This window comes from Cibotium barometz, chromosome 7 (assembly GCF_041138505.1).
Source record: "Cibotium barometz isolate CiBa-2024 chromosome 7, ASM4113850v1, whole genome shotgun sequence".
Classification (NCBI taxonomy): domain Eukaryota; kingdom Viridiplantae; phylum Streptophyta; class Polypodiopsida; order Cyatheales; family Cibotiaceae; genus Cibotium; species Cibotium barometz.
The window spans coordinates 33,927,179-33,999,267 of record NC_141052.1 but is presented as its reverse complement, the minus strand read 5'-3'; the positions used below and the strand labels follow the sequence as shown (position 1 = coordinate 33,999,267).

At 41.3% G+C, this 72,089-nt stretch overlaps 1 protein-coding gene across 3 annotated transcripts; it reads right to left on the bottom strand.

Annotated features, from left to right (window-relative positions):
• Window positions 1-40,001: 40,001 nt before the first annotated feature.
• On the bottom strand, window positions 40,002-66,463 carry LOC147636902 (proline-rich receptor-like protein kinase PERK8). 3 transcript variants are annotated; one of them, XM_086800481.1, is made up of 10 exons: window positions 66,319-66,463; window positions 58,036-58,169; window positions 57,811-57,911; window positions 56,518-56,735; window positions 55,523-55,990; window positions 42,521-42,681; window positions 41,067-41,143; window positions 40,666-40,804; window positions 40,364-40,513; window positions 40,002-40,281 (listed from the first exon to the last, which is right to left on the bottom strand). In XM_086800481.1, exons 3-10 carry the CDS (start codon window positions 57,906-57,908, stop codon window positions 40,216-40,218), a joined length of 1,377 nt encoding a protein of 458 aa, XP_086656607.1. In that variant the 5' UTR covers window positions 57,909-57,911; window positions 58,036-58,169; window positions 66,319-66,463; the 3' UTR covers window positions 40,002-40,215. The 3 variants fall into 3 exon arrangements, with proteins under 3 accessions (XP_086656607.1, XP_086656608.1, XP_086656609.1); XM_086800482.1 differs by lacking the exon at window positions 66,319-66,463 and adding an exon at window positions 65,649-65,939; XM_086800483.1 differs by lacking the exons at window positions 57,811-57,911; window positions 58,036-58,169; window positions 66,319-66,463 and adding an exon at window positions 56,892-57,216.
• Window positions 66,464-72,089: the final 5,626 nt, after the last annotated feature.

Below are 72,089 nucleotides of genomic sequence, written 5' to 3'. Positions count from 1 at the left end.
CTATTATATTCTTGTCACCAGTGAGGGGAAGAGTTTTGCCCACAATGCGGCCAAGTTTTCATAGCATTTTCTACGGCGGAGCAATGAACAAAGGATACTCTCTACCCACGAGAGAGATGGGAAGGCAAGATCCTACAATCTACTAGGGCACTTAACGTACAAGGCGAGGACATGCATAATGAGGCCAGGGCAGGGATAATGTCAAGTGAGAATCCTTTCTCACCATAGGTTGGGGGCAGGGATATTGTCAAATGAGAATCCTTTCTCATCATAGGTTGAAGAGGAAAAGACTACTTTGAACAAGCATTTTCTTCATAATTTCATGGAATTACTAGTATTTTTTGAAAAATGGGAGGAGGCACCATAGGTTGAAGAGGAAAAGACAATTTTGAACAAGCATTTTTTTGAATAATTTTATCCAATTAAAATTGCTTTTCAAAAAATTGGAGGAAGCAATTTTCCTTCTCCTCCCAAGATGAGGCGAGTTTCTCAAAAGTTGAGGTAGAGTGTTCCTCACATAATCCTTTCTCGGTGTAGGTTGAAGAAGAAAAGAAAAACATTGAACAAGCTTTATCTTCATAATTTCATCCAATTACTACTATTTTTTTGAAAAATTGGAGGAAACACATAGGTTGAAGAGGAAAAGACAATATTGAACAGGCATTTTCTTGAATAATTTCATCCAATTACTACTATTTTTTGAAAAATTAGAAGAAGCAATCATTTTTTTCCTGCACCTCTCCTCTTAAGATGAGATACGATAAAGCGAACCCATCTTTTCTCGAGTCGTGCATAATGTGTAAAGCCCCCTAAGATGAATGAATTAAATAATGGTGACGGAACTACCAATGCAAAGACATCATTGCTTTACATTTGGAAAACCTAATGCAATAAAAGCAAGGATAGTTTTTTATTGTTTGTAATATTATTATAATATAAGAAGTAATAACTATTTATAATATTATAAGGGGTAAAATGCACATCATGATATGCATGGACGCTTGCGAAGTGCGCAGTGCACTTTATGAGGAATTTTAATTAATAAAAGAAGGCGGGCCTTTTTCATTATTTATTATTTATGAGGAGGCATCTGTGACTCACCAAACCACATGTTTGCAAGAGAATCTAAATGAATGCAAGGCTACGTAAAGATTAAGGCCACTACAAAATAATAATAATGATCATAATCTGTCACAATATATATTTAATATATCTTTTGATAAGGTTTCTGCAGTTTGCTTTTATACGATACGATCTTACACGATACGTTATTCTTTTAACGCACACATATAACTTTTTGCCTTTTCCACCTTTTCTCTTTTTGTTTTTTTTCCTCAGGCTTAAAGATTTGGGATCTCACATTGGGGGGGCTAAGATTTTGACACGTGTCATGTCAGTTTTTGGGCATTTTGGCCGTAAAGAAACCACCACTTATTTTGAGTGACCCCGTTTTTCAGCATTTTGGTCGTAAAAAAAGAGTGACCTGCAAAATTAAGGTAAATTATAGAAAAACGAACATTATTTCTACCAAACACGTCATTTTGAAGGGTGACTCAGCCCGTCAAAAATCATCCTTGGCCATGATAGCTTCAAGGCCTAAAATTTGAAGGTGGAGCCTATCATATTTCATTTGAGAGAGGTAGAATGTTGAAACCATTACTATTTGCTTTGGTGTAAGAATGCACTACCTCAACCTTACATCAATCCCTATATCCCTGTGGTTTGAAGAGGAGATAGGTGGTTGAATAAGCATTTTATTCATAACTTCATCCAATCATAACTATTTCTTCCTTATCATTCGAAGAGGAGATGCTTGAGTTTCAACAATCATTCATCGAACTATTTCTTTGAAGAGGAGACAGGAGAATTTCAACAAGCAATCATCCATCAATTTCTTGAAGATTCGAATTTCTTCTCCCCTCCATTTGAGACGGATTTTTCATGGGTTGAATTGCCTCTAAGTTAAAGTGAAATTCTCTTTTTCGGCCAATCTCACATTAGAGGTAAGGAAGGAGTTTGAGAGTGCCTAGGTGATGGGTTCAAGTCTCACCCTATGCAAGCGATGGCATCTAGTGTGTACTAAAGCGCCCATATGTCCTCTTGAACTTTTTAGTTAGTTGAGAGCAAGCCAAGATTTGGCCTCCAAAAGCTGCTAGAGCTCCTCCATTTGTAGGGGGTTCAGATCCACAAAAAGTGATAGAAGGAGACCTAGCCTACACCACACAATATGAGACCTAATTTACCCAAGCTCTACATACCATGTTGAGAAAACGTGGTGCTCATGCTAGATTTAAACATGTGGAGGAGAGAGACCCCAAAATACAAGAAGAGATCTTGCTTATTAAGTTGCTTAGACATACAACTTGGCTTTTTTTGCTCTATCAAATTCCTTCTAGCTTTGCCTTTAAATAGGTGAGCTAGTGGACCATAAGTCTATTCACACACACACCCTTCTCCTACCCTTTTACATGACCTTAGTCTTGTAAATCGGTGAGTCTTTAAATAGGTGAGCTAGTGGACCATAAGTCTATTCACACACACACCCTTCTCCTACCCTTTTACATGACCTTAGTCTTTTAATAATCCTCATGCATCTTCTATTTTCTTTGAGAGTTTTTTCCCATATGTCTTTGCCTCTCCACAAAACCTATATGTATATGCCTATTGCCCAAAACATTAGAGACATGTGCATCACTTGGCTAGCCATGTCAACTAGGCCCTTGCCCACTCTGCACATGGCTATTTATAGTGCATGACAGCTGTTCACACGGAGCCCAATGCTGCCCAAATGATTATTTTCCCACTGAGAAGAGGGAGAAAATCATGCTCTAATACCACTTGGCTGACCATCCACTTGGTTGGACATGTGAACTAGGCCCTTGCCCACTCTATGCATGGCTGTCCATAGTGTATGATGGCATGGTTGTGCATAGTGTATGATGGCTATTCACATGGCCATCCAATTGGTTGTCCATAGTGTATGCACATGGCCATCAACTTGGCTGGCCATGTGAATTAGGCCTGTGCCAGTGTTTGCACATGGCCATGGCCATCCACTTGGTTGGCCATCCACTGAGAAGAGGGAGAAAATCATGCTCTAATACCACCTAGTTGGCCATCCACTTGGTTGGACATGTGAACTAGTACCTTGCCCACTCTATGCATGGCTGTCCATAGTGTATGATGGCATGGTTGTGCATAGTGTATGATGGTGGCTATTCACATGGCCATCCAATTGGTTGTCCATAGTGTATGCACATGGCCATCAACTTAGCTGGCCATGTGAATTAGGCCTGTGCCAGTGTCTGCACATGGCCATGGCCATCCACTTGGCTGGCCATGTGAATTAGGCCCTTGCCCACTTTATGCATGGCTATCCATAGTGTATGATGACGACTATTCACAAGAAGGAGCCCAATGCCTAAATGATCATTTCCTCATTGAGAAGAGAAACAATCGTGCTCTGATACCACTATAATACACTAATTAGGTATGAATGTTATTGGGCACCATCTCGTGAACAAGCAGCTCGTCAACACTTAAATATGGACTAACAACAATGCAATAGATAATTAAAAGTACATAACACTGCAAAGATAGAGATTACACATTACACCACCACTATGGGCCCATGAATGGGCCAACTCAATATTGTTGTATATTATTGGAGTATTTAATATGAGCAAAAGTTCCAAGGCCAAATATTCCTTGTAATGTAAATAGTGAATACATTTTACCCAAACAAGAGTGTGTCAAAGTAGAATGTCAATGCAGGACTCACCACCATCAAAAGAGACAAAATGACCAAATCACCAACAACCTCATACACCTGGAGTGGAGTGAACACGAAACTATCATTCTGAGACCATGCACGAATAGGCACTCTCATACAAATTAAGAAGTTCTGAGGAGAGGGCTTCCACACTTGGCAAGTTCTTGTCAAGTACAAGATGATGCCCAAAGGTTTTTGGCCATTCATCTCCGGCACTAAGGTTATTGATCGAACTAAGGTTGAAGATATTGAAGATGATGAGAGGGCACAAGCCATCATCATGCTCCATCTTGATGAGGCTCTTATTCACCATGTGGGCCAGCTTCCGACTTCAAAGGAGAAATGGGATGAGCTTGACAAGCTCTATGGAGCTCGTGGTGGTAAGCATTCCAAGATCTCACTTAAAATTGAATTTTTCTAGCTTGGAGCTCAAAGAGGGAGACGGCATTGGAGCCTTTATCTCTCACTTGAAGGGCCTTATGGCTCAACTTGCATCAGCGAATGTGAGAATGGATGAAGATGATGCAATGGCTGTTTTGTTAAAAGCAGTCAAGAAGGTGTATCCCACCTTAGTCTCACCACCCTGAAAAACATACCTAATCCCACCATTGAGACGGAGTCATTCAATCTTGTCTTGATGAAGAAAAGAGGCTAAAGGGAGGAGCCGAATCTTCAAATGCATTGACTTCATTGAATATCGAACAAGCTTTGTTACATCGTGAGCAAAGTAAGGTGTACCCATTGCAAAAAGGTAGGTCATTTAATAAATAATTGTTGGATCAAATATCCCAACAAGATGAAATGTAACAAGTGTAAACAAACGGGGCATATCACTTCTAAATATCCTAACAAAGAGTCAGAGGGGCTAACTTTGCATCAGCCTCTAACTCCACCGAGAAATTGTTTTAAATCTCAATGTAACAACACCTATATTCCTAACCTTGTACGCCTAATGTTATGAAGGCAACCTATGTCCAATACCACCTATTCTAATTTTTTTTCATAGTTGGTATTGAGGGGGGGTATTGAAAGACTAAGGTCATGTAAAAGGGTAGGAGAAGGGTGTGTGTGTGAATGGACTTATGGTCCACTAGCTCACCTATTTAAAGGCAAAGCTAGAAGGCATTTGATAGAGCAAAAAAAGCTAAGTTGTATGTCTAAGCAACTTAATAAGCAAGATCTCTTCTTGTATTTTGGGGTCTCTCTTCTCCACATGTTTGAATCTAGCATGAGCACCACGTTTTCTCAACAAGGATGACCCAAATGTGTTGAAGGTTGAGATGCATCACATAAAGAGGTAGTTATATGCTAAGGAAGAAGAGTTGAAGATGCTTTATGAGAATCCATAGGTTCATAAACTTATGGAGGCCACAAAGATTAAGTCTATGATTGCACACACTATGGACTCTATGGCCAGGGAATCGGGTGTGAGCCCTCGAGAAATAGCTCTCACCTATCTCATAAAAGTAGGAGATATGGTTAAAGGCAAAGCATGTGAACTTTGTGTCAAAGAACTCCCATGTGTGGAGGCAACTTCAGAGACTTCAAAGTAAGCCTCTACCCCACCATATGGATTAGGGAAAGAAAGAGATATACATGCAAGGAGAGAGTGGCAAAAACATGATGGAAATGTATATGTGATGCATGCTTACCTGCATGATTCCCATGGGGAAAGTGATGGGCATGTTAGTCTTCAAGGATAATCATGTGCCACCCACTACTCATGCCACCGAATGCCCATGGAGAATGAGTTTCATGCAAGGACCCTTTTGTGAATGCAAGTGCTAGGAGACCACCTTTGCATAGGTCACCATTGCATAGGGCACATATCTCTGTGCCACATGTGTCTCACCATGGTCATGTGCATGCACCTACTACTACTACTCCATTGGATAAGGGGAAGAGGAAGATAGATGAGGAGGGTCACCATGCCAAGAGGATGAAGGAATTTAAGGCATGGTAAATCTATCAAGTTTGAATCTTATCATGGTGATTATGATGCAAGTAAGGAGATGGCATTCATAGCCTACTTTGATATTGCCTCGATCATGAGGAGTTTTTTGAGAAGTCAAAGATTAACCATGTGAGAATGTTTCTAAAGGGCTTAGCTTTGCCCATTGGTGGACCACGGAAAAGCTGTCTCGTAGTCATGTTCAGACATCTGAGGATTCAAAGAGAGGTTTCATACACAATTCTTGCCTCCTAATGCTATGGATAAGGACATGAGAAAAATAATAAGATAGAGTGGAAAGACAGTAAAACGTGCAAGCTTTTGCTAACAAATTTTTAGAGATCTATTTGGAGGTCTCAACATTTTTGTTCATGGGTGAGCTTAAGAAAAAATGGAAGTTTTGCCTTCCTTTTGTATTCTATGCCTCCTCTTTTAGATCTTCATTGTTGAAATAGGCCAAGGTATGGTACTACGGATCATAATGCATGTGCATGCATCTCTACTTTCTTGAAACTGATGTTACGTGACTTGTTTTTATGTGAGTGCCTGCTTGTCCAATTTCAGGAGCAGGGGATCCCCACCCATGAATCGTCTGAATGTTTTGAATGATGACATAGTTAGTGGCATGTGAACAGGTGGTAAGTATTTTATTCAGCCCTTTAATTATGGGCAAAGGTTTCATAACCTTTGAGTGTTCAGACGTCATTAAAGTCTGGAGGCCCACCATTGGGTTGTTGTTTGGGATGTGTGGTAGTGCAAACTTCGAGAACTCTCTTTGGTCAATTAAACCCCCACCCTATGGCCACTCTAATGAGTAGGCACTTAAGGAAGATGATCACCATTAATCTTGGTGGGCTATGTTACATGGCATAAGGAGGTTGGACTCCACATTAAACCTCCTCCCCACCAACTTTCCCATGAATCTCTCCTTCCTCCTCTCACGAATCAAATCGATGCTTCTATACTTGTCATGTACCCTATTAGACTCCATACTACTATTATACATGATACCTGGCTACTGCACTATCTACTATACTCGTACAATGCCTTTTGTTGTACTTACCAACTATCATACTGGTTATATACCACAACCTAATGTACTTGTTTCACATTAGCTATTATACCAATCGTACCAGTACTTGCTATTCCCTATTGTACACCCTACCTGTATTAGCTACTATTGTGTTGTACCGTGTTGTACCTGACTTCCTATGAAGCTGCTACTATAGCTATAGTACCCGACTTCCCTATAAGACCCTGACTGTCCTACAATACTCACTTGTATCCTATTCTACCCTATAACTGTACCTAAACCTCTGATGTGTTGTACCTATACTGTATCCTGCAACCATACCCATATTGTACTCGGCTACACCCTACTACTGTACTATACATGACCAATATCAATAGCACCCAACTACATTGTTGTGTACCTGTTGTACACAATCTACAGTAAGTACCCAACTACCCCATACAACTACTACACAGGATACCTGCTACCTCCCTTATTGTACTCGTATTGTATGGACTAGTATTGCACTCACACTGTACCTACTAGTATGTACTTGACAGCCTACTACTGTATCTTTTGTTGTCCTTGAGAGTGCGTGCTGTACCTTTTATCATACTTGACAGTACCTGTTACATTTATTGATGTACCTATTGTATCATACTTGTAGCCTACCTATTGTATCTTTTGTTTTCCTTGAGAGCACGTGCTGCACCTTTTATCGTACTCGACAGTACCTGCTACATCTATTGATGTACTTGACGGTACCTACTGCACACCTACAATTATACCTGACTCAAATGCATGTGTACGTGTAGCCTACCTATTGTATTAATTGAATCTCTTGTATCCACTCTATAGTACTTGCTTCTACCTGCATCCCCTAATACTTACGTGAGTACCTGCTCTTTTGCAAGTACCTCTTCACATGCTTGTCACCGCATGAGTACTTGTTTGTGTACTTGTGCTTCTAAGGTCTGCATCATAGCCTTTGTGAGAGAGTGAGCCATGCTCTAGTATAAGAGTGCATGTTCATGCATGGTCTTGAAATGACATTTTTGAGTTCACTCCACTCCATGTGTATGAGGTTGGTGGTTTGGTCATTTCAACTCTTTCAACAAGTCTTGCATATCGACATTTTACTTTGGTGGCACAGTCTTGTTTGGGTAACATGGAATATCTATGGCACAATCTTGTTTGGGTAACATGTATTCATTATTTGCATTGCATGGAATATCTAGATAGAAGGCCCTTCGAACTTTGTACACATACTAGATACTCCAATAATATATAACAGTATTGATAGGGCGGGATTTGGGGGGGCTGTTCACAGCCCCAGTGGTATATTGTGCAATCTCTATCTTTGTAGTGTTATCTTGAGCAGTGTTGTGTACTTTTAGCTGTCTTTTGCATTGTTTTTTATCCATATTTAGGTGCCGACGAGCTGCTTGTTCACACCTAATCGGTGGTATTACAGGGATCACATCTCTCAATAAAGAGGCTGTGTATTCAAATTCTATTAGAGGACATACCCTTTACAAAAAGAAGAGGTTTATGTGATCTAATGTGGCCATGGTTATGGCTATTGTGACGCCATGGAGTAAATTATACATCTATTTGGGGGGGTCATTTTCAATTTCAATGATAATGCATCGTACAATTTGGCTCATCAAGATTCATTGTCTGTGGATTAGATACAATAAGTACATTTCATTTGCAACATGATCACAACCTATAATCTTGCTCACCAAGCTTAATGATGACTCATTGGTCGCTCTTTTCATTTCATTTGTATAACAATCATGGGACACCAAAAACATGCAATCTCATTCATCAAGCTTCGCACTCTAGATCAGGAACATTGGCCACCATGGACATCAAAGATTGTAAGTCATCTTTGATGATGCATTGTTCTTGTAAATTGTGTAAGGTATTCAATTTTATTTGCACCATTAAGATCAATACAGTAGGCACACCTTCGAACACCCATCCAAGGTAGGGGCTAAGGATGCAATAAGCTCTTAGTATCCTCTCACCACTTCTCAAGAAGATTCCCCCATGGAGCGTCAAATTCCACCCCCTTAAGTGCCTCCCTAGAAAGAGATTGCACAATAGTAGACCCAAGAAGAGAAGGCTGTGTCCTTACATTCCACTCAAGAAGAAGAAGCTATCAGCATGAGTGATAATATTTTTTCAAGAACATGAACTGTTTGCCCAAGATGCTTAACCAAGAAGTTCCACAAGGAGCCTAGCAAAGATCTTAGGAGTAGGCCACACCCTCCCCTAAGAAATTTATATTTTTGCTCTAAGACCATATTGTAATATGCAAAAACCACCTTGACGAGCCTTCTCTGTGAGGGGCTATCCAAAGGGTACCTTTGTGATGCCCTGAAGTAGATGGTAGATTAGTGATCCCTCACTGACCAGGTAACCTTACAAAATTCCTTTACTGATAATCTCGTGTCTTCAAACCTCGATCCGTTAGCATTGAGGCCTCATGGATTGTTGCCATGGTTGTAGAACTTTTGTGACATGGAGGGGAGGTTTAGGGATCTTCTTCGAGAGGGATTGCCGCCATGGTTGTAGAACTTTTGTGACATGGAGGGGAGGTCTAGGGATCTTCTTCGAGGGTGACCTACTTTGTGGTACCTTCTGACATCTCTACTACTCTTATGTGGTCATTATTATTGTAGGTATCAATGAAATGGAGGATGCGATGGAGGTATGGGCCCCATTATTGTAACATACCCATTGTAAATATAGCACATTAATGATATATTGCAAGTATAGTTTAGGCAGTTCATTATGGTTGCATTTAGTTACTATGTTTTATCCCTAAGGAGTTGCTATTTTAAGGCTATTGCAAATTAAGCACTTTTTACTCAGGAAGTGAGAAAATTGATCAAATTTGAAATCTTAAGCTCGACAACAATACACTGGGTAGGGATTTTTCTGGGATTAAAATGAGTAAGCGAAGTGGCCTAAATCGACCTGTGAAGTTTTGAAATTTGGTGGCTTTAGGCAAAAATTAGCAGCATTCCAGACATCCAAATGACGGACGGAAAGCGCCCACGGGATCCCGAGCCAATCTTGAGTAATTTCACTACTAAAAGAATCTCGATGGCCTGACGGCCCAACAGGACGCCCCGAGTGCGTGTGTTGGGCCCAAGCCCGGGTAACATACGACGCCTATGAACGCCTTCCTCAAATACCCAAGAGATCATTTCTTGCAAACTATGCACATATCCACAGGTTCCTCCCACTAACCCCCCCGGGCAATGCCCGCCATCCTCCCCCTAGGGGCATGCCTCCTTAAAGGTACCTCTTGCCACCTTCACCCCCATCTAGAACCTTCCTAGATATGTGGTGCATGTACCCCCTCCCCTTGCCACCTCTCTCCCCCCCCACATACACCCTCCTGGATAGGTAGTGCACTCTCCCCGACACACCTACCACCCATGCAGCTAGCCCATATGGTGCCCCCACCTAGATGCACTTGCCTCCTTTGTTGGCTCTTCCTCCTCGCACCTATATAAATCCCCTCCCCTCCATCTCTCGGAGGTAGCACTCACATAGAGGCTGGGCTCTAGCTCTAGAACATGTCCTACAACTCTTCTTCCCCCCATGTGAATGGACTTAAAGTTGCCTCTTAGCCTCTCCTAGCCAAGGCTAGATGTACCCAAGCCTCACTCTCTCTTATGAGCACTCTGGCTAAGGACACCCTCTCCAAAATCCCCCCATGTGAAAAGACTTAAAGGTGAGCTTAAGCCTTGTTCATTGGGATTTTAGGAAAGCTTTTGGAAGCCCAAACGATGTCTGTTTCCAATTCTAAAATCCTCTCTCTCTCTCTCTCTCTCTCTTAGTGAGCTCTAGCATTTCACATCCACCCCTCTCTTTTTATTCTCCACAAATAATGGCATTACTATGGCATCAAAATGCCGCCGAATTGAAGAACCGCTTGACGTTCAAGACAAAAATAAGGAAGCACGCATCCATGCAAATGACTTCGCCCCTTCCATAATGAATCGTCATGCAAACGACAACCATGTTGGCCATATTTTTAACTCTCTAAGTATAAGCAACTTCTTTCTTTTGGATCTTAAAGTTAAGATTCTTAGGCTTAGCAAGATTACGTTCCTATTGGATAAACCTATAATAACGAGGTACGGCTAGTATTTTAGAAGCATTGCACCTCTCTTTTAAGTTAAGCAGCCAAAAAGATTAAGGCTCTAATATGGAGAATTGCCACTTTCGTGCTCGTATATGATCTTAAGTATCTCAAAGTAAGCGAAATTGTGAGCGAGTAATCTTACTCTAGAATACCTTATGGTTCTTTTTTTTCTTGTTGACAAGGATTGTAGCTAAGAAAATCATCATTGTTCGATGTTGTTTTCTTATTGCTCAATGAATTATTGAAAAGAAGAGAATGTTTTCCTGGTTTCAATGAATATATTTGCTGGTTTCATTGCTAATCTATAGGTACATCTTCTCCCCTACTTAGCTAACTTAACTCTTTCTTGCATAATCGACAGTCGAGCAAAGGCAGTAAGCCCAGGAGTCGGCCCACAATAATCTCCTCTATGCCATGGAAAATTTGATTTTCACCTCGTGAGGGTGGAGTGATTATGGATGCTTACCTACTTTTGTGGGTCCAAGCTAGTTGGTGAATTAGCCCACCTCATGAGTAGACGTCCCCTCTGAGTAGTGGAGGGTTTGGTACGAGCAGCAGCACCTAAGGGGGAAAAAGGCTGGCTTGGGCCCTAGTACACAATGAGAGAGTAAGGTCCATGGGGTATGCTCACCTAGTTGAGGGTGGAAGACAGAATTTTAGATCAATGGTGGTTTGGTTTTGGTTTTGATATGTCTATGGACATGGATATGGAAGCCTAGATCTGGTTGTTGACCCATTTTCAGGGTCTCTTTTGTGAATATTTGCTATAAGAACTTTTTTTGTGTAAGTATTATTGTTTTCAAAGGTTGTTTTTAAGGAACATTGTGAAACTTCTTTAATTAAGGAACCTATTTTTATGTGTTTCATAGTGTGATAGGACTTAATTAGATAACGAAAATGAATTAGGTGAGTGGGTGGATGGATGCCCTGATGATGCCATCGTATGGATGGATGGACCCAATGAGTCGGGTAGCTTTCTAACATATTTATTTATTATGGACTCGACGAGTCAGGTAACTTTCCAACATATTTTTTTATCATGATCTGTAGTAAGAATAAGGCCCACATAATTTCTGTTTTAGGGAACAAGACAACAGTCGTGCCTCATAAGAAAAAGAGGGAAAAGGTGTTAGATTTCATGAACCAAGTATGGACTTGTTCTATCCTCGATCATGCACATTGAGTGTGTCGTTCAATCGGAGGAATATATTCTTATAAGAATGAGTACATTTTCCCTGTGAGATAGAGTTAGGTCCATCTATTTGCTCCTATCCTTGTATTTGCAAGAGATCTAGGTGTCATAAATCGGAGATCAGGGGACTTAGCCACCTATCAAAAGGATCCCCTTGGCCTCTAGCTGGGGCGAGGGCCTTACAATTGTTTTTGCCCTTGAAAGCCCTTAAGGCCAAGACTTTCAAGGTAGGGGGCACTTTAGGCATTTGTAGTGCAAGCAAGGGATATATTACCTTGTATTAGTTATCATTGAGGGCTTCCTTAACCTTCCAAAACATTGTTACATCTAGCAGTAGGCAGCCTTGCCTGCCACCTCGGTCTAGGAGAAGAAGCAAAGAAGATCCATGGACATTTTCCTTTGGGTCTTTTGGGGCAAGCTTAGTGCGACGCTCTCGGCTTCTGACTTTTTTTGTTTCTAGATTATCATTTAAGTTTTAGTCCTGCTCACTTGTTTTCTATGGAATGTAATGCAAGAAAGAGGGCTTGACCCAAGCAAGAACAATTGACTCTATGGAATGTAGTGCAAGAAAGAGGGCTTGACCCAAGCAAGAACAATTGACTCTATGTGGAGGATTAGGAGTAAACACTTATTAAGACAAGTTGGCTTGGACTTAAAATATTTCTACTTTCATCTCACAGGAGAAAATGTGAATCTTAAAACACACTATTTGCTTGCTAATAAGAACTCTAAAAACCATATTTTAATGATGATAAAGTGAGAAAATCTATGGTTTGATATTAGGAACTCTAAAACCAAATTTTGATGATGATAAAGTGATAAACTCTACTAGTGTGAGCAAGTTGGTTTGGGATACATAGTTTGGAGCTCGGTCTACCCACATGAAAAAGTAGGCCAAAAATTAGAGTTGCATCTAGTGCAAGCCAAACACGTGGGTTAACTTAAGGTTTGAAATATGCAAAATAGAGTTTGCAGGAGATGAAAGTAGGGTTTGATAGTGTCAATAAGAAGAACCCTAATCTGTGAAGGTCGAAACCCTATGTTTGTGCTTAGAATTTGAGAAAGATGCTAAAAACCTACAAGAAAATCAACCCTAAATAAACCAAACTTTAGGAGTGATAGAAAGCATAAAACTTAGATTACTCTATAAGAAGACCTTAGGGCTTCCAAAAACTTGTTGTTTTAGGCATGGAGCTCATACTGTGAACACGATTGTAGATGATGTGAAGAAGGCATGGAAGGGCCCTGAGTTTTGATGATGCCATCATAGCTCTAGGTGCTTCGTGTGTGTTTTTATTTCATAGCATAACAACCTTTTGCTTAGACTCACATGAGCCCAAAAAAGACAGGGTTCTGACTTATATAGACAAGTAGGTGACCCATGCGTTGATGCAGCCAGGGTTCAAGGAAAGAACTAGTTCGCTTTAACCTCGAACCACCTTCTCAAATTCAAGGGAAAATTAAAATTAGCCTTTTCAAAACTTACACAAATAGAAAATTCAAGTCTAGAATCAAGTATGCCTATTTAATCCACATCTAGAAGGATAAACATCCGGTTTATCCCAAAAAAATCTAGAAGCCTAGCTATATGGTAAAATTCTATTCTATAAATTATATATTTTAGGCCATGTAGACAATTTGGAGTAAGCCTACATAATATAATTTCCATGTGTAAATTATTAGATATACACACCCCAAAATTACACTTATGTCTCACTTGAATTTACACAAAATCACAAAATGTATTAAAATAATCAAAGTTAGCAATATATATAAAAAATCAAATATATATGTCATAAATATTTTGAACCCCTACACCCTAATCAACAAATTCAATTATTCACTTGGAAGAATGGTCAATCCTCTTTCCTACAAAACGCTTTTTTAATATTGTATGTCGGTGTAGCCTTGTTCTACTATTGATGAATGAAAATGACCTGCACACATAAAGAATACAATGATCAATAAAATACCCAAAAAACCTAAATTATAATAATAGAAAAAGGTAAGCAAGATTACCTTATATAATAGAATATTGAGTAGATGATCTAGGATGAGCTCCAACATAGAATTCATATTATTGAATATTAAAGGTGATAGAAAATATAAGGAACACCAATTTGTTGAATATTAAAGGTGATAGAAAATATAAGGAACACCCAATTGTCAAGTAGTCACTCCGAAGCCTTGAGGATCTCCTTATAAACAATGTTGCTTATCTTAGGCGTATGACTTTCAAGATCACCTAAAGACTCTACATAAGTATTATCCTCAAGCAACACCTTCACGGCATGAGACCACGCTCGTGACAATGCAACGTATAATTGCCCATGTGTAAATACTAGAGTCACCAAATACAACCCTAAGACATTGAGGGTTTGGCCTTGTGATTCATTTATTGTCATTCCAAATTTTAAGCCGGACAAGAAATTGTCTTTGTCTCATGGTAAATGGTAGTTAGGTATCTCTATATATAAAGATAATCCATGGAAGAATTTTTTTTCCCCAACTTTAGTACCGGTGAATGATGTCAGCCTCCAAGACTTTAGAGTAAAATGCCTTACATATCATTCGTGTACTATTACAAAGCCCATGTCTTGGGTCTAAGTTACAAAGCAATATAATTGAGACTTCTAACTTATGAACCAAATAATGAGGTGGATATCCTCCCCCTAAGTTGATTGCATTTAAAATTATGTGAAATATAAGAATGACTTTTCCTCCTTTTTAAGAATTGAATTTGCATTGAAATACTACTTAGGCTCACCATGTAGTGCATCCAAAGCAATATCTACTTCATTATTTTTTAGAGCGATAATAACATGCTCATTAAAGTATGAAGCATAAGCTTTAGTGATAACCCAATCGACCAAGTCTTTTAGGGATGATCTTTCGAAGACCGCCTATTTTAGTGTCTAATTACCATGGATATGGTACACTCCATTCCCAACATTCATGACCCACCCTTCAAACTCATTACTTCCATTAGAATTTCTTGATAGAATGCACATATTTCTGGTTAACTTTAGAAATTTGATAGAGTTCCATAGGAAGGAGCGACATAATGTTACATCCACAATATCCTCATGTCTCCTCTTCACAAACAACAAGTAAAATTTGTCTAAAATCTCCCCCTAGTACTATAATCTTTCCACCCAAGTGGTTTATTTGAAAATAATACATCTTGTAAGCTCCTATTCAATGCTTTAAAATCAAAATGATGAATAATAGGAGCCTCATCCCAAATAATAAGCTTACAAACTCTCAAAACATGTGTAAGTTGTCCATGTACATGGATTGCAGGTTGAACAATTATCTAGCTCCAAAGGTATCTTGAATCTTAAATGTGATGTATGTCCATTTGCCAATAGTAGAGAAACAATACCTGACAACATAGTTGCTAGAGAAACATGCCCTTGTGAACATAATCGTGCAAGAAAGCAATTATATAGATATGTCTTGATCCACCTTGGCCCATCCAGAAAAAAAAAGTAACCTAATACAGTTTCAAAAGCAATGAGTTGGGAATCTGATGTTGACTCCATAGCACATAATAGGTTAGATTACTCAACCATATTAAAAGCTCTTTCTTCCAAAAGAAGTTTTTTCCCACCCAAGACCTGCAAATCAATTCTGTTAAGTTGGGGAATTCTATCAAAATCTAATTATGTTTGTCCTTTATCTGAAGAATTCTTCCAAATGCAAGAGTGCATGAGTTTTCACCTATTGTTCAACACCAAGAAACTCACCCATGAATCTCAATAAATTGTATAGAAAACTCTTCTATCATTTCCTCTCAAAATCTCTCCCACAATGTTCCTAGAGAGGAAGGCTCACAAAACAATAAATTGTATAGAAAACTCTTCTATCATTTCCTCTCAAAATCTCTCCCACAATGTTCCTAGAGAGGAAGGCTCACAAAACAATAATATAGTAACAAAAAGGCATCTCAATTGCAAGGCATCTTGTATGGATGATGCTTCGTCCATACATATAACCCATTCACACAATCATCTTCTAACATCCCTCTTGCAATGCAAGTTACCTTGAAGGAAGGAAAGACATAACCATCGAATGAATGCAAATATTCAAATGACTTAATTCTTTGTATCTAGTAAGAAGTAGGCAAACATAGTATTTCTCACCTTTAAAGAAGTTGCTACAAAGCACATGCACTACTAGTGTTCCAAATCTTTCTTTTGGTTCATTTATTCAAGGTGGATTTCCAAAACCATTATTGAGGAAAATTGATACACAATGTATCATTTGTTTCAAGATGTTTGTTTATCGGTAAACCATTCAATATGAGAAGTCTTTCCCATATTTTCCCTTTGAGAAATCATTGTAATATTATCAGCATCCTTGAAGATAATATTATAATTGCCAAGTAAGTTTATCTACAACAGTTGCACATCTAGCTTGTCATTATACAAATCATATTCAAAGAGTCTCTAGCATGCCTCTGATGAAAATACATACTGTGCATCTAAGTACCTTATTTCATCAATGACTACCCTACTAACATTACAACCATTGCATGTCTAGCTTCTCATTATGAAAATCATATTCAAAGAGTCTCCAACATGCCTATACATAGGATATTAAGCACTACTATCCACATTAGTATTTTTTGCGAACCTATATGGATATTTCCTTATGCATTTCCCTTCATTCATCCAAACTGCATTTTGATTGAATGGTATGCAAGGCCCATGGATATTGCAATGCAAGATACGTCATGTAAAGCAGGAAACATATGCTTATCAAGAAATTTTGCACACACCAATCTTAGTCTTGGGTAGTATTACATTTATGAAGACTATCTAATATCAATAACATGTGTGGTGAATATGTTAATCCTCTATTTTGAAACTCAATGACCGACACGTACCTAATCACCTTAACCAAAAGCCCTTTTCATCATATCCAAATGTTTTTGGTAAAATACTCTAGTTGTCAAATCAGGTTGATCACATGCACTTTGACTCAAAAGTAAAGCATCTAACACCTCTTACCAATTTGGATTACAAGTGAAAGGAATAAATAAATCAAGCTTACCCACAATTGCCATGGCATCCTGATAAAGTTGATACATTTGTATGGCATGCCAGTAACATGGGATAGCAACACTATTATGCTTCCAACTGCTTCCTCTGCAATACCGCATATGCTTCCTTATGCATAAACCATGTCTGCCAAGCCACCATGAACTTCAGAACATAAAGTTCTCTGATTATTGTGGAGCCATGCTAACCATGCTTCTTCAACACACTATAATATGCATCAGAGCTATAAACTATTGTAAATAACCTTCCACCATGTAGCAAGCAAGCAACTGTGTCTGGGTGAACTTGCAACAACCAATAAGAATAATATTGTCATTGAGTCACACACTGCCTATTTTTCAATGCACTCACTGATATATCCAAGGGTACATCAACATAAGGGAATTTGAAATTCCATCCATCCTCCTCCCGTGGAGGAAATAGAAGAACATATAAAAGAGGCATGTAGCACCAATGCAAATAAGAGATATGTTTGCATGTCCCTTCTCGAGTATGCAACAAAATCTCATGATGATCGATAGTATGATCATCACCTTGACTAATCATGATTCCAGTAATCTCGTTAGCTGTTGGCACCAAATATTGTCTTGATGTGGTCTTTGTCACACATATAGTAATTTTCAGTTCTAAATGTGGATTATCACACTCAACATTCTTCCCACATACTGAAAAACTTGTGTATATGGATTAGATGTATGCATTGTGACTTAAAATGCTTCTAGCATTGTGGATTCCAATCCATTCATAACATCCATATCATTTTGAAATTCATGCTCTATATCAAATGCATACAATTGTGCAAACTATCAGTTAGGATTGCATATATAATTGGAGACCACCCGATTCGATGATAAATACTCCCATGCACCCTGAAAGTATGCACACCACAGTTGTGAGAGAAAGAACCATCTATTATTTTTCTCAATGATGCAAAACCCATCACACTATTGTAAACTTGGATGTTTTCTTGGAATTTCTTACTTGTAGTATCGCCACCAAACAAACAAAACCTCAATGGATCAAGCATTCTACAAGCGAAGGAAGAGACACACGCCCATGTTTACAATAATATTTGCGAAGAACTTGTTTGTAACTCATTTTCTTTTCACTCTCCCAAAACCATGCTCCACAAAATCCACACTCATATGCCATCCCTCCTAAAATGAGTAGCTTGCATTGCATGAATATGACAAACAACACATTGCTACATGTATAGCTAGTAAAGGTAGGAGTTCATGGAGGGTAGACAAAATACCTCCCTTCCAATTAACAATACATAATGTGGAATTTTTCGAAGACTATCTCTTCTTATTGTATCAACATATGGTACTTCTCTTTCATCATGGATAGAAAGTCAAGACATCGTAGTTACATACTCATTCACAAATTTTAACACTCTCTCATCATCAACCACTGCTCTCTGATCATCTCTTGTATGTGTGCTCCATTTTCAATTATATGCATCACTAGTATTGTATGTAATATTATGTCCCCTTCCATCATAACAATGAGATTCACTATCCCTTGACTTATTTGCACTTTCTCTTTTTCCACTTCTTCCCCTTTTCCTTGGAACATTTAAGAAAATTGTATGGAGCGGATACCTCGAAGTACCAACCTCTACCATTCTCACCAAAGACCTAATTATAATTGAGTACTTAATTAAAATAACAATCTCTCAAAAATTGAGTATCCCAAAAAACATATGTTGCATGTACCCATATTCATGTGTTTGTGCTTGTATGTATGTATGTACATGTCACATGAAAAGTTTCTTCTGTCATGATGTTTTCTATAAACTTGACATACACACTAAGTTTGTACATGTAAAGTTTTCTATAAACTTGACATACACATTAAGTTTGTACATGCAAAGTTTTCTTCTCTCATGAAGTTTTCTATATAAACTTGACATACACACTAAGAGATTATAAATAAATAAATGTCTCTCTCTCTCCCTCCATATATATATATATATATATATATATATAAACTTAAATAAGCTATTCGTGTTTCAAAATCATAAAGTTCAAAACATAAAGCTTTATACATGCATAAACATAGACATAGGAAGAAAAATAATAACAAAGCATAGCCTATGTGAAGGAAGCAAGAGAGATGCAAACTATGCAAAGGAGAAAGATGCAAACTAGGTGACAAATGGACACCACAAAGAGCCCTTTCCACCCTATACACACAAAAAGAATTCAATTGAAATCACACTCTCAAAAAATTCAAGTATCCCAAAAAACATAATTCTAATGGAGTATTTAATTGAAATCACACTCTAAAAAAAAATCGAGTTTCCTAAAAAACATATGTTGTGTGGTACAAAGATTAACATAATGCATGAGGAAGTGCGTTTTTTTTTTGGTTCCTAATTCCTAATCCTTAATCCTAATCCTTAATGCATGAGGAAGTGTGTGTTTTTTTTTGGTTCCTAATCCTTAATCCTTAATCCTTAATCCTTATATCTACATATATAACATACATATATCCATAATAGAAATTTTAAAAAATATGTGTCTATCAAATAATACATTAAAAGTTAGATAGATAGGCATGTCTTCACAATAATAAAATATACTAAAAGGGGATTTGTGCCATCTATAGTATGAAAAAAGTCATTTGCTTTATGATAAAACACTAAATATTAAATAGAAAATCATAACAATAATTTCTCTATCATATACATATGTTATATACATGAACTATATAACATACATATATCCATAATATAATTTTTTAAATATGTCTCTATCAAATAATACATTTAAAGGCGGATAGATAGACGTGTCTTCACAATAATGAAATATGTCTCTATCAAATAATACATTTAAAGGTGGATAGAAAATCATGTCTTTACAATAATAAAATATACTAAAAGGGGATTTGTGCCATCTATAGTATAAAGTTGTTTTCTTTATGATAAAATACTAAATATTAAATAGGAAAAAAATAAATTTTCTATCATATATATACCTCTACATGCATGTGTCTGAGTGTGAGTGTGTGTGTGTGTGTGTGTGTGTGTGTGTGTGAGTGTGTGTTACTAATCATTGCTATGGTTTTTATTATTGAGATTCTTGTATTTCTAAACATAACATGCATACATAGTATACATATGTTGCACCTTAAAGCTCTTATGCATGCATAAAAATCCTTATGCTACTAACTATTCATGTTTAGAAATCATAAAGTCTAAAACATAAAGCTCTTATGCATGTATAAAATAGACTTAATAAGTAAAATAATAATAAAGAAAAGTTTAAATAGCCTACCTCAAGGAAGCAAGAGAGATGAAAACTTGTGAGGAATGCGTACACAAACTATGTGATAAAGTTAGCCAATATGCGAACTCCGAAAAGATGAAGTTGATCCACAAAGTATACCACATGAGAGCCCTTTCCACCCTATTCATACAAAAGTCCTAATCCTTAATACCATAATCCTTAAACCTTATATCCATAATCCTTAAAATACATTTGAAGGGAACTAGTATGGGAAGTATAAGCTCCTTTTGTATATGATAAAATAGTAAATTGTAAATAAAAATCAACACAATGACAATTTTTCTATGATAAAGATACTTTGATTGTATCTAAATAATGAAGGTCCAATTACTAAGGTTCTTACATTACTCATTAAAAAATGCATAACATGATATGCATACAAACAAACAAACACACACACACATGTATGTATGCCCCATTTTTGTGCCTCTGCGAATATGTATGCTCTATCCATAATCGGGTGTTTTGTGTTTGTGTAAATCTCTCTCTCTCTCTCTCTCTCTCTCTCTCTCTCTCTCTCTCTCTCCATATCTTTTGTGGTAGGTGAAGAGAAGAAGCTGTCAAATGTGCTCTATGTACCCAGATAAAGAGAAATCTACTATCAGTTGTGCTGTGATGATGGATCGTGGGCTTGAAGTACGCTTCAAGAAAATTGAAGCAGAAATTCTAGATGCTATTGGCAAGGTAGTTGACAAAGGAGTAAGGCGCAACAATCTCTATGAGTTGAGTGTCTTTACAGTGTCGAGCACAAGCAAGCTTTGGCATGAGCGATTTGGTCACATTGGATTTGTCGTGCTAAAGGAGATGTAGAAAAAGGGTATGGTAGCTAATTTGCCTGCATTTTCAGAATTGTAGGAACCATGTGAAGCTTGTATGATGGGCAAGCAACAACGCAAGGCATTTCCACATGAAAGCAGCAAATCGGGCAAGACTCCTCTAGAGCTGGTACATGCTGATCTTTGTGGTAGAATGTCTACTACTGCATTAGGGGGATCTTCTTACTTTATGCTGTTAGTTGATGATTACAGTAGGAAGATGTGGGTTTATTTCCTTCGGGATAAGGCTGAAGATTTTGGCAAGTTCAACAGTGGCATAAGCTTGTGGAAAATGAGACACAGGAAAGAAGGTGAAGAAGTTTCATACATAGATCGAGGAGGAGAATTCCTTTCAACAAAATTTGACAACTACTGCAAGGAGAATGGCATCAAGCACCAACTCACCATTGCTCACACACCTCAGCAAAATGGTGTTGTAGAATGCCGCAATCGATCTGTCATGGAGATGGCTCGTGTTGAGGGCAAAGGGTTTACCCAATACATTTTGTTGGGTTGAAGCAGTCAATACAACAGTGTATGTCCTCAATCGGAGCTACACAAAGGCACTTAAGGATGTTACACCTCGAGAGGCCTACTCTAGTAAGAAACCTTCAGTTTCTCATTTCAGAACATTTGGTCGTGAATGTTATGTGCATATTCCAGATGCATCCCCACGACGACCAAGCTAGATGCCAAAAGCAAGAAGTGTATCTTTCTTGGATATAGTCAAGAGTCGAAGGCATATCGGCTCTATGATATAGAGGCAAAGAAGATTGTGGCCAGCCGAGATGTGGTATCTGCAGAATAGCCACACTCAGTGGAGGAAGGAGGTCCGTTCACTATATCAATAGCTACTAGAGAAATAGTCCACCATGAGCCCAACTTTCCTCTCAAGGAGGAGGAGTTTTCAGAGGATGAAGACTCTCACACATCGCAATAGCCTGCTCTGCTACACCACAAGGAAAGCCACTTCCAAAGTGGGCACAATAGCTCTTTGATGAGCGTAATCTAGTACCTGAGAAGCCAGAATCTTCAGCAGATGGACCATGCAGACCAAGGAGAATAGAGGAGCAGAGAAGAGCATCTGATCTCATTGTTAATATGGCCTTGATAGCTGAGATAATGGGAACAGTAAAGGAGCCAGCCACCATGGATGAAGCCTTAGCAAATCCAAAGTGGAAAGTCGCGATGTAGTCTGAGTATGACAGCATCATAAAGAACAACACCTGGGAGCTAGTTGACCAACCACCAAACAGAAAGGTAATTGGTACCAAAGGGTTTGGAAAGCTAAGTATAAGGCTACTGGCTCACTTGAAAAATACAAAGCTAGGTTGGTTGCATAGGGATTTGCACAGGTAGAGGGTTTTGACTTTGATGAAACCTTTGCTCCCAGAGCTCGTATGACAACTATCAGGGCGGTACTTGCCTTGGCTGCTCACAAAAAGTGGCCAGTCTTTCACATGGATGTCAAATCAGCATTTCTAAATGGGCACCTCAAGGAGAAGGTATATGTAGCTCAACCACTAGGTTTTGAAATGCCCAGATCAGAAAACAAAGTTTATAGACTGAAGAAGGCATTGTACGGGCTAAAACAGGCCCCAAGGGCATGGTATCACAGGATAGACCAATTTTTCAAAAAGATTGGGTTTATAAGAAGTGCTTCTAATGTTCTAAAAAGTTATGGCAAGATTGTTTTGGTTGTCTTGTATGTAGATGACTTAAACATTTCAGTTGTTGACAATGAAGAGATGATCCATAAGACAATGGATATGCTGAGCCATGAGTTTGAGATGACAGACTTGGGTCTTATGCATTTCTATTTGGGGATTGAAGTATGGCAAGAGTCAGGTAAAATCTTCATTTTACAGCAAAAGTATGCTTGGGAGATTCTTAAAGCATTTGGGATGACAAACTGAAAGCCTATGTCTACGCCAATGGAACTGAACATGAAGCTTTCTGTAGATAGAGGATTCTTCATCACTTGTTGGCATCAGCAGGAAGTACAGGAAGTTGGTGGGGAGTTTGATTTTGCTCATGAATACTAGAACAAATATCAGCGTCACAGTTGGTGTGTTAAGCAGGTTTTCCAACAAGCCACGAGGAGAGAGTCATTGGAAGGAAGAGATGAGGGTACTTAGGTACATCAGAGTTACTCTTGCGTATGGCATCACTTACAGCATGGGTGACACTCTAACAGGTTATTGTGACTCAGATTGGGCAGGAGATTGTGATTCTAGGAAATCAATTTTTGGATATTGTTTTTTGCTTGGTTTTGGTGCTTTCTCTTGGACCAGCAAAAGGCAACCTACAATGGCACTTTCTTCCACATAGAGGCTGAGTATAAGGCAGCTTGCTTTGCTGCATGTGAGGTAGTATGGCTGAGGAGAATCTTGGTTGACATGGGAGTTCAGATCAGGGAGGCTACAAACAGTCTTGAGGTACGACAATCAGAGTTGCATGGCTATCTCCAAGAACCCTCCTGTGTTTCATGCTCGCACGAAGCACATTGAGATTCAGTATCATTATGTGTGGGAGCTGATAGAGGATGAGATAGTGGAGCTGGAGTATTGCTCTACAGAGAAAAACTGCACCGACATCTTCATCAACTTGGCGTTGGGCCAAAAACCTAGCTACATTGAGGGGGGGTGTTGGTATACACTCAATGCCCGCCTCTCAGCATGTATCTCCCTTTGATGTATAATGCATATTTGTTAGGACCCCATTATGATTTGTGAGGAGTAGCCATGGTGCATATGTCTTTAGTGGGAACCCTAGCTTAGATGCCGCCGATGGGGTCATTATTGTGACCATTGGTGATGGTTAGGAGATGGTCAGGGGTATGAGCATTAGCTGGGGTTTGAGGCATCGGGCGTCGAGCTGAGGAATATTCCCTAGAATATTTCCTCAAATACTAGGTCCATCATTAGTGGGCGGTGGTCGATGGGCCACGTTCTTGATACGCGGGTGGTGATCGTGTCTATGCAGTGTAACCGCCCTCGTTGTATGCGCGTCTACCACACTGGCTACAATAATCTCTAAATTTTTATTATTTTTTAAATATTTAATTTTAGAAACTTTTTTGAAGTAGTTTTGATTGTAAATAATTAATGCAAAAGAGTAAATAGGAGACCACACTTTTTGGGCTTTGGTGTAATCACATCTTTATATAATATATAACGTTTTCCATGTTTATCTCCAAAAACTATTCTTTTTATCTTAATTTTTTTTGGATAATTCTGATGTAATTTTTTTGAGATTTGGTAAAAATTATTTTTTAACTTTAATTCCAAAAATAATTTTCTTAAAAACTATCTATTTACCTCATAAATAATTTCAAAACTTCTTTTAATTTAAATAATTCAAAATGTGATTTTTTAAAAGTAATATAAACCTTAGTACGAAAAGCTTAGACTTTATTTGAATAGGAGACCCTCACAAAAAATAATCAATTCAAAAGAGTGAATATGAGACCCTCACAAAAAATAATCAATTCAAAAGAGTGAATATGAGACCCTCACAAAATAGTAGAGTGACTAGGGTGGCAATTCGTGCAAAGTAGAGGAGAAATGTTTGTCCACAAATAGCAACTCGTGGAGAAACTAGATTTAGGTGGCACCACACATGTTTTATTCTAACTTTCAAAAAGCCTATGTGATACATCTTCTCACTTGTCCAAATAGTATGGCAAAATAACCATTATAAAACATTTATTTTCCCACTTTGCCCAATCCATAATCTGCTATTTTGTTTTGTTTTAAGAATGACAAGAGTCTTTGAGATTCCATTTTCTATTCAATTTCCTATACATATCATTCATTGAAGGGACTACTAAAGGGATAGAGGGAATTTTAGAGAGGGACTCTTTCCCCTTCCATTTAAACAACCTTAATAATGAGAAGATGATAAGAGGGAGCATATGCTCTCTATGCTTAAACCAATCCTACTTCCATCTAAACCACCTAAAGGGACTCATTCCCCAAGTTCGATCTGAATGACTTTAATGACCATCACGTTTGTATACCATAAACCAATCTTGCTCATAATGAGTCTAATTACTTCATTTAAGAGATTAAAAGACATCCTTTCTTGAAAACCAGCTACCCACTTTAGCATGCTAGACATCTTTTTTTTTTTTGCCACTTTCCTTTCCATATCGTACATAATAGGATCCAAGTGAGAGGGGGGGGGGAAATGGTAAGGAACCAAACAGATTCCTGAGCCACTACATTTGATTGTCTTTTATCAAACCCACACCATTAAATTGTTTTTAATTTTTTAGCAAGGATACACACACACACACACACACACACAATTTCAAAAGGAAATGTTTGGAGTCACACAAACCAGGTCACGTTATTCATAGGGTTAGCAAAAGGTTGAATAGGCCTAGGAATTATGCATCTTTAGGCTTGAAGGGGCCTGTGAGGATAATGAAATGGGCTTGCACAGTGTGGCCATCCAATTTGTCCACTTGTGCGCGGGAGATCCTTCCAAACACCATGCCATTGTGTGTTTCCTAAATAACAAAGATAATTTTGGCTTTTTAATTTAATGCCATCCCACAGCTACTAGTGTACGGTTGATTCTCCTTGTATCCCCCAGAAGGGAATTCTTCCATAAAAAGGTGTTTTGGGTTGTGCCGATTAGAGCTAGTGGGCTAAATCTGGCGATAATCTTTGAGCTAATTCCAATTATGAAACTAAGTTCTCTTTGGTTTCTTGGCGAGCAAACTTGAGGCCAGGGGGGTGACTCTGAGTCTTCCCTAGTCTCTCGGTGAGCAAAATTGAGGCCGCGAGGGGGTACGTAAAGAAAGATCTTGAATAGTTTTTCCACCCTGTCCCATGTTGCTTTATTGAATGTGCACATTGAGAGTGGATGAGGATAACTCATGAATGATTAAATTCGAGTATGTCATTTTAGCTTGTATCTTCTCAAAGAACCAATCAAACCTCTGTTTAGAAGTGAGCTATGCTCCAATAGGGCATCCTAAAAGTTAAGAGTACACGTCCATGTTTGATCCATTTAAAGCCGTATTTTATTGACCATGGCTTAGGATTATTTGGGGAGAGTAGCAACGCTTTTGCCTTCAATAAACTGCTCACAAATTTTGATAGCACACATAAGTATTAATAACCTCGAGAAATGCATTCACATTGTTCTCAATATATTCAAGAATACTACTCTTATCATCAACAAAAAACTTGTAGAAATGCATCCACATTTTTCTCAGTATATTCAAGAATACTACTATTATCATGAGCGAAAACTAAGTTAGCATTTGCTTAGAGGTGTTTAGGAGGCAAAGGCCCTTGACGAGGCCTTCTTCTTGGTAATATCTCATGGTAGCTATAGTAGGGAATTGGTCACCATGGCAAACATAAGTGGGTCAGGTGGGCAACCTTATCTGACTCATTTGTGTAGCATAAAGGAACCAGCCATTGTTCTATTTTCTAGAATAGGTGCGTGGGCATTAGCACATAAGGGTTAAGACTATTGATGAGAAATACAATGTGTGAGGGTGCAACATGAATAGAGCAAGGGGAGAAGCATGCATATTAGAAAAGGATAGACTAAGGGTACATTGACAAAGGTTGATTTGTATGGTCATTTGTAAAAGGTGAAGTCAAAGGTCAAAAAGGTAGCACATGGAAAGTGTAAGGAGGCACATGTAGTGTGAGCATTTATAGACACATGGTTGGCACTAGGGTGCACACAAAGCATGGATTGAGAGTTCCATGAAAGCTATAAAAGGATATAATTGGATCAACACTAATGCAATGAGATTATGTGGGTTTGTGCTTAATCACTTGTCATTATCTTGTTACTACCTTAATTACATTTTTGTGTTATCTTCAATCATATGCCTAATCATGATTTCCATATGCTTTGAGCTACCATGAGTTTAAATCATTCTCAAATTCTTAACATGGTATCAGAGTCATTCATCTCTCCATAGCTCTTAATTACTTCTATTTTACTAAGCTCAGCTTGATTATGCCTTAATCTCATTTATCTTAATCTTCCCCCTTTGTAGTAGCTAAGATTTGAGCCTTCGATTCTCCCTCATCTCCTCACCATTTTCCACATCAAAATTTACGAGCATCCCTTCCTCATCTAGCTGAATCATTCCACTGAAGGGATTCATCAATTTCCTTGGCGCTAGCTCAATTTTCGTGATTCTCCATAGTTTGCGTTTGTGTGCCGTTCTCCGCCTGTGAGTTGAATTGGGACGAGGCCTTTTGTGAGCTCCTTGTGCATGCCCTAAAGAGCTCACAACTCAAGGTTTGTCAACTTTGGTCAAGCACACGCATCACATCATCGAAAAGATCACCCATCTACTTGTGCAAGATTCTAGCGCGAATTTTGACAAAAAATGAGGTATAAATTATCATTTGCCTATCAAGACCACTCAATGCATACAAAAAGCCCCATCAAGAAGTGCTCCTACAAGATTAATTGAAGGCTCCAACCTACCAAGCTTGCTAATCATAGTTTTTGGACACTAATCTTATCATTAAGATACAATAAATAGTAATTGGGGTTAATTGAAGGTAAAATTAGACAATTGAAACTATGTCTTGCATCAAGAAGTGGTCACTTGCATTCAAATCTCTTTTTTATTGAGATTAAACACTGACCTTCAATAGTACTCAAGTGTTAAGACCTTCTTAAACCCTAAAAATGACTACTTCATTTATGCTTGATAAATTTAAAGGGGAGTCCTTCCACACATGGCAAATTAAAGTAAAATTTATGTTAATGAAGGATGGGCTTGGGGCATTGTAAATGGAAGGGAAAAATGTCCGGAGGATGAAGGGGATGAAAAGAATAAATGGTTAAGTCGAAATGAAAAGGGATTATGTATCATTGCATTAGGATTGGGAGATAGATTTATCCATCACATTGCATCACAAGATACATCTAAGGGTGCTTGGGATGAGCTAGAGAAATTTTTTGGAGCAAAGCAAAAGAATTCAAACAAAAATAAGCTTGAAAATACAATTCTTTGTCTTGGACATTAAGGATAGTGAATCACTTTCAGCACACCTTAACAAAATGAATAGTGTAACTCAACAATTGGTTGGCATTGGGGCACCAATTGAAGAAGAGGATGCCATTGCCGTATTGTAAAAAAGCATGACACTTGAGGAGTATGGGCCCTTAGTGGCTACCTTGAAGAACCTCCTAGATCCAACCATTACAGGAGTGGAAGCAGCACTCATAGAAGAAAAGTGGATTCGAGGGAAGACAATTCAAGCTACATCGAATGAGGAGAAAGAATTCTTCTCAAGAGGACCAAGATGGAGAACTCGATAAGGACTAAGGACAAAGATAACCTGCCATTATTGTGGAAAACTTGGTCACATAGCAAAGGATTGCTGGCATAAAAAGAGAGCCAAAGAAGCCAATGTAATGTCAAAGAAGATAACATGCCATTATTGTGGAAAAATTGGTCACACAAGTAAAGGATTGCTGGTATAAAAAGAGAGCCGAAGAAGCCAATGTAATGTCAAAGAAGGAAGACAGTGATGATGAGGCCTTGTAGGATGGAGGCAACATAGGTCACCTCTTCTAGATGATACGAGGAGCATGGCTCCTAACCCCAAGTTGTAACCCCACTCTCCCGGTGTGTAAAGTGTCAAGACGACAAAGCCAACACTATAGGTCATAGAGAAACCTAGATGGATTGCTCCAACCATATGAGTATGGCGTGTAGGTCAGGTCAATACATGTTAGGTGTTAGACCCTCATCACACTGAGGGGAGGTGTTGAGAAATACAATGAGTGAGGGTGCAATATGAATAGAGCAAGGGGAGGAGCATGCACATTAGAAAAGGATGGGCTAAGGGTACATTGCCAAAGGTTGATTTGTTTGGTCATTTGTAAAAGGTGAAGTCAAAGGTCAAAAAGGTAGCACATGGAAAGTGCAAGGAGGCACATGTGGTGTGAGAATTTATGGACACATGGTTGACAATAGGGTGCACACAAAGAATGGATTTGGAGTTCTATGAGAGCTGTAAAATGATGCACTTGGATCAACACTAATGCAATGAGATTATGTTGGTTTGTGCTTAATCAATAGCATTATCTTGTTACTATCTTAATCACTTTTTTGTATTATCTTCAATCATATGCCTAATCATTATTTCCATATGCTTTGATCCACCATGAGTTCAAATCATACTTGAATTCTTAACACGGAGAAGGTTGCGGAATTTGGTTCCAAACCCTAGTTTTTAAATGACAACAACTACTAGTAGAAAGTCCCACCTCAGTTTGGCATAGGCTTTGTTAAGATCTAAGTTTAAGAGCATGTAGGGTCTGTTTTGGGACAATATATTGTCAATGCCACATTATACATTCACAATGGCCTCATGGATTCTTCCTTCCTTGCATAAATCCAAACTGGTATGGGTCGACTACTATAGGGAGGATGTAGTTGAGATCCTGAACCAGTGCCTTTGCATAAATCTTGTATGAGGTGTTAAGCATGGTAAGGGGTATCTAGTCTCCTAAATGGAGTTTGTTATCCCTCTTGGGGATAATCTTAATAGATCCTTGGTTCATATTAGTAGTAGTAGTGAGGCCATTAATCATGTCACACATGTTGTGCTTTATAAGCTCCAAGAAATGTCAATAAAATTCAATTAGCAGCCCATCAGGACCAGGGGATTTTTCCTTTTCCATTTTAATGGCTGCATACTTTAGAAGTCTCACCCAACCAGTTGTATACTCTCTCGGGGCACTTGTCTCATGATTCTTGAGAGAAACCCTTCCAAGCATGTCTAATATCCCTCTTTCACAAGGGGGGCACAACCACTGATGGGGGCAAAGAGGTTCCCTATGTTGAGTTGAAGCTTGAGCTTTCTGCTTCGTTACCTTGGATGTTTCCTTACCCTCAACTTGGAGCCTTGTGATGGCATTAAGGGGGGGATGTATGAATAAGCACTCCTTATACCCTTAACAAGTTTAGGTTCACCAAAGTGGTTGATGCTCTGGCCACTAGGGTGATTGTCCCTATGTTGGGAAAATCTTTGAAGGCATGTTTGAATCCACACTTGTAATATGTACCTCTATATGGAATAACATTAGGATTTGGCATTGATTCAGGGATGGAGTTAGGGTACTTGGCATTGATTCGGGGATGGAGTTAGGGTACTTGGCATTGATTCGGGGATGGAGTTAGGGTACTTGGTGTGTGTGACAGCGGCTCTATGAGGACACTTTTAGATGGTGCGGGTCCTTACAATGGGAATAATATTGTGAAGAGATGGCATGTGTATAATATTATTAAGTTCTTTCACTCTTTGTTGCACCATAGCTTTGAACACAGAGGTATATTCTATGGTTGAAGGTTTCTCTGGAAATCCATATGAATTGTCTTTCTCATGTTATCCATATCTCTCCTATTCTGGACTCTTTGAGTCCTCTGGTAATGTCACTGAGTATTGTTATATTGGTATAGTTCTAGGAGGAACCAATTGGGGTGGTAATACCAAAGGTAGTTATGGCATTGGTAGTGGTTTGTACATACCCCCTCCATATAGGGTTTTGGTATATGTGTGCTAGATTATGTGCCAATTAAGAAGCATTTGGTATGGGTGGTAGGATTGACTATGGGAGTATAGGTTGTGGTACCGAGTTTCCCTGGTACCAACTATGGGTTGTATAGCACTAGTAATGAGAACAAAATTCTTGCACTCTAGGCCTTAGAATTAGACACTCTATGCTTGTATGATTACGGAAGTAGTAGATTGCACACCAAACCATATCTCTTTGTGGGAATAAATGTGGGTTTCCTGCTTGAGGTGCTGTCGGCCTTGAGGTTTCCCTTGGGGATGTCTTGCCACTCTGTAGGCCTAAAGGGTATAGAAAATTCTCTGCCAACTCATCCATGTTCATTTACTTAAGTAGGACTTTAGTTGGTGCTATTGGGAATCCTTGTCTGATGAGGTTTTAAATTATGTGTCCCGTATCTCTTGGTTTAGGTGGATGACTTCTACGTCCTTATCTTATTGATTTTCGACTAGGTCTAGTTGCACTCATTGAAGACGTAGAGATGATCATGAAGCCTCTTGCTCTTAAGACCGATCATAAATCACAATGAGTGATAAATCATCTAGTCTTTTGTGGTGTTGCATCTCATATGGAGATACTTGGTTCTTATAATCTCACATTGTTTCTCCTTACTCCTATTGAGGTTGTATATTTGTGCAATGGGGGCTCCATATGAACGAGAATCCCATAATAAATGTGTGTCTTTAGATCTCTTAGGCTAGCCTTTTCAAGCGGCTTTAAAGATCAAAACCATTGGCCTACTTTGGCTTTAAGGCAAAGCTCAAATGAGCAGATCTTGGTGGGATCATCAATCCTTCCCATGACATCACAATTTGATCACACTTCTCTACGTGTACTAAATAGGATCTCCAATTCCATCAAATTTGATCATCATCCCTGATATGTGGATTGGATTGGTTTTTGTGTTTATGGAAAACCCCCTTCCCATTCCAGACATTATCCTCAGCATGTCTTATACATCAAGGTAGTGGAATGTAAGGAGGTGGTTGTGTGAAATCTTGTGTTTCAAGGTATGGGGTCTCTTAATCTATGGGGTTGGGTTGTGCAGCCTGGCTTTAAGGCTCTAGGCTATGAGTTGAGGACACATTCTGAGATTGCTCTCGAGGATCCCTTTCTTGTGATGAGGTAGTCCCTAACACTAGCTATTTATCCTTCCCCATGTTCCCTACCTTGTCCATCTATGGAGAAGAACTAGAATGCCTTGTCCATATATGAAGAAGAACTGGAACTTAGTTTTGTGGCAAAGGTGTTTCTATAATAAGTTCATGTGGAGAGAAAGACTCTTCCTTACATTGTGTGTGCTTGTTGTTGTGTGTACTATGTGGAACACTTATCCCTAGTGGTACTGCCGTGTCTCATTTGTCATTAACTAGGCTGTTGGGATGCATGTCGGTTATGGTATTCTTGGGATAAACTAGGTAGTCGAAACATCAAGCAAGCATGAACTAAGCAGAGAAAAAAACAAAGCAAGCATGAACTAAGCAGAGAAAAAAACAAAGCAAGTATGCACTAAGAAGGAACACATACACTCTCACACTTTCCACATTCTCTTTAGTTCTAGCTAACATTTTCTCATGAAACAAATGATGAATAGCCTTAACAGATAGAGTTTGCCCATGGACCACACTCAACATGATGTGCATCTACTAACATCACAGGAACCGTCTCTTGCCTTATATAATACATACTGATTACAACGATTAGAATCTCTCTCAAAACAAGCAAGTGCATTTAACAATCCATATTCCCATGCTAATCAAATTGTGTGATAATGTACAATTAAAATGTAATAACTCTCATCTCCTCTTTTATATATCAACAAGATACACTCATTGTACACAACAAGTTAATGAAAACCAAAAAAAAAACGTAATAGAAACATACATATTTCACATTTAAGTATCCGTAACTTGGAGCCAACAAAATTTGACCTACATAATGAAAACATTACATTTCGTGGATGAAATACAAGAAAAATCCACCACCAAAACAAATATCAATAGTTACCAATAATATGTATGTAAATGCACTTCAAAAAAGATAATTTATAGAGTATATCAGTAGTCTTCACACTCTTAATCCACAATAGACATGGCACGGGATGTTAGTTACCAATAATATGTATGTAAATGCACTTCAAAAAAGATAATTTATAGAGTATATCAGTAGTCTTCACACTCTTAATCCACAATAGACATGGCACGGGATGTTAGTCTTGCACGATGCAATCATACCAAGGGTCGATGGACATCTTGCTGACAAACTCCACATAACATGGAAGAACACTAATACAAATCAATAAAAGTAGAATATAAGAAAATATAATAGATAAGTATCATTAAAAACCAAAATGTAAGTATCATTAAAAACCAAAATGTAACATGAGAAAAATTACACAAATCTCATGGAGTCAAAGTTCTAATAGAGGGCATGGAGAGTAATACTAGTCGAAAGGTTTGCCCAGGGGTCTTATCACACCATCCTCATCCACTTCACATAGCACCTCATGGAAGAGCGCTTGGGCACCACAATCTACACAAGTGGGGATTTTACAACCTCAAAATGATGATGGTATCACTATCAAATGAGTATCATGGTCTACTTGAAGTGTGGGCACACTCTCAGAAGAGGAGTTACAGCATAACCCATCTCCATAACAAGCCCTTCGGGAGGGCACAAGAGCTCAAGGTAGCACTGCACAAGCTCATGCTTCTCTGAACACCACCTTGGACTTCTCATGATGAAGAAAAAGAATCTATACACCTTCTACCATGAGGCAAGAAGTCTTGACGATATGATGAGAGAAGTCAAATCACATGTCATCAAACCACTTCTTGCTCTTAGCCACCCAATGACATTGACTATATCCCTTCCTCTCTGTAGTATGTATAGTATAAAGGATTCCACCTGTTCGAAGATCAAATCTTCAAAACCAACCAAAGTATAAAGGAATCCACTTGTTTGAAGATTAAATCTTAAAAACCAACCAAAATATTGTAATAATTGGCAATTCTTGCATCTTAACAAAAGAACACACAAGTAGGGTATGTTAAGCTCACCTCCTCCACATGCGATGCACAGATAGTGATGTGTCCAAATGAAAAACGATCTCACACAACAATGTGACGAGAGACATCATATCCTGTCTAATAGCATTCCTCTCCACCCCCCATGACCCAAAAGGACCTGCAAGATATGTGAATTTCCATCACCTTCTCATTATTGGCTTCAATACCAATTAATGTAACATCGACTAAACTTGAGAAAAGTAAGAAAATTAACAAAGACACGAGTCTGAAAGGAAACATACATGTTATTGGTCCTAACACAACTAGCTAGCCCAAGTCCGACAACATGGCATTTTCCACACCCATCCCATGCCTAATGTGATCTTCTGTGAGCTCATTCCAAGTAGGCATGCCTCCATGATGCTCTCTCATAGCAAACCCCCTTAGAAAATCTAACAACATAAAATTAGTGGCCCAATGGACTTGAGCACCATATTATTTAATGTCACTATCAACATGACACAAATTCCAAACTCAGAATTTTTCTTAATTGAAAAATCTAATCCCATGGTGATGTAATCACTAACATAACATCCAAACATACAAGGTGACGACCTCCCATATGAGTCAGCCTCAAGACTAGCTAGAGGAATGAAGATACAATTAAGCGATATGCAAGATGTCATCCTAATTTGTGATAAGATAACAACTCAGCCATGTCACGTTTACTTATATACCATAAGAGTAGATAACATATCATCAAGAAGACTATCACAAAACAATTAAAATCACCCGGCTTGCAGCATCAACGTCCAATGACTCATCATCAACGTGGTCACCTAATGTGAAGACAACCTAGTCTAGGCACACTTTTGTAACAAGATAATTGCACAACCAAAACCATTTAATAAGGAGAATAGATGACTAATCATCAACATGGTCAAGACAACCTAGTCTCTATCAAGAAACTCTACCACATAGGGATCTTCTCTACTCATGTTCACAACAAGATCATTGCATAACTAAAACCATTTGATAAGGAAAATAGATGGATAGCTACCATGGCTCTTGGAAAAATGCTTAAATGACACAATATGTGAAGCCACTGTAGACTAGGGGGGGCCACCTTGATTTTCTCTACTACTCTTTGCACTCTCCATTGAATAGAGAGACACATGGAACACATAAAGATGCGTGCCAATGACAATAAAACAAAACATGAAAACAAATGCCAACAATAGCACATAGGAATACATCCAGGTATTTGCCTCCCTTCTCTGGTGCCTATTGTTGTGAATCCAATGAGTTATCATGAATATGTTTGGTCTCCTTCTAAGCATTGTATTCATCCTGCTCTCTTATAAGCACTTTCCCTTTTTGCATATCCAACCACCATGGGCAATTCACTAACATACAGTTAGTGTGCCCAAGGATGTGGGGTACATATAAGCCTCTTTATTGTTGGAAGTCTCTATCCACCCTTTGTAATGAAATGGTAGCTCCTCGACGGCACTCTCACACTTTAGAAACAAAAGAAATCCACCCATAGGACATATAAATAAAAATCCCATCACATCATAATATAGCAAAGCATCACAAACACCAAAGCTATGTTTATAATTAATTAAATCTAGAATACCTATAAAGAAGCCTATATGTTGCATCAAGTAGTGGTGGATTTACATCCATGTCTTTTGACCCAGTCTCCTCAAAGATGCATACACATATCACCAAAGGTCTAGAAGCTTCCATATTCACCTCCTCAAAGTAATCATGCAAACATATCACCAAAGGTCTAGAAGCTTGTGTGACCTCCACTAAATCATGAAGCCATCAACAACACAGTTAGCTTGCTTTTCAATCATCTCAAGTAATACTTCTTGAGAAACCAACTTCACAAAAAATCACAGTTTGATAAATGACATATACAACAAATAGAATTGGACTAAGGAATCGTTAAACATACAATAAATACTCACATGTGAAATGGATTTGGGGATGCCGTACATTTTCTTAAGGGCTTTAGAGCCCTTAAAAAAATCAACCACATCATCTTCTTTTCAATAGGCACCCCACTAATACTAATCAAGTTAAGGTTCTCCAACTGAACCCATGAATCTTCCTCCTCAAAGGCAAGAGAGAAGAGTTTTGTTCCACTCATCTCCTAGACTAGGGTTTCCAAAAAGAGTTCAATCTCAAATTCACATTAAAAAAGCAACCATTATGTTATAGTAGTAGCGTGCCCACCTTTGTCATCCTATCTCCATACTTTCTTTTGATCTCTTCAATTACCTTATTCTCCTTATCTTGTCTATTATTTACATTTAACATTTTGGCAATTTGGGCCATCTTTGCACTGACTTTAGATAGATACTCCACCTTCAATTTGCAAAGAAAAAGCATGTGGCAAACTATAGTAAAAAAAAACTAAACCTCAAGTGTAAAATGAATTTATGACTTTGATTGACTTATAGATACGACATAGAAATTAGATTACCTAGTACACCTGCTTTGCCAAGTCATCCCTTGTTGAAGGGTACCATGTGGTTGGTAGCCTTTGATCAATCTTCCTTTTAAGCTCGAGAATTCTAGCCTCATCATCAAAGGCAACCCTCAAATACCTTTCCATGTCGCACTTGCATTAGTTGGATGCATTCAGTAGCATGTTTTTCAAATTCAATAGGATCACACCATGTTTGTTTAAGGCTAATTACAAGCATTTTCAACATAGATTAAAAATAATAGTATTAGCAATTTTTAAATGTAGAGAAAAAGTTATGGTGGCATTTAAATTGAGAAAAAGATGTACTCATTCATTTGTTTGTAGCCCAGCCAATAAGGAGATCTTACTTGCTCTTCTAGGATCAATCAATGTACACACAACTCTGATGTGCATATACCTTATCTATTTATAGCATTCACTGATCACATACATCTAGGCCACTATACATAGTTGTTCCCCTCCCAAACGTAAAACACTTTTTTTTTTCATAAAACCCAAGGCAAGGCTCATTCCCAAGTCTTCTTCAAACTCCCTATCCGCTTGCATAAATGTGCATCCCATTTGACCTCACTTTATCTGTCATCACCAAAATCTCTTTCCCATCATGAGAACACATAGATATGGTAAACACCCCCTTCTTAGGAACATAGCCCTCATATTGAATAGAAGTTATAAGGGAAACCACATTCTGCCTAAGTCCTCTCACCCACCTAGTCACAAGCTGTAGGTTAGGTAACCACGTCCTGTTTAACCTACACAAAGGAACTCATGGGCAAGAAGATGGATCTAACAACCCACACCTTGTGATCACATCCCCACCTTTCACAATATAATATCTTTCTCTCGATCATTTTTTGCCAAAGAAACTTCCATTTGCATCTATCCCTTTGGCTTAGCCACCTCAATCAAAGACATAGGAGTAATCTCTATTGCCACATGTGAAGAGGTAGGACCAACCAATGAAGACCATTTTCTAAGATTAGTCTTCTTTATCTTTGGTGGCATTCTTTCTACAAAAAAAAACAAGAGAATCCAATTGGCATGTTATTTCTTCATTTAGCCATTTACATACTTAGGTTCATCAATGCTATAAGTTAATAAGAAAACCACATTGAGCGTGATATGTTTTCAAGATGTCTATATTTGCACTAGGAAGTGGTCTTGATCTTGTCAACAAGATGAGACCTTGAGGAGGATTGCTTGGGAAGCAATGGATTCATTTTGATCATGTGCACCGTGTGTATAATTGGTTAAACATGAGTGCACATGTCTATTAACCTTATGTGAGAGACCTACTTCTTACAATCTAAACTTGTGATGAATACAAGGTGGAGAACATTAATGCACAGGTTCATTTTTGGAACATGATCAATGAGTAGATGAGAAACAATGACTATAAATATGATAAGTTTAGGGGTTTCATGGGCGGATGAGGCAAGTGCCAATTGGTTGGCTATTCATACGGTGTTCAATGGTGGTCTGAATAAGATCATGAAAGGGAAAGAGAACAAATCATGGTTTTGCACACTAAGAAATGTATCAAGGAGATGAGCACCAAGATGAGCATAAACATCTTTGTAGGGAGTGGAGAATGGAAGAGCGGATTTATGCCTAACGTAAACCTTTTAGAGAACAAGCACCCATCCATGAGAGCAACTATGGGAGAGGTGCGCAATAGGTTTCATTGTATGAAGCTTCTATAGGTGACCTTGCCATGGTGGTGCTTCAAAGTGCTCATTACAATGCTTACACCTAACAAGAAAGCATGTAGGATCTGGGTCATCTTTGGAAAAGATAAAGGAGTGCTTTCAATCAAGATATGCAAAAAAGTCGATTGTTTGCAAAAAAACTTGTTGATCTCATAGAAGTTGTTGTGAAAGAGGCAGGTTTGTCAACACTTGAAATGCAATGATGTGCAGCCGCGAGAAGCGTAGCCTATGTAAAAGAAGAAGATCAATAAACTCACATGTGATTTTGGAGATGGACAGTCTCACATCCATGAGTTTGAGACTGTTCACAGTGGAGCCCAAAGAAACATACCTTACAACAAAGAGATAGATCAAGTGGTGGGTGTTGAGCATGAAGTCAATGATGTGAAACACTATCCCTCAGGCATGGCTCCTCAAACACATGCAAGATCTAGGTGTACCCTAAGAGATGATATGGGGCATTACATCACTTTTTTATAAGTCGCTTATACTAATTGGATATAAACCCAATACTAAGGGATGACTTTTTAACGAGAGGCTATGCAACTCTAGCCATCCTTGAGAGATATTTCTTTTAGAGACACTTCTAGTAACCTAGTACTAAGGGATGACTTTTTGTCACCTTAATAACTCTAGCAGTGATGTTTGGGGTCCCTTTTCGGACCACACTTCAAGGAGGATTGAGAGGCTTCATGTCATGATGCTCTCCCACATGATTTGAAGCAAACCATCAATACCACAACCTGTCATTCTTGGAGAGTTTGGAGGAATATACCCATTAATGGTAGTAGATACACTTTTCCAAATAGTGGCTACATACATGGCCTCCACTTTATTGAGGCTTCCTTGGGAGTCTTCTCTTATAGAGAAGACTCCCACACCACATGGCTAACATCTTTGGAGCCACCACACTAAAGATGCAATCTTATAGAGATCATTTCTTACATGTCACAGAAGAAGAATTCTTCCAAAGGCCGTAAAACCTCCACAGGCGTCACATGCTTGTAGGAAAATCCAAGTCTTATCTCACCACCATAGTGTTAAGCAAGGAGAGCAGAGAGCAATACCAAGGAGAATATTATCAAATATACCTTCACAAGTGACACTAGTACAAAATGTCTATGTTGTGCTATGGTCTCATTGGTATCTTTGGCTTTTAAAATATGCTAAAATCTCTCTCTACTCACTCACTCACATTAAGAGTGTTAGCTCCTTGTTAGAAATCTTGTTTCATTCTTTGACAAGTCTGGCAAAGTCTCTTAAGTTTATGTAAACAACAAAATAAATTTATCAGTACCATGCTAATAAATTGTAATATTCAATGTCTACAAAGACAGGGGATATTCAATAAACATAAGCATGTAAATGATGCATAGATTACGTTCAAGCCCCAATGATCAAAATACTGTCAATTTTATCAAACAAACACATAGGAGATTTTTATAAGAAAACCTTATTCTAAAAGCAATCTAACAAGCTCTCTTGAGCACAAGCTGATCATGCATGTCATCACTCGCTATGAAGACGTGTTAAGCCTTGAAGGTCTCTTTACAAAACAAATAAGCTTATCTATAACTTGACATCAATTTGTATTCTTCTATTTCTCAATAGGAAGTGCCTACAAAGAATATTGTTATTTTACTAACACATGCATACAGGATGGATTGTCTTTGGGATCCAATTATTGTGATGGTGTTTCTTTGAACATGTAGAGCCCTCAATGTAAAAACAGTAAAAATTACCTCAAAAGCTCCTAGAGCACATGTTTATGCACTACACCAATTGTGTTACCAAACAATTTTAAACTATGATTGTCACTTTGTCAAATACATAAAGCTTAGGATTTCAAGTCCAAACAAAGAGTTGTTACGTTCTTTTACCCCTTCTGAACAAGGTTGTATCTATGCATGTTTGCCTTAAAATTCTTGCTTCATGGTGAGAAACTTTCCCAGATGGTGTACATCTCTTTCCTTACTATGTATTGTGAACTTCATAAGATGTTTCTACATCCTTTTATTTTATGTACATGATGAATATCCCTTGTACATATTTACATTTCACAATGTTCCTCAATGCAAACACATTACTATTATGTCTTCATTCAATCTGAGGGCTTTGGGATTTGCTACTAAAATGAATAAATTATACTACTCCAAACTTAATATCTCTTGCCCTGAGTCCACTAGAGATCCATCCTCTAATATGTTGACAACCTACACAGCATAATAAGAAATCCTTGAGTAATATTGATTGTTTTTTAATCATATTGAACAAAATGACATTGTGAGCTCTTACCTTTCTCATATGGTAACGTTTTGAGATGTCCTTGTTAATGCATGATTCAGCCACATGCAACATGGCTAGAAGCTCTGAAGGTTTTAACTTGTTTTGAAGTTTGGGATCAATCAAAGCATCAAGTGACTTCTTTTGGAGATGGGGTTGAGCCTACAAAAGTTAAAGGTTGACATCAAACTACACCATGATTTATAACAAGAACCTTCTTCTTTTTTACAACTAAGACTTTTTTCCCAACACATGCTTTAGAGTGTGATTGAAAACCATAAATTTTCTCAAGATGATGAAGGAATTGTTTTTACCCAATGAACAAGAGGCTTGTTCCTCAAAAGTGCACTGGCCCTTTGTCCAGTAAGAAGCTCAAGAAGTACCAGTCCAAATGCATAAACATCCATTTTTGATGTGATCATTCCATTTTCAATGTATTCTGGTGCCATATAGCTTTGGTAAATTCATATGGCCAGCCAAGTAGATGGTTAACACTTGCATTCAAGAAAGGGACATAAACACACCAAGATCTTGTAAGGTACATAACTTAAGCAACTAAAGCTCAGTAGAGGGTGACTACAATCTTGTGTACCAAGAATACTTATAATTCTGATGGTCCTGGCATAATAAAGTTTCTTATTTCCAGGAAATAAAACTGTGTTATAATCTGGCAATGCTAACATGAAAGAGAAAATGTTGAGGGCAGAAAACTAACCTAGAGGACCCCTTCAAGGCTGTTGCAAACGACATATCACCATCTCTTTGCCACTTTGCCAACTTGAAGGCAATCAACTACACAAAGATAATCGGAAGTTAATTCACAAAACTGAACAAATTGGCAAAGGATTAATACAATACCTAATCTAGCATAAATTACAAATGGTTCTTGTGAAGATGACATTACCCTAGATTTAGAGGCGACAGCTGTGTTCATAAGTTCCTCAAGTCAAACAATTATTTACATTGAACTGTCATCTTTGACTGTAATCTTAGGCTGGTGAAATCGTCCATCCTAGCCCGTGTCAAAGCAATCTCACCTGCCCAAGCTCTTGGCCATTTCACAGTGGAGAGATTGGTGTCTATACAGCAGTTTATTTTGTCTGCATCTCATCGTTTCCTGTTCTTTTCTAAGAGACTTTCATAAGCAAGCTACAGGAAATTCCAGTGTTCTTTCCTTTCTAACTGTAGCTGCCAAACATAATTTTTTTTTTAAAGTTAAGAAAATCAGTGTTCTATTACCAAGGAGCAACGCACATGGGGAGGATGTACTTCAGAGAGAAGCCATCCAAGGAAGAAAGCTAGAAATAGTGGAAAAAGACCTCAAACTGTCGGGTATAGCCTCCAGCTGTCGATAGTCATGTATGGACTCGCTAAGATTGGCATGAAAGAAAGCATAAGCATCTAGAGAAGGCTGGTAACTACCAAACATACACTGGTGTATGCTCACACCTGCAGACATGTGTAGGCTCACACCTTTTTTGTATGAACTAGGCTCATGGATTTGATTTTTGAAATAGGCCTACTTGGGCACGGATTTTTATGACATAGGCCCACGACAAGGTTTGCGTTTGCAGTTATTGGGCAATAATTATACTGAATACCCGAACAATTGCAAAGGACAAAGGGAACTAAATAGGAGATACATCCAAGACTAGCCATGATGAATGTAGATAAGCTTCTCACACAATTATCTAGAATCACCTTTGCATGACAAGCATGTGGTGTGAAGCATTGGTAATGTGCAGGAAGAGCTCCATCTATGGGAATTGTATACATATGATTTAGATTTGTCAATCAGGCTCATTTATTGACAATAGTTGAACATCCTTGCAGCCAAACACATAATTTCTCTACCTAGCCTAACTAAAATACACAAGGTTTCCTCTCAGGAGAGGCTTTGGAGAGAAAACAATGGAGGAAGGCAACACTATAATACAAGTATGCGACGGACAGGGTCATTGGCTTGGTTGTAGAGTTCTGAAAGCTCATTAGGGTCCTTCAAATGTGACCATTGAAAGAAAACCAAAAAAGGGGGATGTCCACTTGTCTTATCTTTTTACTTCTTCAATACACTAGCCAGCAGGCAACCTTTCACAAGAGGCAGATGAATAGGATGTACATAATGGGGTTCAACAATCTGTGGGATCAACGAGGTTGGAAGATACTGACCATTGGCTGAAAGTCATGAGTTAGCAAGATGTTTTCTGGCCTTATGTCATGATGAACAATGCCACCCATACAGCATTCTCCATGCAAATAGCGAAGCCCCCGTGCGACCCCAATGGCAACCTTGTAACGGCGGTCCCAATCGAAGCTCTCTTTGTTGTCATCTGTGAAATCAATCAAATTTATTATGCATGTTTTTACATATGTATGACTTGAATCTGCTGAATGTTTGTAAACCACATTCAATTTATTTGAGAATCTTTTGGTTCTCACACTATGAATTGAAAAGGGGAAACAAAGAATCATTCGCAAAATTGGAAACAACCAAAATGGCGTGCTGAAAACCTGCAAGCTCCCCGAACCTCCGCCTCTGTCGTCTGTGTCGCCCCCCTTCCTTCCTCCGCCCCCCCTCCTTCCTCTCCCGTTGTTTGCCCCTGCTTCTGCCCGCCCCTCTTCCTCCCGCTGCTGTCTCCTGTCTGCGCCCCATCCCCTCTTGCTCTCCTTGTTCGCCTCCCCTCCTTCCTCCGCCTCCTCCTTTCTGCGCAGCCCTTCCCCAGCCCTTCCTCACCTGCCGCCTCCCCTGCTTCCTCCACCTCCTCCATTCTGCGCAGCCTTTGCTGCGCTGCCCTTCCCCCGCCCTTCTTCACCTGGTTTTTTCTTTTTTCTTTTTTCTTCTTTTTCTTTTCTTTTTTCTTTTTCTTTCTTCTTTTCTTCTTTTTTCTTTTCTTCTCTTCTTCTTCTTTTTCTTGTTTTTTTTTTCTTCTTCTTCTTCTTCTCTCTCTCTCTCTCTCTCTCTCTTTTTCTTTTTCTTCCTTTTTCTTCCTTTTATTTTATTTTCTCTTTTTTGCCCTTTTCCACCCTCTCTTCCTTTCCTCCGCTTCCTTGCCTGCCTCTTCCCCTTGGTTCGGATTGCTCTTCATCCAGGTTCAAGTCGGCCTTTTTCTTCGATTAGCATCATGGCTAATCATTCTCCCTTGGCCAAGCGAACCATTGTTTTTTCCGAAGCCGAGCTCGCGGTCCTCTACGCCAAAATAGAGCAAGACTCCAAAACGACCCTCATTGCCAGAATCTTTGGATCTCACCCGTCCCATCTCCAGGCTTGGGATTGGGTCTTGGCGGCTTTGCCCTCCGATCTCGCTCCACACTTTCGAGATGTCAGGTTGCTTGGAAGAGGTTTCTTCCAAGTGGATTTTGATTCTGAGGACGCAGCCTCAGAGGTTTTGAAGGGCAGTCCTTTGCCATTGGGCCCAAGGAAGATATTCTTTCTTCTCTACTCCAGCTATTTTGACCCGGTTGAGGAAGACCGGAACCGTTTCCCGATTACTCTCACATTCCCAGGTCTTCCTCGCGCATATTGGCCTATGTTAGAGGCCATGCCACCATGGGGTCTGCCTTTGGACTGGTTCTTCAAGTGCCCCCCCTCCACGCCTTGCCGACATCTTCTGCCCAGGTGGTCACTGCCTCGGTGGATGCTATCCCCAGGGTCATGGTTCTTGCCCGTGACATTGAGCTCTGAGGACTATGTTTTGCTTCTGGGCCCTTGTGGCCCTTTGAAGCAACGTATGGAGATTGCAGGTAAACCCGATCAGTGCCGGGTTTGTCACCAACAGAGTCACTTTGCTCGAGATTTCCCTCGGGCTCGAGGTCGCAGGAGGCCTCGTAAGCGTGCTTCTCAGGTGCCACCTCCCTTGGTTCCTTCCCGTCCTTCAGTCCGCCAGGTGTGGCGAGCTGTCTCACGCCCGCCCCCTTGGTGCGATTGATGAGAAGGCCTCCTTGGATCATGTACAGATAGATGATGTTTCTGGTCAGAGGGATGTGTCAGCTGATGCATCTTTGCAGAGAGATGATATCTCAGATCAGGATGATTTTGTTGAGTCGTCTCTACTTGGAGGGGGCGATATGCAGGATGTTCAACGCCGTGGGGATCATGTATTGCGGGATTTTCAACAGGATGCCATTGCTCTTGATGCCCCGCAGGGCGAACAGGTTTCTCGTACATATGCAGGTACTGTGCAGGGCCTCGGACGAGGGCATGTCAGTGGACTTTGGCCCGTGGATTTTCCCATCCTCCAACATTATGAGAGGCGTCCTTAGGCTGCCCCTCGTCTTCTTAGATCAGGGGTCAAACCCTCTTCTCTTCCATGAGAATCGTCTCATGGAATGTTCAGGGCCTTGGAGGGCTTCCCACCCGTGCTAGGAAGCGACTTCTGAAGGACCAGCTTCACCCTGCTGTTTTACAGGATGGTCTATGGATTTACTTTTGTTGCAAGAACCCAAATTGGATAGATCTCAATGTGGAAAAACTGGTAAGATGCTTTCTGGCCACACCTTCTGGTCCTCGCCGACAGTGGGGACTAGAGGGGGTGTTTGCATTTCAATGGCAGCATTTGTTATGCCTCATGTTATTGGGCACGGTGTTATGATCCCTGCTAGAGCGCAGTGGATCTTGATCATGCATGAGGGTCAGAAATCGGGAATCTTGAATATCTATGCACCTAACGTGAGAGGTGAAAGGGTGGTCATTTGGGACACCATTACAAATGTCATTCGGGAGGAGATTTTAATATGGTTGAGCAACCTTCTGACAAGAAGGGTGGACGCGAAGGGGGTTTACACCCTTTGGAGGCAAACCTCATGGGAGAGGTTCACGCTTTCCTTTTTTGGCAAGGATTGTTGGACTCAAGATGACTTCCAGAGAAGGCCAAATTCCTTATCTTTCTCTTGGCATAACCACAGGAGCGGGGATGAGAGCATCTTTGCACGTCTGGACAGGTTTTATGTGGATGATTGGTCCTTGGACACAGGAGGCTCCCCATGTCCAGATCCCTGACTCTCTTTATCTAGATCCCTTGAGATGAGAGAGAGATGGAGATCTTGTGACAGTCCTGATCCTCGTCATAATATTGCGCTAGCTCTTGAGAGGACCAACCATCATTATCATAGCACTGCCTTGTCCAAGAAGAAGGAGGCTCTGGACAAGGAGAGAGCTATTAGGTGTAGGATTGTTGCTCTTCAGAGGGAACATGAAAAGCATCCACATGCATCTTGGATTACAGACCTCTTGACCACAGTTAGAGCAGAGCTGCAGTTGCCCATGGACAGCAGGAGGGCTGAGTTCGCCTTTCATGCGAACGAGGCTTTTTGGACTCCGATGGGTGGCAGATGCAACAAAGAGTTTGTTTCAGCACACAAGCCTTCCCATAGCAGGGATTATGAGGTACTTGCAAGATTCACAGGGTGAGGTTCAGATTCAGCCTGATAAGGTGAGGGGTATTGCTTCAGATTTTTATCGGTCTTTGTTGACTACAAAGGTGCCCTCTCCTCAAAGAGATGTGGCATGGCAGAAAGTTTGGGAGTGCATGCCTAGGATCATTACAGATGCTATGTGTTCTTCCCTAGATGCCCCTTTCTTGAAGGATGAATTCCTTCATGCACTGCATGCTCTTTCCAGTGGTTCATGCCCAGGGGATGATGGTCTTTCTCCCGCCTTCTTTATTCTTTTTTGGGATCATATTGGAGATGCTATCACTGTTTCCCTTGAGGAAATGTGGTTGTCGGGTATGATGCCTCCATACCTCATGGAGGGGCTGATTCACCTTATCCCCAAGAGTGGGGACAAGACTGACATCAAGCAATGGAGGCCCATCACCCTCCTTGGATCTGCATATAAAATCTTAGCTAAAGCCTTGAGTATAAGGTTGCAGCTGATTCTCCAAAGGACTATCCATGATACCCAGAATGGGTTCCTCCAAGGAAGGAGTATATTTGATAACATCTTTTCTTTCTGGGAAGCTCTCCAGTGGGCAAAGTCTAGTCAGCAGCCTCTTGCCATTCTTTTGCTTGATTTTGAAAAAGCTTATGACAAAGTGGATTGGGATTTTTTGGAGGGCACTATGGCACACATGGGGTTTTCCCAAAACTGGATCAAAGGGGTGTCATGCCTATACAGGGAGGCTCATAGCACTGTTTTAGCCTGTGGGGGGCACGGTGAGCATTTTCAGATTTCCCGTTCAGTGAGGCAGGGCTGTCCCCTCGCCCCTTTACTGTACCTCATTGTAGCTGAGGCTATGAGCAGGTTTTTTCGGGCTACCCCCGGTGTTGTGGGTCTCAGGCTTCCTTTATGCACGGAGGAAGAGTTTTTGGACTCTGAGTTAGCAGATGATAAGGCGTTATTCCTTGAGGCTTCACATGCTTGTTTATGTGCTTTTCGGACAGCCTTGGAGGCCTTTTGTTTGGCAGCAAGAGCTACTATCAATTGGTATAAGTCAGTTGGTTTTTGGATCAGTGATTCTCCTCTTGTAGATTGGGGTACAGATGTTGGTTTTACTTGGATTGAGAGAGGATGCTCTGCCAGATACCTTGGTTGTCAGGTGAGCATTGACATCTCCCCTGCACAACACTTTGCTCCAGTGCTCTTAAGCATTAAAAGCAAACTTCATCACTGGAGTAGGAGGAAGCTGGACTTGGCCTCTAGAGCTTTGGTGGTTAACCAAGTTTTGCTAGCCACGGCTTGGTTTATCGCTTCGTGCTAGATTTTTCATACGGGCTGCATTGGCCAGCTTCGTCGCCTTATTCGGAACTTTCTTTGGTCAGGGCTTATCATTGGCCAGACTTGAGACACAATGCTTTCAAGGCACTTTCAGCAGGTCCGAACCAAGGCACTCCTTTTTATTCCCTTGTCCAACCAGCACTGATGTATGGTGCACCAGTTTGGGCAGTAGACATTCCTCAAGTAGAGTGGAGTCAGAAAGAGAGACACTACAAATAATGATGCTGTCCCAGATTACCACCAGTATGCCCTCTATCTTACACAACATCATTTTGCCAAGTTTGCAGTTCACCCCATGCACATAGATGCATAATTTTAATTGGTTGCATATATTCAAAGATTCATCACATGGAAGAGACAGTGGTGGAAGGAAGAAAAAGACTTCAATGGCTGGCCTTACCTTCCTCTATGCAATTAGCTGCCCAAGGGAACATTGAGTGCTACTTTCGATGGATGCATAACTGCCTTTAAATTATGCAGTCACAGCCAGCCATACTGACCAAAGAAGAGTACATTAGCTTTGGCAGTTCTACATCCATAGAACATGGGTTCAATCAGACACACTCCCATCCAGAATGAGTTTAACAAGAATAAAACCTAGTAAATCTAGAAAAAATCCCCTTTTTACGGCTGGACAAAATGCCATTTTCACACACCCCCTCTCAGGCCAAAAAGGGGACAATGAGAGAAGATAAAGGATACCAGGGTCCCACACTGACACACTAACACAAGGAATGTATCCCCCTCTGGAAGCAAAGTCTGATAAAGTCAGAGAGGGAGATTGTAAAGGCAAAGGTAGTGAAGGTGATGTAGATGGGTTGATCGTCTCCCAAAGTAAGATCTTGAACGGGGCTCTTCTTTGAGTAAGAAGTCCCAGTCCCTGTGTGATCTAGATCAGAGTTTGGAGAATAAACCTCTAGTGAGAAAAATTGATCCTCCGGGAGTGTGGGTAGCCGGTCCATGCTGTGTGCTCTTGAGGTCTTCAATCCCTTTTCTCACGATAGCTCTGACACCATGTGAGGGCAAAAGGACTAGATGTACGAGAGATCAGAGCAAATCAACACAGCATGAAATGGGTGAGTGAGTGTATATATGATGGTGAGTGAAAATATGTACAAGAGGCCCTCTGATGTAAGGAGACTCTGAGTAGAAGACTAGTGCAAAAGCAAAGACGATGTTGGAGTTGAAGCAAGGTCAGCGACGAAGGCTCGTGTCATTGTGAGGCAAAGGCACTTCGCGAGGTGGTCAGTGTTGAAGGCTCGCGTCGGTGGATGTAGAGGCACTCCGAGGTGGTAGTGGGCAACGGAAGGTGAAGTGATACAGGCTTTGGTGACAAGGGTGCTGCAGTACCTGAATGGTGATGAAGAGCAGAGAGGGTTGCCGTCACAAGTGGTGCAAGCTCTGGTGACAAGGGTGCTACAAGACCTGAGTGGTGCAGAGGAGCAGAGAGGGTCCCGAGTGGTGTCCATGGTAAAGATAAGCAGAGAGGGCTGCTGTCCCAATGATGTGAGATGGTGAGCAGAGAGGGCTCCTGTCCGAAGGTAAAATGTAGAAGAAAAATGCTGATGTACTGTAGCAAAGAGTGGGCTGCTGTTCCAAGATAAACTGTAGAAGAAAAACGATGATGTACTATAGCAGAGAGTGGGCTGTTGTCCCAAGATATGTACAGATGATAAAAAGACTGAGGTGCTGTACTGTAGAAGAGAGTGGGCTGCTGTCCCATGAGCTGATGTAAAATGCTGGTGTGCTTTATGTGTAGCAGAGAGGGATGCTGTCCCATGAGCTGAGGTAAAATGCTGATGATATGCTGATGTAAAACGCTGATGATATGTTGATGTAAACGCATATGATATGTAGCACAGAGGGCTGCTGTACCAATGATGTACTGATGTAAAATGCTGGTGTGTTTGAGCTGACATGCGAAGATGATGAAGCAGATGTAGTGTAGGCGCCGGTAGTAGCAACAGCAGCAGTAGTAGCAGATGATGATGTGGTACCGGGATGTGTGCAATGATGTGGTACAAGATCCTGAATGATGAGACAAATCTATATATAGTATGTGGATTGCTAGTCGGCCTAGTGCAAAGGGCAGTCGGCCAACAGCAAGACACAAAAAGCAAGAATAAAACCTAATAAATCTAGAAAAAATCCCCTTTTTAGGACTACACAAATGCCATTTTCACACAGTGGGGTCCTCCAAAAGCTTACCTGTATTTGTAGAAAACTGTGTTCTGCTCCAATGGCACTGAAATAGGCTTACAACTTGTCATACCATACTTGGACAACATGTCCAAGCCATACTACCTTTGTAATAACAAAATGCCACGAGGTGATCTCACCATCTCTATGCCCAAGAAATACCGCAGCTTCCCCAAATCCTTCATCTCAAACTTCTGCTTCAAAATCCTGTATGTTAGCATCACTATCACTAGTGATAATCAAGTCATCCACATAAATGACTAATAGCATGATCCCTCTGTCTTTTTCACATAAAGTGAAAAATCTGCATTGGATATCTGAAATCCAATGGTAACAAGACACTCCCCGATCTTGTTTGACCATGCTCTGGATACCTTTTTCAAGCCATACATGGCTTTGCGTAACCTCCACACAAAATCTAGGTGTGCATCACTCTCGTAACCTGGTGGTTGCATCATGTAAACTTCTTCTTGCAAATCACCATGCAAGAAGGCATTCTTTACATCCATCTGATGTAAAGACCAACCCTTTGCTTGTAGCCATAGCAATGACAACTCATATGGTTGCCATTCTCGAAACCGGGCTGAATGTCTTCTCATAGTCAATGCCATAGGTCTGCGCATAGCCCCTGGCAACTAATCTCGCTTTACACTTGCTCACTGAGACCCAAGGGATTCAACAATGCCCTTAATCTTTAAAGCATACTCATTGATAGGCATGCTTTTCTTCTCCACAATATGCAGCTCTTGTTTTAGCTGTAGTTTCCTTGCCTTTGTGTTGGTCTAGAAGATTTGCACCACCAAGTTCTGCCATGCAACTGTCCGGAGCTACCCAAGGGGTGTCGTACCTAAACAAATGTACCTTAGCTTCACAGTGGATCATGGGGTTACAGACACCTCCACATGGAGGAGATCCCATAGAGCAGGCCAGGCAGCAGTGTTGGGAGGAGTGGGTGCATCTCGCTGCTTGCATTTGAGCGCACTTGGAGAGACTTTGGCCCACATGGACTGTTGATGTACTCATGAACATCACCTCATAGCCGGCCGCACACAGCATTGTGGAGAGGATTCTTCCCGGCAAGAGTCAGACCTACTGGTCCCCGCTTTCGGGCCCCTCAGGAACCAAGGTGGACCATGCATTTCAATGGGAGAGTCAATGACCTCCCAGGTGGTGGACACAGGCACGATAGCCTTTGGACGAGCTTAGTGACCGATTCTCCAAGTTGGAGAGACCAGACTTAGCCTCCTCAACATCTATGCTCCCAAAGGAGCAGCAGATTGCACTACCTTTTGGTTTCGAGTGCACCAAGGTATATCCCCTATAGATGCCTAGTGCATGGAAGGGGACTTTAGCATGCTTGAGGACACTAGGTGCGGCAGTCCAGACCACACCATCTCAAGACTTGAGTGCTCAGCCTAGGAGGAGCAAGCTTCTTACATCAGAGGCCAGGATACCTAGCACCTCCCAAAGTTTGGTTGGACACCTCATAGCCTTTCATTCTCCCACTCCGACTGTCAGATGGAAAACCCTGCCTTATCCCGCCTTGACCACTTCTATGTAGTGATTGGGTTTTTTTTTTTCTCTCTTTCTATGCACCCCTACAAGAGAGGAGTGACACATGCAATGATTCTATGAATCATAGTATTTCTACATCTATTTTATGGCATAAAGTTTTGGGGAGTAGAAGGTTCTTTTTTTGGAGGAAGCGTGTGCATTGAGTTCACTATGTTTATCCCACATGTTGACTTTTAGCCTTTAGATAAAGCGTGGAGCCTTTATAGGGCTTTTTGGCTCTCTCTTTACATCACTTAGAGAGGGTGTAGGCTTGTGGAGCTCTTGAGCTGGTGTTAAAGCTTGAGCTTGTGGTCTTTAACACCCTGTGCTTGGGCATTTCCTTTGATGTGGAAAGAGCTGCGCTTTTCGGGTGTCCATGGTTGGTGGTCATTGCATGTTTGGCCAGCCCTTCTTGTGGTTGTCTTTGCCGCCCGTCGGCTGTCTACTACTAAACTTGGTCTGCCCACGCCCTATTTTTTGAAGGGGTTTCCTTTCTCTCTTCCCATCACTACCCTTTAAAAAGAGAGTTTCTTTCCCTTTTTTGCAAATAAAGAAATACATTTTGAGCTTAAAAGAGAAATGCACCATTCTTTTTTGGCAAAGAAAGGAGAGGAAGAGAGCCACCCAAGAGCTCTATAAAAACAATCATGTGCCTCACCAAGGAGAAAGAAGGGATCGAGCATGCCGACTTTAAGGTAGAGCTTGTGGTCTTTAGCGCCCAGCGCGCCTGGGAGTTTCCTTTGATGTGGAAAGAGCCGCGCTTTTCGGGTGCCCATGGCTGGCGGTTGTCGCATGTTTGGCTGGCCCTTCTTGTGGTTGTATGCGCCACCCCTTGGCTGTCTAAACTTGGTCTGCCCACGCCCTATTTTCGAAGGGATTCGGGGCCTTTCTCTCTTCCTATCACCGCCCTCTAAAAAGAGAATTTCTTTCCCTAAAGATAAGGTTTTTTTGCAAATAAAGGAAGGCATTTTGAGCTTAAAAGAAGCACAGTTGGCAATAAGAGAACATGCACCACTCTATTTTGGCAAAGAAAGGAGACGAAGAGAGCCACACAAGAGCTCTATAAAAACCATCACGTGCCTCACCAAGGAGGAAGAAGGGATCGAGCTACTGTATGAGGTTTCCCTTTGAGATGAAGTTGAATAATGATAGTAGTTTTTTTCCAATTTCATGAGTTTTGTTTACCTTTGTCGATGCTATGGAGCTTCATCTCTTTTCTCTTCGTCTAACTCACTCTGTTCCCAATTTACAAGTGTGGTGTGTTTCAGTCTCGTGTTTCCCTAGAGGGGTGTGTGTAGAGCTCCGCCTCAGTCTAGAGGAGGGGACTCGGGGTTTTCTTTATGGGTGTTGAGAAATTTGGTGAGAGTAGAGGGAGAGCTCTCCTCTTGCTCGAGGAGTGTCTTCTATAATGGGGGAGTAGAGGGTGCTATAGAGGCTTGGTACCCTTTGTTGCTTTCAGTGCATGAATGGGATTTCAGCAAAGGCAGCACGGTCCACTTTCCTCATTGAATCTAGGACTAAAAACACTATTGCTAGGGCTGAACTCATGCAAAATATGAAAACCCTAATTCTAGCCTGCAAACCCTAAAGCGCAAACACTAATTTTCAGCATGCATAGGTTCTATCTAAGCTCATGCACGATTGGCCTAACCTTTGATACCAATGTAGCATCCATTGCAGAAGCGTGTTCATGATTAACACTAAGCAAAGAAGATTAACGTTAATCCTATGTTTAGCAAAGACAAAGAAAAGGAGAGATACACCTAATCTACTGTATATTGCCAAAACATGCTATATATACAATGATCTTGTTGATTCATAGCTTCATGATGCATACCAAACATCCCTGCAGCCCTCTACTTGCAATCGGACAAGAGAAGCTCCTGGTGATCCACCATTGTGTCCTTGCTGCCTTGCAGACTCTGACAAATGGATCTTCTTGATCTTTGAATGATGATCCTAATGAATGCCTAATGATCCTATTTATAGGGAGAACGTATGAATTCGTAATCAAGTTGGTTTTGCCTATTTTTCCCACAAAACATTGTCCAAAAAGTAATATTTTGTATTTAAACTATGCCCAAAAGATGTCCCAACCATTGAGCTATGTCTTGGGCACTTCTGGGAGCCTGTAGGGCTGCAAAATCTGCTCTAAATCTGCCCCTAAATCTGCCCATATATTTGCTAATGAGAATATACATGTCTATGAGCATCGGGATTAACGGATGCACATGACACTCCATGCTCAGGACACAGGACTCCAGGGTCTTGGTCTCCCCATTTGTACTCTTGAGGAGCTCCTTGATTCCGAGTTTGCCGATGACATTGTTGCATGCCTGGAGGGCTCGGACCATCACCGATTTGTGGCACCCATCCAGGATTTTTGCCGAGGCTCAGAAGCTTGGATCAACTCGCACAAATCGGGTGGTTTTTGGGTCTACAGGGCACCCAACCTGGCTTGGAGGCAAGCCGGTTTTTTAGTGGATTTCCTCGAGCACTCCAATACATTACCTTGGATGTCATGTCACTTCGGACTTGACATTATGCTGGAGCAGCAGATTGCCCCTCTCCTCCTCAGAATTCGAAGGAAGCTTCTCTATTGGAGCATCATTGGATCCCGAAGACTGGCATGGGTTCATCTTATACGCATGCAGAGGTGATGGGAACCCTTCTTCCGCAATTGAAGCATTGATCCCTTCTACATCAAGAAGGAGGGCACAATCATCTGGCATTATAGGCCACCTGTTTGGCTCAAACACAACCCCGCCCCACCAACACCCCCCCCCCCCCCCCGCCCTTGAAGAGTGGGTAGCCATGGCGGGAGCCACCCTTCATTTTTGGATCTCTTATTGTCATGAACACATTTGTATTACACCTCTGGGTGCATTTTCTCTTAAGTAATAGAAACCTCTATTCGTGGGAAAAAAAATGCTACCATAACCTATTCCCAAAAGAGACCAAAAGGTTGATCTCCCTGTTGTAGACTACCACTCCCTAGCTGCAGAATTTCTTTCCAGCTCTCCAATTCACCTATAGACCAATGTTCCAGATAGCAAGCTCCCAGAAAATGAGATGATGAAATAGGAGCCCAACTGCCCTATCAATGGGTGTTTTGGGGAGGGGGTGCTGTTTGTGAGGCTGGTCGGCCAGCTCCATGACCCGATTCGCCCAATGTTTTCATATGTATGACATGGAGCCTCAGCTGCCGGCATTCAGCCCAGACAAGATCCGCCCAGTGGCTCTATGACACTTTAGTACAATCAGCAGCTATTTTTGGTACAGCCTTCTAGGGGCGAAGCCTAGGGAAGGATGAGCGGAGAAGCATAGAGAGGTTAAAGGTGATGATGTTGTCATGCATGATCAAGAGTAAGCCATCCGTACCACATGACATTATATGTACAGAGTTTGGGGTGGCTCCATTGGTTATAGATGCCCTCTTTCAGACCATCACTTACATTCAGCATGTATAGATCATCTCCCACGACGAACAGTAGAGTCCTCTATGCAGTTATATTGCGAGAGGGAGAGGAAGGGGGTGGGATAGCTGGACTTCCCTCATCCACATGGCCATCACCATTGCCGATACAAGCATGATATTAGGTGGTAGTTGAGTGGTTTCATGCACATGGCATACAGATGGACCGTCTTCCCCCGTTCCCTACAGCCTAGATTCCCCCTACCTTGACCTCTCACAACATGAGATCAACTGGATCATCCAGTTAGATCTACTCAAACTACACATACATTGGACATGGGTGTTGCCGTTGGAGATTGGTAAAAAGTGTAGGTTCTTTAGAGATCCCTTCTTGAGACTCTCCAAGGATGGATTCATGGAGATCTCGATACAAGTATGCATGTCACATGCTATGTGTATCGCGAGACTAGCCATCGTGACTAGCCAGCTCAAGGTATCCTCCCACCACCTTAGAACAGAGACTCGTAGAGAGCCAAGAATATCCTACAGGAGGAGAGGATATGCAAAACTATGCTCCACAAGAGCGATAGAGGATGATGTTCATTATATGTTTCACTACAAGATACGGAGATTCCACTGCCTCCTTTTCCGATAGGGATTCAGGCCACTCACATGGCTTATAGAGTATGAGAATCAGAGATGCCTCGGCATGTACTTGATGGTGCTCAGACAACACAGGGATGGAGTGTTGATGCAGCATGCTGAGAGACAGGCCCAGTCCCTACAGGACACGTCCTAAACTAGTGCCTCTGCTCCGACTTCAGAGCCCACCACCCATACTTGTGTTCTGGCTCCACGCCCCTAAGGAGTCCTTAGCGAGAGAGCCCAATCCATTCTACGAGCCAGATGTCCCCGACCCAGAGCATCAGGACCCTCGACCACATAGAGACGAATCCGAGAGGCTCTCTACTAACATGACATGCCCCCATCACAGAGGCCTAACCCTCTTTCTGCCCTAAGATTGGCGCTAGGTGAGGAGGGATCAAAGGATACAATCATTTGCTATCTAGATGTACATTTTCCAAATTTTTCCAATTTTTTTCCATTCATCCATGGCTCAATATATCCATAGTACCATTGTATTACTTATGGTCTCATATACCGTTTGGGGTCTTCCGTAGACGTTAATCTCTTTCTCTCTCTCTCTCTCTCTCTCTCTCTCTCTCTCTCTCACACACACACACACACACGCGCGCGCGCATTATAGAAAGATACTTTCATAGCTTACCTGAAAGATGCCATGCCAATGACTGGTTGCATACGTATTCATAAACAAGCATTCTTCCCTCGTTGCAATAGCCCACAAGGCTGACTAAATTTTTGTGATGGGCACGGCTTAAAAATTCAACTGCAAAAAGGAACTCTGAGGTTGCTTGTGAATCTCTGGCTCTTGGGCACTTCACAACCACAGTTATACCATCTTCTAGGACCCCCTTGTAAACAAGAAAAGAGCTCCCTTTTGATAAAAGATTGTCTTCGGAGAAAGTATTTGTAGCCACTTGAAGATCTTTTAAGCCAAACTGTCTGGGCATTTGTGCAAATGCTGGAGACTTTTGTTTGCAAACCGAGCAAAGAGGTGGCACTTCGCTAGAATAAAACTTAGCGCTGACCCTTTGGTTTTTCTCTCGTGATAAATCATTTTCCATCTTTTCATTTGCTTCCAGCAGCTCATTTTGTTTTTCCTTTTCCTCGCTCTCTGCATAAATATGAATAGGTGCATAAGTGTTTCATATAACTTCGATATTGGAAACCATTACACATATGAAGGATTTGCATCAAAATGCTTTATTATGTATAATTTTGCAACAATGACCTTCCTTATAATGATTATTGTGCATGATTTTTTAACAATATTGTGTGTGGGTGCATGTGTGTGCGTGTGTGTGTGCGTGTGTGTGTGTGTTTTCACACACACACACACACATACACATATGTATGTATGCATACGTACCTATATGCATGCATGTATTTATGTATTTAGGTCGATAGGTAGATAGATAAATGGATGTATGTACATATCTATGTATGTATAGTTGTGTCAAAAAACTTTAACTACTGTAGTATAGTTTGCAATCTTCAAATTTCCAATCTCATTTACAGATTAAGAAAGGTCATAACTGAATGATGAGCGGAAGGAAGTTGTCTGTACATACTTTGAGAATTCCCATGAGCTTGTATATGAGAGAGGTTTCCATACTAAGTGAGGAGTAAAGGTAAACTCACCTTGATGTGAAAGATATGTGCTTCCTTTGATTTTTGGGCCAGTAGGCTCGGAAGAAATATGGGACAAAAGAGAAAGCTGCTGCCTCAAATGTCCCTGTATTCCTGAACTTTTAAAGCTTATTTTGGAAATTTCAATGTCGCTGCAATCCTCATCTTTCATAAGAATAATGTTGCAAGTGAGCTTCCTACATAGGTACTTTTTGCCTTTTTTCATGTTGCTGATCAAGTTCAGCAATAGAAATAGAAATATTAGAATCACATTTTTGCCAGAGGCACCCGCTCTAGATTTCAATACATTCAAGACTCCTGTGGAACATACTCAAGTGAATAAACTTTACAATATACATAAACGAAAATTGCAGCCATTGCCTTACCAGCTTTTGCAACCAAATCATCTCTTGCCTGAGGTTAAGACACATCAGCTAACATGTCCTCTCATGGTGCCCCAACTCCCAAAGAAAGCACTTACAAAGTTAAAATGTCTTTGAAGACTCTGGTTATACAATCCTGGTCTTGGGATTCTCCATTCAGGAAACTCCCACCGTTTTGCCAACCCATGCATATGCTAGGCATAGTTTGACATGAGGTTATGTGGAAGACCACTTACCTGGCTCTTGACATGCCATAACAAAGTGACTAACCTGACAAATGAAAAGAGCCAAGATGCTCGCACATGTATCACCTCCATGATCATCCTCTGGTTTTGATGTATGAGATATGACATGCTATACATGCCATAGTCCAGCGATCTTCTTTGCGAGGTCATACAGGATAACAATTAGAGATGCAAAGCCCTCTATCTACTTAACATACAGACAAGGAGAGACTTGTGAGACTGTCTCGCTGAGAGACAGGAGTTTGAAGCCAGACTCCATGAGTGCTCATTAGTGAAAAGTTAGAGAGATGGATAATCATAGAGGATCATCATGAGCTAAATCTGCAACAAGAGTACTTAAACGAGAATCCTACGCGAACACCACTCCTACACGGATGCAAGACTCAGGAATGGCTGGGGAAGCCTCGATGGCAGGACACCCTCATCTGTGCAAGCCCCTCTTTGGAGGCACATGGAGGATATTACCTTGAGGCCAGCAAAGACCACTTCTTGCCACACATCAATAAAAGAGCTAACCAGGGCTGACATGAACTGCGGATGTGTTCACTTTGACAAGTGGAGGATTCGTCTTCTAGACCCTCTAAAAACAAGATTTTCAGCCTCAGGACCCCATTGCACTTTGCCATTGCTTCAAACAAAAAAATGAGAACTCTAACTTTAGGCAAGGGTGTTCGAACCTGTCAATAACTACCCATGCAACTCGTAAAGAGGATTCTTCTGCTGCAGCAAGATTTTTAACTGGACAAGGTCCCACTTTTAGCTTTACCTCCAGCATTACCTATGTCATGACAATAAAGGGAAATTAAACTATCAGGCCCAATCCCTCTCTAGTTAAAGAAAGTAAAATATACTATCAGCATAAGAGCACAATGAAGATGCTTAATATCAAGCATAAATAGTACTTCTTTGTTCCGGCAAGCTTGGCGGAATAAGAAAAGCTTATTCTTGTAGGTCTTTTGTAGCTCCAATATCTCTTGATCAATTCTTCCCGATTCTGATGCTTCATCTAGCTCAATGTTTCCCCTTGAACTCCAGGCTGTCATCAGAAACACATACATAAGAGATCCTCAAAATTTGGCTATATACATCACCAAAACCACTACCTCCCTCTCTCTCTCTCTCTCTCTCTCTCTCTCTCTCTCTCTCTACACACACACACACACACACGTACCAACGTATGTACATATGTATGTATGTACGTACATACGTATGGTGCATGCACGCGTATGTGTGTCTGTGTGTACGGTGTATGTATGTACGTACATATGGTGTGCGCGCCTGCATGTATGTGTGTCTGTGTACGGGCCCACAGCGGCATGCTCACACCGCACACTCATGAGTCTTTTGAGAGGGAACACAAGCCCTTCAGAGAGCCAGACAACCCCACCTCCAGAGACCTTTCTCGTCAGCTCAGAGATCATCCTCCAGCACCACCCAACGGTTCCCCCACAGACAATGGACATTGCTTTTGTGTAAACACTCATAGGACAGGATGGCACATGATGAGCCGCACTAGTACTCACAGTAGTTCAGCGGGATGAGGAAGCTTGTTTCATGTAGATGGGTTGAGCTCCGCTGGCTTCCAGATATTACACATTGCAGTCGGGATCTTCACATTCTTCTCAGCCATCTCTAACAAATCTGCCATCGCGGGGGATGTAACTGAAAAGGGTGGGTGTGTGGGAAAAAAAACTCTAAACCTGCAAGTGGCTGTCCAGCACCTTAGCCCGCCTTCCTCTTGCAACTTCTCTTCCCAAACAGTCCAAACAGTCCACCAATCAGCAACGTAACAATCCCCCTCTTGCTCAGAAAACTCCCAAGATCTATCAAGAGCCTAGGGCTCTGATACCATGTCAAAATACGCAGCGGAAATGATAACCAAACTTGAGACCACAAGAGCAAGTAGAGTGCAGAAAATAGACAGCACAAGAGAAGGAGAGAGATAGGCGTATAACTCTTCTCTATACACAAGATCCCGGAAAAAACTGAATGAATACAATGTGGGGGCAATGGGGCCTATTTATATGGTCCCATCCTGCAGTCGGCCAGCACTAGTGGCCACGACTGGGCACATCCAGTCGGCCAGCAGAGAAAAAGGCCACGACCCCTCCTAATGAAGTCGGCCAGCTCCTGGTGCACATGAGTGCAGTCGGCCAGCAACAACAGAGGCTCCTGCCAGTCTGTGGCACCCACCCACATCATGGAAAAAATGGGAAAAAATATACGGGGAGTGAGGAAAAATGATAAAACACCTATACAGGGCGGGCACACCCACAACAGAGGCCCTGGTGTCTGATAAAGACAGGAGATAACTTCTAACAGCCACACCACCAAGTCAGCAAACAGCATTCCACGGTACGCTGGGAGCGTCCCCGTCCAGTGTACTGGCACGGCATAATAGGCAGACACACGCAAACAAGTCATGCAAAAATAAATTTATGCATGCAGGCATAAATGCATGTGCACAAATAATGGACGAAATCTCCCTTTCATGAAACTTGTACAGGAGGTTCCTGTCGCGCACAAAATTGGTGCGACAAATATAAATAAATATGTCCTGGTCTTCCTATAGAGTGACAGTCCCATAGGTAAGACACCATCCTGGCCATACACGGGTGGCACCCAACAGGCTCGGGTCCATACAACACGAAGCAAATCACACGGGTGACATGAAACTGGTTCCCGTCCATGTGACGCAGCACTGGTCGCACACGAGTGGCATTGATCTGGCTCCTGTCCATGTGACGCCATAAAACTGGCCCTTTCACATGGGACACTGGCATGGCCCCATGTGAACATGGCACAAATCTGGCCGCTCTATGGAGTGACAGTCCCATAGAAGTGGCTCCAGAAATGGAGATGGACCAAATGGTGACAAGCGGAGTACTCTGCCTAGGAGGAGATGATACTGATTCTTAGGGGATAGGACCCTTGGCATCTTCCAAAGTTTGGGCGTAGCCCTCGGAGCCTTAGCTTCTCTCGATCCGATAGGAGCAGCACTGGCCCCAAGCTCTCTCGGCTGAACAGGTTTTACGTCGACGAGTGGGCTTGCAACCGTAAATGCATGGTTGGTATCTTGGCAGGCACTACTTTTTCAGATCATGCTCCAGTTATTCTGTCCCTAGAGGATCCATGGAGGCATGACAAGCATGCAAGCTCCAGGATACCAGATAGCCTCATTCAGGACCCCGAGATCTACAGCCGGATCGAGCAGATATGGGCGGGATTGGACTTTTCCTCGAACCCTGCAACATGCACTTTGGATGGTGGCCTAGGGGAGATCATTGTTTTCTTACAAGATGCAGCACAGAGTAGATTGGAGGGATTTCGAGAGCAAGAGAGGAGTCTGAGGAGGGGCCTAGCCTCTTTACAGCATCTTCAGGAGAGTTCCCCAGATAGCCCGTGGATTGAGAGATAGCTTGTTGCCGCCTGCACGGAGGTTCGGTCCATTGAGGAGAGGAGGGTGGAGTACAGATACCATGCCAGGGCATCATTCTGGACTCAAGCCGGTGATAGAGTTACGGGAGATTTCTTTGAGATAGCTCGCCCCCACAGGAGGAGAGACAGTATTTGCAGGCTGCGTGGCTAGGATGGAGCTATTGTTTCTGATCCCCCACATGTGAGAGCCATCGCCACGGATTTCTTCCGATCTCTTCTCACTGGTGCCCCATTATCCCCCCAAGTGATGGACACCATATCCGTTTACCCAGTGGCCACTAGGGCCACCGACCGCATGTATCTTGGGGCGCCTTAAGCATGGGACCAGTAGGTCTCTCGGAGATTGGATTGCACACACGCAATTACCTCAGGAGCAGCAGGAGAGAGGCTTGACAAGGATCCGAGGTAGAGACAAGCTCAACATCAACATTGATTCAGCTATTCCTCAGGAGTGGCTGACTCCTATTCCAGACCCGACCCCCCCCCCCGGTGTGGATAGGCGTGTTTACCAAACACGATATCCTCGTGGCAATCCATGGAGCAAATGAGGACAGTGGTCTGCTCACTTTTTCTATTGGATCCCATGGAAGACTAGAGAGATCAGAGCTCCCCTGGGAGGATTTCAGAGGTTGCACCTTGCAGAGGGTGAGAGTGATAGGGTTTCGGGCACAGGAACCGCACATAGATCCAGCACCGGCCAAGGTGGCCAGGGAGAGACTATGGCGGTTATGGATTTGGGAGTGCCAACCTCTCACGCGGCTGCAATGGAACCCGAGAGAGTGGACTTGGCATGATCCCACGGATCGGGAGGAGACTCTAGATACCCCCTTCTTTGCATATACAGCGCGGCTTGGCCGCAAGGTCCAAATGCCTGAGATAGACGGCACACTGGCAATAGCAACACACTGGCAATCTCAAGGCCTATCACAACGCTTCCTTTCAAATTTCTGGAAGTGGCTTTGGGACAGCTTTCGGCCTAAGAAGATCACTCTCTTTCTTTGGCTGATGGCACACAGGAGTTTGGCGGTTGGTACTTAGTTGGCAGTTGGAGGTCGGTCAGCAGCTTTTGCCCACGGTGCGGCCACCCCCAGGAGTCTCACTGACATTGCCTTTGGGATTTCCCGAAGGCTCAACAGATTTGGCAACGGATTCTCCACATTTTTGCTATGGACAGGGCATCGACCTGGATCATCACTTGGGGCACTGTTGCTTGGGCCACTGAGGCTGAGTGGTCAGGACTTATGAGGATGATGGGGGAGAACTAGCCCTTAAAGTTTTCCACCATCGTATTGCAGCAGTACCAATCACAGCCCCACCTACAGGTGACTAGTAGCCAGGCTTATGCCGGAGATGGGAGATATGCAATAGCATAGCAGCCTGGCACATTTGGCGTGCTAGATGCAGCAAGGCCATCGAGGGTACCCACATCAGGAGCATATGGCTTGATATCATTCACACCCTCCCCGGTTAGTGGGAAAAGTTACAGGGAGGTTCTGACCGGAGCGGCGGGAAGCCTTCTTGAGACTTCGGATAGAGGCGGTGACCCCATTTGGCATTACAAACCACCTGTGTGGTTGTTCCCCTCCCCCTGTATGAGATAGCCTTCTCCTCATAGAGCGGCCAGCCGGAGAAGAAGCATCTCTTCCCCTTATGATCACTTGTTTCCCGCCCTTATATGAGGCGAGTTTGTATCTAGCTCGTCGTGGTTGTACTTAGCCCTTTGTGGCTGTTTTTTTCTTTAACTAATTGAAGGATCTTTTTCCCAGAAAAAAAAATCGTGATTAAGAAAGGGGAGAGAAGAAGAGAGAGATTGGTGTCAAGGTTTTTCATGTATTTATATGGTACAAAAAGGTTGCTTTAATGCTTATACATGACTTAGCCCTAGATGAGCCCCAAAGGGGTGACCCTTGGCCTTTCGCATGACTTCTCCTGATGACTTCTATCATGGATGACTGAATGAACTTGATGAGAATGCTGAATTATGCCTTTGCTTATATATATATGTGAAGGTTGCTGGTTGGCCAGTAGAACAGTTGTTGGCCTACTGCTGGACATGTATTATTCCATAAATATTGTATTCGGTGTTGCGTTTCATATTCCGTGCTGTCCCATGAGTTGGTTATTGCCTAGGCTTAGCCACATGCTACCTTGAAGCCCCTGCTGCTGCCGACTGAGTCATGAATGGCTGCCGACAGTCTTCAATACACTTTCTGCTGTTGATAATGATGTGCTACTAATGATGATGATGATGATGCAAATGTTTCTACTGATGCTACTGACATTAATGCTGTGATGCTACTAATGATGCCATAAATGTCGACTTAGATCAGGGATTAAGGCTATTCATGCAGAGGATTAGCCATGGCACGGGCGTGCACGTGACAAGGACATACACCAACTAGAACATGAATGTGTTATGCATTTTCAGCATGTTTTTGCAACACCGCCCCAGAAGGCTCTTGATATTCGTAGAGCTTGGCAAGATCGTTTGTCTCATGTTTCCAACGTTGGAGATATGGATGAAGTGGTTGATTTGAAGTCCATGTTTTCAACTATGAAACTGAACACGGTAGTAATGACACTTGGTAAATGGAAGACTCCAAGATGGGATGGATTGACTCTGGAGTTATTTTTTGCAGTTTTACCCTATGCTTGAAGACTCACTTTTTCTTATGATCAATGAAGCTTGGAATTCGGGCGTCATGCCTTTTGCTTGGTAGGAGGGACTCGTAAGACTGTCATGCCTTTTGCTTGGTAGGAGGGACTCGTAAGACTGGTGCCCAAAAGGATGTGTAAAAACTTTTTTGATTAGCACCCTATTACCTTGATGCCAACAATTTATAAATTGATCACTAAGATAATCACTAATCACCTCAAAAAGATCTTGAATAGGAGTCCACATCCAACGCAATATGGTTTTCTGCCTCGTAGACAAATAACAGATAATATTGCTAATGTTTATGTTGGCATAGTGTATGCAAAAAATTCCAAGAAAGATATGCTCTTATTGTGCAGGTTGATATGATTTTGATAAAGTCCAATAGGATTACATTGCAAAAGTCATGGCGAGGTTAGGTTTTTGTCTAAAAATGCAAAACATAATTTATTGGTTGTATCAAGATAGCACTGCCACATGCATTGTGGGAAAAGACTTATCCTCTCTATGGGTTTTGGATAGATCTGTTCGACAAGGTTACGCTCCCAGTGCCTTGCTCTATGCTATTGCTACTCATCCCTTCTTGACATATATGGATAAAATTACTAAGGCTAGCAAATTACACGGGCTTCATCTGCCTGATGTTCGGCATTAAGGCATAAGTTGATGAATCTTTCTTCTTTCCTAAGAATACACAATCGGATTTGCAATGTCTCGTGAACGCCTTGCATATGTTGGAATGGTCGTCGCCTCGCAGGCATTTTTATCAATTTTAAAGAATCAAAACCGTTTGCCCCTTAGCGAAGCTCAATGGCACTGCATTCTATGGCATGGGCAAATATCATATCCCCTACACAACATGTCAAACTTTTGGGATATATTGTGGGATGGAATCTTTCACTTCGTGATGCTACAAATTGGGTATTGGTAAAACTTATGATTAAGTTGGAATATTGGAAACTCTCCGCTCGGCCATTTCATGTTGGATTGAGAATAGTTCAATTGATTTTGATGGCTTACATCCAAGTTTTTCTCCCTCTTCTAGCATAGTCTAAAAAACAAATCTCTTATTTTATGACAAAAAGCATTGACATCTTTTGGCAAAATTCTCATTATAAGAAAGCCTTGCGTCTCCTTTGGGATGAGTTTATATGCTCGCCAAAAAAGCATTGACATCTTTTTGGCAAAATTCTCATTATAAGAAAGCCTTGCGTCTCCTTTGGGATGAGTTTATATGCTCGCCAAAAATGCATGGAGAGCTTAACATTTTGAATATCCATTATTATGTTTTGACATGCAAAGCACTCTACTTCCGACTTTTCTCGCACAAGAACAATCGTGGATGTTAATGATTACAGCTCTCTGTTTTAATGTGAACATGATGGATGCATTTGGCAAATGGCAGCTAACTCACTGGAAACTTTTATTTGGCTGTGTGGAGGGGGTAAGATTTATGGATTCCCTTATGTCTCTCGTCTCCTTGTAGACTGGAAGCTTGTTGAAATATATTCAATGATCGAGTAGACCTCCTCAGACTGGCAATACCTTAAGACAAGAAAATGTCTTTTGGAGCCATGCATTCTCTGCTCCTTTGGCTCTCTATTCCCCATAGCGAGCTTACTTTCTTTCTACAAAAGGCATTCGAGTTTTCCAAGATGTTGTTGACACTGTAGGAAATGCTATGTCCTTTCCTCGAGCTGTCAGCTGGATATGCACTATAGATCTTTCTGGTGCATATTACAAGAACAATTGCAACCTTTTACTCCTCTTACGGTTGTTTCGGATGGTGAGAGGACAGAGGATTGGATTTTCCATAGAACCTTATCCTAGTTTTTCTTCTTCAAGTTTGAAGAAAATCTGGCATAGTAAATTACAATCTAGATTATTTTTATGGTGATGCTATTGGGAGTTCTTTTAGTTGGAAAATTTCGTGAAAAGAGACGCAATAGCTACGCAATGCCCTTCTTGTCATTGCATAAAGGAAACAGTGATGCATCTTCTTTGATCTTGTCCAGAGACCAAGAGTTTTCTTCGGTAAATTTCACATTCTCTTAAACTCAAACTCCTAGGATATTCTTTCTCTAATTTTATTTTTTTTTTGGGCTTTTTGGTAGGTGGCCTTCTAGGTTGGATCATGTACGACCCTTTCTAATTTGGACTAGATATTGGACTTTGTGGACAATATGGCATGCAAGAAATCAGTTGGTTTTTCATTCCATAAGAATTGCATGCTATCACTACTTTTATCAATCGTTGCGTCAGTCTTTGTCTGACAACATCCATCTACATCAGATCGATGATAGCTAGTTGGCTTAGTTTTTTCATTGTTTTTAACTTGTATCATTTTAAACATGCTTATAAAAAATAAAAATGAAAATAAAAAAGATGGACAAACTCCATACCTTTGCAAATAATGTTAACCTTTTCAAAGGGTTTAGTGCAAGATGATGGACAATCGCTGTATGCTCTATTGTTTGCAAATATTGTGGTGTATGCCCAACAAGGAGATCCTCTTGTTAATGCATGAAGAGCCGAGAAATTACGCTTGCAAAGAAGACCCTATGGAGCCAGGGCTGCAGCGATCAGAATGCTAGGCACATCACTAGATATGGCAAGAGTTTCTTGGACATGAAAGCCATGCCAGAGCTGCTGATATACTATGGGATGTCCGATGGGCATAGCCACATCACTAGATATTGCAGGAGTTTCTTGGACATGAGAGCCATGCATGAGCTGCTGGGATGTCCCATTGGCCCACCTCACATAGCCTCACCTGCTTCCCCCACAGGAGCACCATGGATTACTTGATGGGGTATCCTGCTTGGATGCAATATATCCGGGACTTCACCACCCCGCCTCTTTACCATATCTTGCCTCCCCTTGCCACACGCCCTAGAACCCCCAACATCCACCCTTTTACTTCATCACTCATGACCTTCACTCAGACACTCTGATCACTTACACCCCTCAAACGCTCATCACCTCTAAGTGGGGGCGATAAGTATGCCTGCAAGGCTGCTGTATTGAAGTGATAAGCATGCGGAAGATAATAAGGACCAGGAAGCCTCGCCCCCCAGTCCTGCTGCTTCACCTGCCCGTCACACTCGACGCCCTTCTGCCTGGTAGCTCCGCGTCCTTCATACTCGCAGTAACATGCCGGTTGCTCGCCCATTGTACCTCCCGTTATCTTCACACTCCCTATCAACCATTGCATCACGCCTGCCCACATCCTCAGGTCTGTTAAAGACCTTTATCAGGTAACATCGATGGATTGCATTGAACAAAATCGTGACTTAAACTAGGCCTAGTAAACTAGAGGTGAAAAACATAGAATATAACAACTAGAAATTGCATGGTTTTGTTGCTTGAAGGTATAGTGTAGTGGTAAAATCTTTCCAAAGGTGACCCAAGGTCTCAAGCTCAAATCCTCTTCTGCACACAACATCGTGCTCCAAACCCAAATTACACTCATCCCATGATGTAAACTATGATTTGTTGAGTAAACAAAGAAGTAAACTATACCCTCTCAGTAAACTAGGAAGTAAACTAATAACGCTTAGTAAACTAAAAAGTAAGTTGTGTGCGTTTACTAAACTAGAGAGTAAACTATTTCTTAGTTTACTTTATCCGACGGTCCAAAAAGCCGTCACGATTTTTATCAATGCCATCCATTGATGTCACCTGACAAGGGTCTTTAAGACCCCATGGGAGATAGTCGTGAGGCCAGTATACTATGAGATCCACGAGAGGTTTTAGTTTCTGTTTCGTGAATCAATCCTTGCAGATTACATTGGATGTGCACCTTTGTAAAAAGTGTCGTCAAGCCGAGAAATTCTCGGCGGTGATATGTGTGAATTATACAAGCCGGGTGTAAATATCAATTTCTTGTTAATTTCAAGCCTTCTTTTAAAAAAAGCAAAGATACTTGATTTAAAAAAGAAATTTTATCATACCTAAGCCTGAAGCATGCCCTCTTTCCTCTCTACTCATGCTAATCTCAAAGAGAAAAAAGGACTGGATGGGTGAACTACATCTGTCAACATTGAAGCGTAATGCCTCTCTCTCTCTCTCTCTCTCTCTCTCTCTCTCTCAGCTTTGTCATTCATCATGTGCAAAAAGCCTTCATTGGGCATTTCGTGGAGGTTAGAGAGAGAGAGAGCATACAATGGTGTATGTTCATGAAACTTTAACTAGGAGAACCTTGCACGAGAAGTCGTGTCCCCCCCAAAGAAGATCCTTGAAGGCTATGCACATCAAGTGTTGGAAGGTTGACACATTCCCTGTTCTGTGTAAACACTGTCTTATATTGGTTGATTGGGTCAATCGTCACTTGGTTGTATGTAAACTTATGCTTCGGTGACTCTCTCTAGCATATTATGGTTTGTGGAGGGCAAAGGGGTAGTGATCGGGAACTATGGCAACATTAACCTTTTTGAGATTAATGCACACTCTAAGCTTTCCATTTTTTTTTTGGAAATAACCACTATCAATGAGACCCACTCGATGCACTCGATCTCATACACAAATCCCATGTTAATGAGCTTGCTTAGCTCTTCTTTGACCATTTGACCATACTTGGGATATGCGGTAGGCTCTTTGATGATAGTCCACTTAGGATTGCACTTGCTTCATCCACACAACTGGCGAGCAATGGGGTAGCTGGGTGGTAATATGTAGTACAAGAATGGGGAATGCCTCTAGCTCTATGTGACATATGCTATGTAATGAGCCCCTCTACTCACACAATACAATTAATTCATGTAGAATGATGCAAAAATTCACAAAAGAGATGTTCTTTATTACATATGCCACATTGTAGTAATGAAGGGTGTTGGGGTACTTACACTGATGAACACCAAGGATTACCAAGATTCTTCCTGGCTGCATAAGGTGTGTCAATGCGCAATGTGAGAAATCCTTCTTAGTGTCATGAACCAACATGATGACACTTTCCGTGGCAGTCTGAGACCTGCTGGCCTTTCCCTTGTCAAGATATTTCAAAGAGCAGGGCAGCTGATCAACACACAAGGAAAGAGACCTATAAAGTATGAAAGCAGCATCCATTATCTTTAAGCCAGAAACAGTACTGCGCAGAAGCTTGTTTGAAGCTTCGAATTTCTTCGCAAGGCGAGTCGATAACGATTGTGCTGCTGCATAAGCAGTCCCACGTTGTGTCAGTTTGAGCTGCTGTGTTGTGGTATCAGCTGGTAAAGGAGGGTCAAGAAAATGATTTTCCCTTTCGAGACAAGCTTGCAAGGTGAGCAAGTTCTGCGTGTACTGATGATGACTAGAATCATCAGCAAGCTGTGAAGAAAACCACCCTGGCTGAAGGCCCTGATGAGGAAGATCATGATCATGCTGCAGGTGTTGATGCTGAGATTGATCATAATGCCGCTTTTGTTGATGATCATGATCATGCTGCTGCTTATGATATCGATGATCATGATCATAATGCCGCTTTTGTTGATGATCATGACCATGCTGCTGCTCATGATATCGATGATCATGATCATGGTCATAGCTGCGGAAGTCCACAGCCGCACAAGAAGAACTGCCATGTTTTGTGTGATCAAAGACAGAGAAATCCATGGCAGTAGTATCAGAGTGTTCGTGCATAGCCCTAGAATGGAAGAACTCCATAGCCGTGACAGGATGAGGCAGCTTAGACATCGTATCAGCTGCAAGGGACTCCATGGCCATGGAAGCAGAGAGCTCCTGCATCTCAGAGAACTCCATAGCCGTGGTCAGAGACACCTGCATTACATTCTCCATGTCTGCTGTTGAAGCAGGAAACGATCGAGTAAGCAAAAAGAAGAAACTCTTGCGCTCTTTGAAGGTGGCATGCGCACTTGAAAAATTGATTAGGAAATTTAAAATTGGAAAACTTGACAGGAACATTGTATCGGGCCTTAATTGGAAAACTTGAGGAACATTGTATCGGGCCTTAATTGCGGACTGCTGACTTTGGGCTTTCAGACACACCCTTAGTCTCATCACCTTAACTAAATCACTCTGCCATACGAAGTGGCATTTCCTCACATCGATCTCTCAAAATGCCCTAATTTGGCAAGACAAGAATGAAAGGACTTTACACATATTATTTGGTCCCTACTTCAGGAGGGACCGTGTAGATTCTAATTTGAAGGATGTATCATGTGCCCAACCCTACATTCCTACACCAATTCTACCCCCCTTTTTGTCAAGGGACTTCCAATATATATATATTTTATTTATCAACATGGTGCAACCTATATGTGGAAGACATAATTCACATACAAATGAGTAAGACACCCAGAGCCTTGGAATCTATATGATAGTGTAGGAAAGGAGGCACACTTGATGGTTCAGCATGCAAATAGAAGAGCATGCTACATATGGAGCTCATTTGAGAGCTCATCATAGCTATTTTATTGGCTATGGTTGAACCTCAAGATAGAGGTATGCGAAGGTAAGAAATTGCAACATGGAGAAGCTACATCATATTGAAGCCTTGTTCAAGACAACAAAGGAGAAAACATCAAGAATATTGTTTTCACTTTGGCAGAAAGCATGATGGTCAATGAGTGCTTCAAGGAGGGAAGCACAATGTGGTGTACAAGGAAGGTGTGGTAGTAGGCAGTGCAAGCAAAAAAAAGAAAGAAAGAGAAGGACTCTTGGCAAAGACGGACTCTTAGCTGTGAGCGACTATAGAGCAGCCAGTAGAGGTTTGCTTTGAAACCATATAGGGAGCAGCTCGAATACAAGTGGTAGAGCAGCGTAGCAGAAATCGCCTAAAACTACAGTAGCATGCAAAGTAGCAAACAGATGGCATCGCTAAAATCTCAGTATTGACGAGGCTGAGAGAAATAGATCATCAAGGTGTAACAAGATGGAGTAGGTGATAGCACTAAACATAGCCAGTCACACAAGTGGCATTCTGATAGCCACGTCTTCTGGGAACTCCATCAGCATCGCTGTGGCACACAAAGCCAGAGAGAGAGAGAGAAAAAAAACAGCCAGCTACTACAAGCTCTCAACAAGCAGCACTACAAAAAGTTGATAGGGCAACTTATGAAATGAAAGCAGAGCGCAACGTTGAGAGCTACTGCAGCTATTGAGTGGAGAGGAAGCACGACCTTTAAGGTAGCAAGGCAGTGAGGATGGTGGAAGTTACAGACAAAGCGGGCAGCACACGACTGGCATCGTCTCATATTCTACAACAGCAGAGCAGGAAGAAGGTCGCCATAGCTTGGCGAGGCAAGGAAGGAGAAGACCCATTGGCGAGGCAAGGAAGGAGAAGACCCATTGGTTGTGGGTCCCAAAAATGGTGCGTAGACCAGCATAAAGACTGGAGCCTAATCGTGCTACAAAAGCAGCTTGCGCATTCAACGGGCAGGCACCAAATGCACGCTGCTGCTAAATAAAGAAATTAAAATTTTTTTGTTGTTTGGTTCAATTTACCCTTAATGAGTAAGGGTTGCTTCACACCATTCCCTCATAATCCTGAGTTCACATGGTCTTTTAATACTTGTAAAAACACAAGTGAAAGAACTAATTGGTACATGCTCACACACACATCGAGGGTCCCCTGCTCGGTTGCAACCAAAATGGATTGTATAATTTTTTTTTTCACCCAAAATATTGATGATGGGCAACCGTGCTCGAGCCTGCATGCTCAAAATGAGATGTATATTCACCCATTGGTATGAGGGTTGCCATGCCCGAGCTCACCGAGAAGCTCAAAATGGTTGTCATGATGTGTGTATGAGCGATACACGTGTGACGTGCATGCGCATAGGTTGGTTCCCTTCCGAACTTCCATGTTCAAATCGGACTCAGTGGTTCCGCTGTGAGCGAGTCGGCTCAAAATGGACTTGGTGTCTAAGATGGTAGACACGCGCACACATGTTTGGTTGATGGACACTCCAATGTATCATTGAGGGGGAGTGTTAAGAGGTAGCGATTGCGGTTGTGCAATGCTACATTGATATGGGTGATGGGTGAGTTGTGGAACACCTCGATTAAGAGGGGGTGTTGAGAGATGTAATCATGGTGTTGTGTGTATGTGGGAAAGCACGCTAGAGGTAGGGATTGCGGTTGTGCAATGCTACATTGATATGGGTGATGGGTGAGTTGTGGAACACCTCGATTAAGAGGGGGTGTTGAGAGATGTAATCATGGTGTTGTGTGTATGTGGGAAAGCACCCTAGAGGTACAAGATATTGTGGCAAGATAGGAATGCCACATGTAATATTGTATGGTGTGTGAGTGTTGACCAAAAGAGTGGAAAAGGGAGTGCCACATGGATGATGATATGTAAAGTGGGATAAGGCTAGAGGGCCTATATCATTGTATGGTTCACTTGAGATATGAATATAGAAGAGATCAAGTGTTGAGTGTGCAATCTCTCTCTCTCTCTCTCATGGAGTTTTTAGTGTGGTTTAAGGGTGTAGTAGCCAACACAAAAGAGGGAAGAGTAGATGAAGCTCTTACCCTCGTACTGCTTCTTGTGCTTCTCTTGCTTGTTACTTAGCCCTTAGCATGAACCAGGCTCTGATACCATGAAAAGATGTAGGAGAAAAGAGAGCTTGAGCTATTGCAAGCACACACACACTCACACAAACCCTAGAAGAGAGCACACTCTTTATACAACAAAAGAGGTATACTATAAAGATAAAATGACTAACACACATAATAGAGTATGTACAGGTGGTTCATAATGTGAACACGCTAAGAGGAGTGGGTAGATGTGGACTAGTCGGTGTAGTCCAGCTGTAGATTCTCGAGCAAAAATATGTCAGTGCCAGCTATTAAACTCGCCAGTGATATAAATATCAAACGGTCATGCATATGCCTCGTGAGTGTCAGTTCATGTTGAGCTTA

What these genes read in the sequence shown, in the direction of transcription:
- LOC147636902 (XM_086800481.1), bottom strand. Translation starts at nt 57,908, where the DNA reads ATGCTGGAGGTAAAGCTAAAAGTGGGACCTTGTCCAGTTAAAAATCTT. An exon ending in CACATATCTTTCACATCAAG is followed by an intron (nt 55,991 to 56,517) that starts GTGAGTTTACCT and finishes ATATTTATGCAG; the next exon opens with AGAGCGAGGAAAAGGAAAAA. An exon ending in GCCTTGAAGGGGTCCTCTAG is followed by an intron (nt 40,805 to 41,066) that starts GTTAGTTTTCTG and finishes AATTTACCAAAG; the next exon opens with CTATATGGCACCAGAATACA.